At 30.5% G+C, this 70,815-nt stretch overlaps 11 protein-coding genes across 11 annotated transcripts in view; 4 read left to right on the top strand and 7 right to left on the bottom strand.

The window, feature by feature from the left end:
- The window catches only part of LOC108341939 (mitochondrial pyruvate carrier 4), a 2,889-nt gene extending 1,521 nt beyond the window's left edge, over window positions 1–1,368 (top strand). The window contains exons 4-5 of the mRNA XM_017579625.1: window positions 744–817; window positions 1,101–1,368. Coding sequence (XP_017435114.1) covers window positions 744–817; window positions 1,101–1,140 — 114 coding nt within the window. The 3' untranslated portion in view covers window positions 1,141–1,368. The remainder of the gene's footprint in view (window positions 1–743; window positions 818–1,100) is intronic.
- A 2,944-nt stretch (window positions 1,369–4,312) lies between these two features.
- Window positions 4,313–8,309, bottom strand: LOC108341185 (uncharacterized). Its single transcript, XM_017578846.2, has 3 exons — window positions 7,728–8,309; window positions 5,226–5,396; window positions 4,313–4,832 (listed from the first exon to the last, which is right to left on the bottom strand). The coding sequence occupies exons 1-3, from the start codon at window positions 8,052–8,054 to the stop codon at window positions 4,695–4,697; spliced, it is 636 nt and encodes a 211-aa protein (XP_017434335.1). The 5' UTR covers window positions 8,055–8,309; the 3' UTR covers window positions 4,313–4,694.
- Window positions 8,310–11,135: 2,826 nt separating this feature from the next.
- Window positions 11,136–12,776, bottom strand: LOC108342321 (uncharacterized). Its single transcript, XM_017580080.2, has 2 exons — window positions 12,122–12,776; window positions 11,136–11,980 (listed from the first exon to the last, which is right to left on the bottom strand). Exons 1-2 carry the CDS (start codon window positions 12,540–12,542, stop codon window positions 11,463–11,465), a joined length of 939 nt encoding a protein of 312 aa, XP_017435569.1. The 5' UTR covers window positions 12,543–12,776; the 3' UTR covers window positions 11,136–11,462.
- A 10,413-nt stretch (window positions 12,777–23,189) lies between these two features.
- On the top strand, window positions 23,190–25,149 carry LOC108342052 (uclacyanin 1). The gene is made up of 2 exons (XM_017579753.2): window positions 23,190–23,592; window positions 24,594–25,149. The coding sequence occupies exons 1-2, from the start codon at window positions 23,418–23,420 to the stop codon at window positions 24,950–24,952; spliced, it is 534 nt and encodes a 177-aa protein (XP_017435242.1). The 5' UTR covers window positions 23,190–23,417; the 3' UTR covers window positions 24,953–25,149.
- Window positions 25,150–25,418: 269 nt separating this feature from the next.
- LOC108343385 (transcription initiation factor IIF subunit alpha) lies at window positions 25,419–31,924 on the bottom strand. The gene is made up of 9 exons (XM_017581636.2): window positions 31,558–31,924; window positions 31,287–31,445; window positions 30,603–30,748; window positions 30,159–30,526; window positions 28,828–28,943; window positions 28,146–28,283; window positions 27,232–27,444; window positions 26,609–26,824; window positions 25,419–25,868 (listed from the first exon to the last, which is right to left on the bottom strand). The coding sequence occupies exons 1-9, from the start codon at window positions 31,726–31,728 to the stop codon at window positions 25,776–25,778; spliced, it is 1,620 nt and encodes a 539-aa protein (XP_017437125.2). The 5' UTR covers window positions 31,729–31,924; the 3' UTR covers window positions 25,419–25,775.
- Window positions 31,925–36,366: 4,442 nt separating this feature from the next.
- Window positions 36,367–43,640, top strand: LOC108343493 (fumarylacetoacetase). The gene is made up of 14 exons (XM_017581806.2): window positions 36,367–36,672; window positions 37,274–37,352; window positions 37,779–37,837; window positions 37,927–38,051; window positions 38,129–38,203; window positions 38,556–38,631; window positions 38,819–38,918; window positions 38,996–39,055; window positions 39,118–39,188; window positions 39,303–39,365; window positions 39,721–39,785; window positions 40,148–40,244; window positions 40,366–40,491; window positions 43,423–43,640. The coding sequence occupies exons 1-14, from the start codon at window positions 36,466–36,468 to the stop codon at window positions 43,483–43,485; spliced, it is 1,266 nt and encodes a 421-aa protein (XP_017437295.1). The 5' UTR covers window positions 36,367–36,465; the 3' UTR covers window positions 43,486–43,640.
- Window positions 43,641–44,650: 1,010 nt separating this feature from the next.
- Window positions 44,651–45,742, top strand: LOC108341843 (BAG family molecular chaperone regulator 5, mitochondrial). Its single transcript, XM_017579498.2, has 2 exons — window positions 44,651–44,811; window positions 44,936–45,742. Exons 1-2 carry the CDS (start codon window positions 44,724–44,726, stop codon window positions 45,505–45,507), a joined length of 660 nt encoding a protein of 219 aa, XP_017434987.1. The 5' UTR covers window positions 44,651–44,723; the 3' UTR covers window positions 45,508–45,742.
- Window positions 45,743–46,089: 347 nt separating this feature from the next.
- Window positions 46,090–46,896, bottom strand: LOC108341844 (uncharacterized). Its single transcript, XM_017579499.2, has one exon. The coding sequence runs from the start codon at window positions 46,648–46,650 to the stop codon at window positions 46,345–46,347; it is 306 nt and encodes a 101-aa protein (XP_017434988.1). The 5' UTR covers window positions 46,651–46,896; the 3' UTR covers window positions 46,090–46,344.
- A 3,828-nt stretch (window positions 46,897–50,724) lies between these two features.
- Window positions 50,725–52,187, bottom strand: LOC108342165 (acyl-CoA--sterol O-acyltransferase 1). The gene has a single exon (XM_017579885.2). It carries the CDS (start codon window positions 51,863–51,865, stop codon window positions 50,777–50,779), a length of 1,089 nt encoding a protein of 362 aa, XP_017435374.1. The 5' UTR covers window positions 51,866–52,187; the 3' UTR covers window positions 50,725–50,776.
- Window positions 52,188–54,935: 2,748 nt separating this feature from the next.
- On the bottom strand, window positions 54,936–57,728 carry LOC108342199 (rho GDP-dissociation inhibitor 1). The gene is made up of 5 exons (XM_017579922.2): window positions 57,033–57,728; window positions 56,852–56,918; window positions 56,188–56,406; window positions 55,989–56,113; window positions 54,936–55,400 (listed from the first exon to the last, which is right to left on the bottom strand). Exons 1-5 carry the CDS (start codon window positions 57,294–57,296, stop codon window positions 55,329–55,331), a joined length of 747 nt encoding a protein of 248 aa, XP_017435411.1. The 5' UTR covers window positions 57,297–57,728; the 3' UTR covers window positions 54,936–55,328.
- Window positions 57,729–59,069: 1,341 nt separating this feature from the next.
- Window positions 59,070–60,550, bottom strand: LOC108342713 (uncharacterized). Its single transcript, XM_017580509.2, has 5 exons — window positions 60,036–60,550; window positions 59,755–59,866; window positions 59,605–59,686; window positions 59,449–59,500; window positions 59,070–59,378 (listed from the first exon to the last, which is right to left on the bottom strand). The coding sequence occupies exons 1-5, from the start codon at window positions 60,534–60,536 to the stop codon at window positions 59,229–59,231; spliced, it is 897 nt and encodes a 298-aa protein (XP_017435998.2). The 5' UTR covers window positions 60,537–60,550; the 3' UTR covers window positions 59,070–59,228.
- Window positions 60,551–70,815: the final 10,265 nt, after the last annotated feature.

Here is a 70,815-nt window from a genome sequence, read left to right as displayed (position 1 = left end):
GTGGTGAAATTGAATCATTAGATGATTATGTAGTTTGTTTAGACATTTTTTTTCTTCATAAACTTTTGCGTCTCTTAGTCTTTTAACCTTACTTTTGTTCTGAAAATTTTCTGTATATAGAGCAGCTCTTCTCTCTCTCCCCCCACCCCCACCCCCTCATGCGCTTGTGGTGCACGCAAACCATTTCTAGCTTAAAAAAGATTTTATTTATCAGGCTTTGTGTAAAACCTGGAGCAGACAAGAATTCTATTGTAGATGATGGAGCGGAATGGAAAGATATCATTCGTCATTGTTTGAATTGTTTAAAGAGTACATTTGCATGGAGCCTGATGAAATATGTTTCATTCCGTTCCATACATCTATTTTCACCCCTCAATCTGATGAAATATGTTTCATTGCATTGCAATGCTATGGAATCAATATATTGTTCACTAGCTTTTAAAATATCTAGTAAAAGAATGATAATTTTGTTATATTTCGTTCCCTCAATTTCCATCTCATTCCACCTATCATAGATATCCATCCAGTCATTTATACTCAAGTTAATTCTGTGACATGTAGGCACTATTCTTATTGCATGGCTGTTACTTTATGAACTTTTGTTTACTGATACTAATCTGCTGAAGAGAACAGTGAAAAAATGGAAAATACTTAAATAGTGTTTGTTTTTGGTGCTGGGAAGGGGGTGTACAGTGCAGTTTTTGCATACTCCAGAAAACTTATCAGAATTATTTGTGTTGCAGAAAAATTGGAACCTGTTTAGTGTAAACATTGCAATGGCAGGGACAGGCTTATACCAACTCTCACGAAAATTGCGGTACGGGGTATTTTTTTTGTTTTAGTTTGGGATGATTTTTCCTCCCCAAGACCTAGAGTCAGAGGGAGGAAAAGTTGCATACACTAAACTTGCCCTGTTCAGTTGGAACCTCATACACCAAGCCATTAATTTGATCAACAATAATAAAGTGTAGTATTGGGTATGATTTATCGAAAAACAAAAGGCAATAGGGAGGGAAGAGACTCAATTACATTTTCAAATGAAACTCTGCTTTGTGATAATCTTTATGACACATCATATATTAACTTATGCTACTTTCCAGGCATGATTATCCCTCTGAGGCGGCTGTGACGAAAGAATGATGCTAAATATTTCATCTTTTTGTGTACTTGGAAGCTGATGCCCGGGCTGTAATTTCAGTTGTTCCACATATAATTGTATTTATACTTTTGGACGTGCAGTTCATTTTTAGTTTTACAAGTTTCAAACTGTTGAAAAGTATTCTCACTTGTGTGCTACTGTATTTGACTGTGGTAAAATAAGGGAATCAAGATTAGCGGGCAACTGAATACAATTTGTTGTTATAATTATCCGTAGGTCTTTTACCGATCACCCTTGCAGTCAATCTGTCACTTGAACACGCTACAACGAATTTGCTTTTGAGAATGGCTGCAAGGGTCAAAATTCTGCTCTGGTTAATTCTATAAATTCTGCTCTGGTTAACAAGGCTCTGATTTATAGATCACTATGTAATTTTCTTATATATTTTTTGCTGTGTCCTCGAGTTTTTAAATAAGATAAACACAGTTTCAAAACTTTCATGTTATTAGTACTGATATATATTTTGAAGGTAGTTTGTCATATATATATATATATATATATATATATATATATATATATATATATATATATATATATATATATATATATATATATATATATATATATATATATATATATATATATATATATATATATATATATATATATATATATATATATATATATATATATATATATATTGCTGTGTCATGAAGTGCTAACGTAATTAGCGTAAGATGATATACCGTGTAACGCCGTATAAAAATTATGTGTTCATCTTATTTTCAAGATTTCATGTTATTATTAGTACTGATGTTATATAATTTTTATTTTCCTAATTTCCTTTATATTAAATAAAAGTAAATATTACAGAGACTGAAAATTGAAATAATTTATAGAATTAAAACCGAAAAGAAAATTATTTGCATAAACAAACAACATAGTGATTTTTGTAGGGTTGAAAACGTATTTATGATTTGAATTCGATATTAGTAAGATATTCATGATTCACATCACTGGTGACGGGTCAAACATGATCAGTTGGAAAACTTTAATTTGAAATAGGTTTATCACGTTGAACAATTAAAAATATTAGCACGAGTTAAAAAATGAACAAATTTAGCATGTTCGGTTTACAATAAAGTAATGTTACAATACTAATTAATATATATATATATATATATATATATATATATATATATATATATATATATATATATATATATATAATGAATTGTCTATCACCTTTGCATAGTCTGACATACTTTGCGTTCTTATCACCTTCCAAATTTAAAGGATTTATTTAGCCTGCTGAACTTATATAAATAAAATGTGTGTTTGTTTTTCACCGTTGCAAGTCTTACATCGACTGAAGATAAGACCAATTTATAGTATATAAGTGGGTATAAACCTCACTTTATAAGCTGGTTGTGTGAGGTTGAGTTAGACTTAAAGTTCACTTCTTAACATTGGTATTATAGTCATGATTAGAGCCTATTCTAATTATATTTGTTGTTTGTTGGACATATTGTTCCATCTGCTATTGAATTACCCATTAATGTTTAGTATACCTTGGTGTGAGGGTGTGTTGTATGAAATTTTAGATAAACTCGATGTCTTGGTAGTTTAAATGAAAGAAAGTAAGTGGATAATTTTCAAAGGCAGAAGTTTGCATAAGGTAATGAATATTGGGTGTGTGAGAATATTAAGTATGCCAAGACTAACAGGTTATTATTTTATTACGTGATATAATCCATAAGCTGCCTGGACAATTAACGACAAGGACCTAAAATTTCGGACCACATAACATGTTCGATATAACATAAATGTTTTTATGAAATGAAAAGTGAGAACATAATGGCGATAAAATGATATTTAATGCTAGTAGTAATAGTATCCTGTGTTGGCATGAAGTGATTTGACTGGCAATGCCAATAAAATAGAATCAGTGAAATGAAAATGATGGAGAATTACCAAAAGAGACTAAAGAAGAGTACTTGAGCATATAATTATTCTCTATTTTACATATTCACTGTCAAACAAATAAATAAAGAGTATGTTTTAAACTCTTTAGACAAAAGTGCCAACTTTTTTCAAAAGCGTTTGTTATGGATGTTTAGTTATGAGTGGATGGAATTAAAAGTCTTTTTATTCTTAAAAGGACAACAAATTCTCTTTCCTTTTACAATAAATTGAAGAATGCCCATTACAGAGCATAATCTGTTATGGATCTAAATATGATTACTAATTTACTTTGCATAAAAAATACATAATTAATTATATGATCTAAAATTAGAAACCAATTTGTTTATTTTTTTTAGAATATAATACTCTAAATCAATACGCATTTAATTGGTAGCTATGATATGATAGGATGTGATAACTATCATATTATTTTCTAATCAATAGTTTGGTGTAGTGATAGGATACAATTTTCTTAACCTGTTGTCTATTATATCTTCTGAATAGTATTAATTATTTATCTTCATGCAAAGGAGTTAGGTTAGAAGATAATAATAGGATAGGATAATTGACTTTCTTCTTAATCTTTTATCACTCACCTCTAATATAATCATTATCATTACCATTAGTACCATTGTTAGGCTCATCTTCTATCACCGTAATTGCTATTTCTCCTATATTATTGTTATACACAGTCTCATTACCTTATATACATGGTCTTAACTATCATTATCATCATTATTATACTAACTACCATTGTAACAACTAACACTACCCCGTCATTTATATTTATTAATAACATTACCACTTATATTTTCTATTATTGTATTCATCATTATTATGCTTATCATCACTAATATATTTCTTTTATCACTTTTAGTGTTATTGTTATTTTGGTTAATGTTTTTCATATTCTTATTCACAATGCTCCCACTTTTATCTTATATGAAATGAAAAAGATTCATAAATTTAGGGATAAGAAAGATAAATTATTTATTTGATCTTTTTTAAACCAAATAACTTTAACTTATTTAAGCCGATTGATTTCTATTCTTCACATATTTTCAGTCTTACAAATGGCATATGCTTTTAAATTTGGTGGATCAAAATAATACTCTACTGTATTCGAGCACAAAAAATCAATTAATCTAGTAAGAAAAAAGATAAAATAAACTCAAACCTTATCTAGGAAGCCTAAGTAATATTATTTCAATTCAAAAGACAAAATTATTCAATTCCAGACAGCAGGACTACAGAAACAGATTGTTTTTTTATGAGGAATCTTAATTTCTAAAAAAATCCAATGTAGCTCCACACGATTGTAGGTTCAAAGTCCAGAATATCCTATTTGAATAAATATCTGAACAAAAATATGTCCAATGATTGAGAAAATGGGTACAATATCCGTTCCTCCAATACAAATTACGGTCAGCGCAGCAAGGAGAGAGTAAAAAAAATCCACATTAAAGCCATATGCCGTTACAATAATCCAACCTACAATAACCATTGGTTGAACATAAAGCCAGGGGTCAATTCCCTTCCATCAGACGAATGTATAGACTGAACCTTTTACGTTCTTACCAACCGGAGAATCATGAGACCCCTGTTCATGTTTCATTACCACTCACGTTAACTAGCGTTGCTGGCCATCTCTTGTTTGATTAGGTTTTGAATCAGAATCATGTTCATCTTCGTGTGATGTCAAGCCCAAACTTAAATCCAACGTGCTTTCGTTCAGATCTTGGCGCACCACCTGATTTTTGTACTGAGACTGAAAAAGACGAGACCAAAGTCACTAGTTTTACATATCATTATTAAACGAAATGGCATCAAGTCCATCAGTTGTGAACTTTAAATTTAGTAACAGAAAACATATTTGAGACATGCAGACCACTGAATTGCATGATAGTAATGCCCGATCCTTAATTTTTCAAATTGCCTAATGCTTGTTTGAAGCATAAAAAATGTCCAAAATTTAAAAAGACAGATGAGAACCATCAATCGTCATTGTCAAATTTTAACTGCATAAATAATTCCCATTCATCAATTTATGTGGGTGTAGAATGCTTGTGGGCTGCAATTATTACTTTGTAGCCAATACTTTATAGAAATGGACGAAATGTGGAGAAGCATTACATAAACAAAGAAACACGCAATGGTTTACCTGACTTTCTTCCATTGGAACATCATTTATGTCAGGTTTTTCATCCAAAGTTTCACTCTTGCGAGCTGACTCTGCTGCACCCGAATCAGTATCAGTTGGTTTAGACTCATCAAGCTTCTCAGCACCCTCATTTTCAGCAGCCTCATTTCTCTGCTCCTCTAGTAAAGCAACCTGTATCATCAGACCACCCAGGTTATCACCCCTTGTCAACTTCAGTGCCATTGGACAGAATAGTATCAATTCATTATCAACACTAAATGCATGAAAATTTGAACAATTCATCAATAGTGCCAAGTGTGACTACAAGTACACCATTGAAGAAAAGCTCTGGCTAGTACAGCATAGTTATTTTATAATGTCGAGCATGATTAGTTCTGTGATAATTATACACAACTCAAAAAGACAATATTGATTTCAAAGCAAAATCACTGGTGGGTCTTGTTCTGCTAATGCATTCATAGGAAACAAGAATCATGTTGCACACACCATTTCCAACATTAGAGTAAACTGTAAAACGCCCCATGCAACATTATAATAAACCTACGGCAACACACCACAGAATCATGTCCGAGAATACTTAATGAGAAGAAACAGCTAACTCTTTGGACAAAATGTAGCTAAACTGCATCAAGACCACCAATCTGAAATCATACCATTAATGGATCGCAAAACACATACTTTAGATTTAACAAACTACAAATGCATCTAGATAATTAAAAGAGTGAACCTCCATTTTAGCCCTCATGACTTTTGGAACATCAAGTTGGCTACCGAAAGATTATTAAATCAATTTGGTTTTGAAATCAAATCTATTCCGTAAGTGACTGTTTATGAGAACCAGAAAAATTTATGCCATTGCAAAATTGAGTTGATAATATTTTGAGGAAAATATTGGGGCTTTATGATTAATAATATTGTTATGTTATGCTGGTTGTCTGGCCATTGTAATGCAATACTAAAATAGAAAAAAAACAATTATAAATAAATGATCAACTAAAAATCCTACAAATGTTAATCAAGAAATGATATTATATTACAATTGTTCAGAAAATAAGGGCAAGTATCCACCTGTAGGTGTATGCATGTTTGCTTCAGTTAACTCTTCACAAATAATCACTTACTTTTTTCAATTTTCTGAGAAAATTCTTTAAAAGAAAAAGATTTCTCAGAAAAATGTTGTTTCCAGTCACATGCAAGTTCAGCTAAAAACCATTTTCCAACAAGGGAGGTTGATACCCCTGTCCCAAACAAGAATATAGAAACAAATTATTGAAAACCAATTTGGCCGTGTGCATAGTCCTCACAAAATGGATCCCCCCTTTTCCATTAAACTCTATCTAGGGCTACAGATAACTATGAAAATATATCCTTCCTTTCGTTCACCATAAAATCATTCCTGCTGTCCAACACTTTGGTTCTCACTCCCCTTTTTCTTATTCATAGAACTAAAGTTCAGATATTTGAGTGATTGAGAAACGTTATCTTATGCACTAGTGTTGTTATTTTCATCTATCATATAAATTGCACACTTGCAGTTATCATTTATTTCTAAATCCCTGCCTTGGACAAAACAAACCCTCTTTTCTGAGTTTTCTCATTGATTACCTTCATTGTATCATTTCTAATCACCTCCAGTTTAAAGGTAAATTCCCATCTTCAATTACCACACTTAACACTCCATCTTTGGCACATTAAAAAAATAGTGAAATTCACTTCTAAAACAAAGAACTTGGACACTTGGGATAGTAGTAGAAAGGTGGGGTGGGGGATAAAAAATCATTATTCTTATCCATGGTTCTAGTTTCTTCAGTTTTTACCAACTGATAGTTCATGCAGTATTGCATAGCGGTCAGTTTCATTTGACAACATTTTGGAATAGAATGATGGCCAGCTAATTTAACCTCCCTCCCCAAGAAATTATTTTTGTAAGAGTTAGAAAACTAACTTGTTATATCTAATATTTTTGTCATACAAAAAACCAACATAATAAAAGTGCATCTTCTTGATCGGCTGATTGGTAATCCCACTTAAAACTTTACCATGAAAATTCAAATCCTCAGATAAACGTACATTTATACGGAGCAACCACATTCGGCTCAATCTCAATTTAAATTAAATCCCACCAATTTGACTGAGTTTCTCAACATCCCAACAGGCTAAACTTAACCCGTAAAAAAAGAAGAAGAAAAAGCTACTTTTAGAATCAGTTGTTTGTTAATCTCATGGTTCCCGCATTTCCTATCATTCACAACCTTTATAAATAAAATTAATTAAAAAAATTAATATCAGGAAACAAGTTTCAACCCTGCTCCATGAAGAGGGGACAATAAGGAAACAAGATAATCCGAATAAGACACAAATTATCAGGACATTGTAGTCACTACTGCAAGCAATCCATTCTGTCCAATGTAAAAACACACTTTGCCAACATATCAGTGATGTATGCATTAAACCCTAAAGCAAAATAATTCAAAAGCTAGGGGAACAGTGTAATTTGAATACCGGAACATATTTGAACTTTCTCCGAGGCGGTTCTTCAAGTTGTTCCGGCTGTGCATCCTTGGTGTTACCATTGGCGGTGGCGGTGTTGGAGTTGTTGGTAGTGGTGTTGTGGCTTTGGGTGATAGGGGTCCACTTGTAGAGGAGAAGATGAGAGGCGTTGGAAGAATGAGTGTGGTTGTGATTGTGATTGGTGTTAGAATTAGAGGAAGCAGAAGAGGGTGATACATGGACCCATTTCTTCTTCCACTTCCGCACCGGTCCAGTGAACACCGTGGCCGGTCCATATCGGGTCGAGGACCGCCCTAATCGGGCCCCAACTCCCTCCATCTATACCAGATCTGTCTCCGATACGCCTCCACGCCTCCACCAAAACAAACACCCGCCTTTTTTCAATTTCTTTTTTCTTCAGATAAATATTTTGATTTTTGTTCTAATTTTTCTTCCCTACAAAACCCTCTTCTTCTTTCCCTTTCTCTCTCTACATAAATACAAAACACTGTCTTTTCCTTACCGTCTGGGTCAGAGATCACCTCTCCTGGTTTATGCTGTGGCCAATCAGGACCGTCCGTAGTGCCTATTGATGATACTGCAGCGGGTCGGGTTAGGTTTATCCACCCTTCCTAATTCTTCTGTTCTTATATAATTTTTAAAATCGAATTATATTTTAACATATTCAGCAGATTTAACATTATTATTATTATTATAAAACTTCAAACTCACATAAGAAATCAACAAGAATGATAATTTTAACTGTTTAATATAAATATTTTATTCTAAAACTAACAACTTTGAATCTTAAAGCAAAGATATATGAAGAGTAAGATGAAGTATATGTCTAATGAACTATCTAATTATAGTTATAAAATATCGTTGATAAAAAGAAGCATGCATACACAAAATCTGATACTCCTTTTCAGGTATGCCAGTACAAAGACATAAATCATAGTAAAGAAATAAGAAAGAAAAGACACATGATTGTTTGGTTGATTTGTCTTGCCCACTGAACAAATATACCATTTTAATAGAAAATATTAGCGAAAAAAAAATCATCTGCACATAATTCTTTATACTTGTCTCTCTAAACAAAATTTTCACATGTTTTTTATACAAATATTGTCAAGCTTTATCCATTTATTAATATTTTGCAAAATAATTAAAGATTTTCATTTTGTTTTATAAAAATATAGTAAATAAATAATTTTCAAAAATAAAATCTTTAATATTTGTGGTTAAAGTCCATTTTTTCTCAACCAACAACAATAATATATATTAATAAGATGACACAAGGCATGTGAAAAACAATTTACAAAACTTTTCGTTCTGTTATGTTTAGAATATAAATCCACCTGAAATAAAACAATGAAAGAGACTAAAAAAGTTGAAAATTTTTTCTTTGATCCAACTTTTACTTTTACATTTATTTTACACAACAATTTTAGAATAAAATATTATATTAATATAGTAAAAATAAATATAAATAAAATATTGTAATAAAATAACAATTTATAAAAAGTAAAAGTTAAAACTCTCTATAGTTTTTATTATGAATCTCAATTTGGTACTTTCATTTTTAAATTGTGAGTATTCAATTTTAAAAATATGATATGGTCATTTTCATTAATATAAGATTGAAGACATTAACTTAATATCAGGTTTATGATTTTTTTTAATTTTATTTAATTATTTTGTGTGAAAAATTTATTTACTTTGTCACATATCATTTTGTCACATATTATGTGAAAATTTTCAATTTAATTATTTTATTTGTATTTAATTTTATTTTAGTCAATTTTTTTAAAATTTAAATAATTTTATTTTTCTTTAAATTAAAATCAAATTTAACTTTTATATACATGTATAACGATATTTTTATTAAATTTAATATTTTTATTAAATATTTTAGTAAAATTATATGATAAACTCAAGTTGAATATCTTTTTAATAATAAAAACTAAAAACTATATCAGGTATTCAATTATACAATTGTTTTTATTTATTATATTTATATATACATTTGTGTTTTTTGTATTTATTATACATTTACTTTATTCAATATTTTTAAATGTGAAATTTTATGGACAAATAAATTATATAAATAAACACATGTATGTATTAAACTGTCCATTCATGAAATATTTCAAAACTAAATCACATATATTTTGTAGCATAAAATATGTAAAACTCCTGTGATTTTCCAAACTTAACTAGTTTACATTTTTTCTATCATGATTTATGTATTTTTTTTTATAGAGACTGCCCTTCAGATTATATATAACTCTGTTTAGTTTGTTAATTCCGTATTTGGCTTGCCTTCCAAATTAAGTTATGGTCTTTAAAATCGATATCAACAAATTTGTACATTTGAGAGAGAGTGATGTTCGTAAACTAAATATTTTTAGTTTACAGTATTCCATCTATATTTCTTAGACGGGTTTTTCTTTTGCTTCGACACGTTTTCTTTTTAACATTGTTTTTTAGCTCAGGTAGTTTTATAAATGATATATGTTACCCTTTTAACATTTATATTTGTACTTTAAATACGATATTTGGTATACGGTAAAATATTATAATCACAACTATATGTTTTTTTTTTTCAAAACTAAACGCTTTTATGGTTAGAAATCAGATGATAAAACTAATATAAAAACCATTGATGAATGGTTTTCGTTAAAAATACGTGAATGGATTATTTAGTAAATTTCACTCTTTCAACCCTATTCTGTCGTGGTTCTAAAATCTTTAGAGAATTTGATCCAATATCACTTAAACAAATATGCCATGTTAATAGACTTCTTTGTATAATAAATAATAGTAATTTGTGTGAAGATTTCATACACGAGCTTTTGTTCTTTTAAGAAAAAGCTTTAGAAATAAACTGATCACAATGTTGAGAAAAGAAAAACAAAAAGGTTATTTTTTTCAAAAAATAGTCTTTTTGCCTTTTGTTCTTGTGAAATTTGAGTCGATTTTGGTTAACTTGTTATGAGATTATTTGGCTTTTAACTGGTTCTGTTGTTCGAATTTTAAATTGTCTAGATTAACAACACTATATTTTCTAGTTGAAGACACGTATCAACTTCAATTTTTTTATAATAAAAACAATGTTCACCATAGTGTTTTTTAGTGATAAAAGATTTCATCAATAATTGGCGTCATTAGCTGGAGACTGTAATTGAAAAGTGGTACACACTGTATATGGTTCACTGAACAGTTGCTTCGACTGAGACTTTTTAGCTTGTTTACTGTAATTGGTAAAATGAATATGAAGAGAATTGAATAAATTGTAATATACCTTGTGAATATTTTATCCATATTGTCAGATGATGTGCTAATGAGTTATTGAATTCATTTTGGTGGACCACTAGACATAGGGAATTGGAGGCAAACCAATAAATGTCTCTGAAAATAATGTGCTAAATGAAAATTGATAATTTGTCATTTGCCAAGAAATTGATTCTTTACATTTACTGCACAATGTGTTTTTAACATTATCTTCTCGAATAAATAGAAGAAATGCTAGAACACAGCAATGATAAACTTTGGCAGAGCCGTGCTAGTTGCCACATCTATGATCTTCCTAAAAGACAAAAATATGGCAGAGCCGTGCACCAGAGAAATTGTTCTCAAGCACTTTTCTGGTTAAAGACACTTCACATAATCATTCATCAGCTCTCAAGTTCATCCACCAATAAAAGAACAACTTCTATACAACGAATACTATGAATGTGACTTCAATCACAAACCAAGGTTATCGGAATTAAAGACAGCTGTCAAATGGCTGATTCTGAAACCAGAATTAGTGGCATAATCACCATCCCTGCAATTCAGCGTTTTCAGAGGTAGCACTTCAAATCCAATAGACCTATTGAGAAACAAGGACTCAGAAGACAAAGGTGGCAATGCCCTTTTAGTCGCAACTGCATTAGTTGTTCGCTTGTAAGCACTGAACCACTTGGCTTGCATGTACACGTTTCTCCTCCATGGTGGTATGTGCAGCTTCATTCTTTTCATGGAGTCCTTAATAGCAGTGCACATCAGTCTCACAACCTGTTTAAGCTCATCCACTTTACCCACAAATATCAACGGGAAAACATCTAGCAAGGCAGAATATTGATCTGTGGGACGAGCTATTTCGAATTCCAAACCAAGGCAAATTTCAACCACATAGCGTTTTCCCTTCAAATTCACATCAATGTACTCATAATTTCCAGCTGTTAATGTTCCATTTTTCTCCCACTTCGTTTTGCAGAGCCCTGCAATTAATTCATCAAACCAAATTCCTTACCATAAAAACAAAATTCTTAATTCAAATTTGACGATAACATCACAAAAATTTTGGGTGGATGCTATAACCTAATAATTTAAGGACCAAAACTGCTTGCTATAATACTAACCAGCATCAAAACCTTTTTCCCTCAACCGAGACATCAAATGGCGTTTGGAATTGTTACCAACAACTCCACATGCAACTGCAACCTCTCTCCTGATCCTTTCTTTTGCGTCCCTTTCATCCTCGTCGTCCTCTTCGTTTCCAGAAAACAAACTCCGCAACATTTCCATCTTCTCCGAATGAGAGCACTCGGTTTCCTCAAGCTGTTCCTCGCCGCGATCTTCCTCAAAGTGAATAACGCCAGCCAGTTCTTCTTTCTCTCCCGTTGTCTCGTTCTTCTCCATGAAAGACTTGACGAGATCAGACAAATCGGTTAAACTCTCCGGCGAGTGCTCGCTCCCGCTGCTCTCGCAGAGCCTCACACGTGCCACGTCAGCATCAAACGCGGCTGCCACTCTCTGAAACCTCACGGGAATCCTTGCCATGTCTGAGAAAATATGATGCACCCCTTTCTCTGGTCTTCACAAGGAGCATATAAAGATAGGAAAAAGAAAGCAATGGTGGGGGTTACACTGTGTTGTTGTTACATGTGACGTTGAAATCTCGATATTGTGTCCACATGAAAGAAGAGGGAAATGGCATCATTATTTATACATAAATGCTCAGCTGAAACAATGGAGTTTTTTTTTTTTTTTTTAAAAAAAAAAACTAATGAATGTAGGCCAATTATTGAACTGGTTTGGTGAACATGATCTTAAAAAGCGTCCCGGTTCAGTGGTAACTGTTGTTCAAGGAATGAACATTGGCACACCGCTTCTTATCAAAGAAGATTAAGCAGAGTCAAAACTCATTTATTTGCATAATTACATGAAAAAAATACACAATCTAGAACTTGAATACCTTACTTATAACATTTTAATTCAAAAATTGATGTTGAAAAATCTATTTTTGAATTAAGTACAAGAAGCTGCTAAATTTTGATTGAATGTTTTTATTAATTAGTTTATGTAGAATTACTTCGGAACAATATTAAATCGAACATTAATAAAATATAGTTCGGTCAATATAAGCAAATAATTAAATGTTATATATCTTGCGTAAGATTTATCCGTTATTCATTTTCATTTTTTAATTGCGGGAACTTATTATTCTTTATCGTCAAAAAAATGTTTTAATTTCGGGGCAATAGCTATATTTTAGTAAGTTTTATTTTTTTATATCATAAATTTGTTTATAAAGTTAATTTTAATAAGACTGGTGCCAACAATGCAAAATAAATATTCATAAATCTGTACAAATACACTGTAAGGGTTTGATTCTACAAATAAAAAATAATGAATATCAAAAACCATTTTAACTCAATTCATTGTGATGGTTCAGGTTAGTTGAACGTAAAGTTTTGTTCAGTCTACTTTCACATCCTTACCCAAGTTAAAAAAAAGGATAACCATGATAAGAAAATGAACTAACCATTATATTTATGTTATAAAAAATATTTCATAGGAAAATAGATAATTTACTAAATTATAAACTATATGGTATAAAAATCTTCTAAAATAGTTATACACTGTAGTGTAGCACATTTATTAAGAGTTAAATATGTTTTTGGTCCCTTAACTTTCAGCCAAAAATTGGAATTAGTCCCTCATCAAAACTTTGGACTAATTTAGTCTCCATACTTTAGAAATATGTGAATTTAGTCCTTTTAACCAAATTTTGTTAACTTTATTTGATGTTTCAAACGCATTTCTTAGTGAACATTGAAGCAAAAATGTATCAAACGGTGTAAACAACTCATGAAACGCATTTGAAACATCAAATAAACCTAACAAAATTTAGTTAAAATGACTAAATTCACACATTTTGAAAGTTTGGAGACTAAATTAGGCCAAAGTTTTAAAGAATGACTAATTTCAATTTTCGCTGAAAAAGTTAAAGGACCAAAAAACATATTTAACTCTATTTATTAATTTACAATAATTACTTCAAAAACATCATATTTATGGGGATTTTTATTTAGTAAATGTGTAAAATTATGTTTTACTATCGTTGTATTACCATTAAAATATTGTTCATATGACTAATAATTTTTTATTACTTTTATAATCGATATTATTTATATTAGTAACATTTGATAGGCTATTCAGTATACTCTGTAAGACTTTTCGTGTACCCAAATAAATGTACTAATTCCAAGTTCTTTAAAATACTATTTCTATGATCCATCAAGACATTAAATACTTTTATCAGGATTTTGTCTTTTTTGAGGATCTGTATTAAATCCGATTGAGTAGAATTTTTATTACAAACCAGTCTCAACTTTTTATTTTTGAATATTCTAGGAAAATATTCTAAGAATATACCGACGAAGTAAATATTTTTAATTATGTTTTCTTATTTATTTATAAGATATTCAAATATAATCTTAACAATATTTTTCTAGTTAATGTTTTAATAGAGTATACATATTAAACTATTGAATACTAATTTACCATGTTCATTTCTTATTATATCATCTTATACTAAAATATTTAATACTTTTAAGATATTCAATTTTGACTATATCATTTTATATTAAAATATTTTAAAGTATTTTATAATTTTACATCATATTTAACTAATATAAGTATAAAATTATTTCAATAAAAAAATTAAAATATGACACTTTTACATTTTTTATATTTTCCTTAACTTGATTCAAATTAAAATATTGATTTTTTTCAAAACAAAGTATATATCTTTTCAACTCTAAAATTTTGTATGATGGATAATTTAGTTTTTCATTTAAGAAAATCACCATTCCATTTAGATCTCTTTCAATGCAAAAAAAAAAAGTATTTTAAAATAAGATACTCACAGATGCATCTCCACCAACAAAGCCTATTAAAATGAACAAAATAAGAAAAAAAAATGGCAGAAGAATTAAAAAATGCATTATGAAAATAGAAAAATAATAAAGTGGACAAAATAATTAATAAAAGAGAATATATGAGAAATGCAAACATAAATAACAGAGTATATAATAACAACAATGATAATAATAGCCCATATAAATTTGTCTTTAATCACATAATACTAATTATTTGATATTCTTTCATTACAATTGTTAGCTTTAAAAAGTAAGTATATAAGTGTATTTTTTTTAGTAAAAAATGTATCATTAATTAATAAATATAAACAAAAGAAACCACGTAGATGAATTCTGACCCTTAGCGGTTCGGATGGACGGACCTTCGAAGTGAGGAAAAAAAGGTGGGCCCATTATCTACACTCAGCAATAATATTTTGCAATCGTTCTATTCTTGTTTTCTGTTTTATACGTCTCTGGGTCTGAATTAAGCTGCGACGTGGAAATTTGGCGCCGTTATGCATGCAGCTGCCTCTTTGATTTTTTTTTTTTGATGTAAGTGAGAGTGTTGTTTTAGAGCATGAAAATGTTATGTGTTGTGTTGAAATGAGACCAGGTTCACTGAACCTCAACTAAACGTCCATATTCATTGAATGAGACTATTTTAATGTTATATTGTATTAGACATGATGAAGATAAATTAGGATATGTCCAACAGAGTCATATTACTGAAAAATTGATTATTTAAGTTTAGTTAATTTATTCAGTTAAATTTAATTAAAAGTTTGAATTTGGTTCATTAAAATTCATCAAGCTTTATCATTTAATTAAATCTATTTCTATGAAAAATGTTAAACTTTTTTTTCAATTTAAGCAATACAGTATTTAATAAAAGGTTTAATTGCTTGCATTGTCCACAGTTTGGCTGCAACGTGTCAAGTTAGTCCATCTTTTTAAAAAAGTTTCAATTACGTCCAAACTTGGTTTAAAAGTGTCAATTTTGTCCAAACGTATGTAAAATTTGCTTCAATCAAGTCCCTTCCGTTAAATCCACATAAATGGACGTTAATTTTTTTTTTCTCTCTCCTCTGCTTCTCTGCTCTGCTGCTCTGCTGCTATGCTCTGCTACTCCTTTAGTAAAATGTTTTTCACTTATATTTAATATTTACATAAATTAAATCATGATCATGATGTAACTAAATGATTTTATCTAAATTATTATTCCACTTTTTTTTTACCAATATGCTACATATGATTTATTAATAGAGAATTGTGCATGTTAATTGAAAGAAAAAATTAAAGTTATACAGTATCTATTAATTAAAATATGTGTGTATTTTAAAGTAAAATAATTTTATTAATCTCAAATATAAATATCTATCTTATATTTTATTATCTTAAAACTATTTTAGTAAATAAATAAATTAATAAATTATTTTAAATATATATGATTTATCCTATTATCTTATATATATTTTTAATATACTTTTAATGACGATAAATTATATATATATAATTAACACAAAACGTATAATTCTTTTTTAAAGAAAATGAAAATATGTAGAAACAGTTCAACCAATATTATACCAAAATAAATAATTTTGTAAATACCTTTTTAGTTAAAGAACAGAAAAATGAATTATTTGATTTTTAGATAATATTTTACTACGAATTATAATATTTTAATTATATTTATTGTTATTATTTTAATATAATATTTTACTACGAAAAGCAATTATCGAATGAAACAGAAAATGGGTGTGAAAAGAATACTTTTTGTTTAGATTTAGTTTTCATGTTTTTGTAAGATAAACTAAAACCAAGTATAAATATATGAGAAATGAGAGTTTCATCCACAATCATTACTCTGTGCAGAAGTTCTGTATAACTTAGTCCACGTATACTGTTTTTTTCATTTAATATATACATAATATTTTCAAATTTTCTAATAATTGTTTAATGTATTATTTTATATTTTATATTATCATTATATTATTTTATAATGTCCAGAGGAGCAGAGCAGAGAAGCAGAGGAGAGAGAACTAAAAAATTAACGTCCGTTTTGGTGAATTTAACGGAAGGGACTTGATTGAAGCAAATTTTACATACGTTTGGACGAAATTGACACTTTTAAACCAAGTTTGTACGTAATTGAAATTTTTTTAAAAAGATAGACTACTTTGACACGTTGCAGCCAAACTAGGGACAATGCAAGCAATTAAACCTTAATAAAATTATTAAGTTTTAATAGTTTTGAAAAAATTATAAATATATGTCATTGGGGCTTCCTTCCGGAACCCACTTTTTCTTTCTGCATCCCAAATTTTCATTTTGATGTCCATTATAATCCTATGGATTTCAAATTTCAGTTTCGCAAATTTTTGGATTTTTTTTTTCAGAAAATCCATTTTTGAGTTTTTTTCGGATTATGAAATTTGGTTCTAAATTTATAGATTTTGAAATCCGATTACAGATTTTTCGATTTCAAAATCTGATTCTGGATTTTTTAAAATTTTGAAATCTAGTTTTTGATTTTCTTAAACATTGAAATTCTGTTTTGAAATTTCTTAGATTTGAAATCTTTTATTGGATTTTGATAAACCAGATATCAAAATCCGGTCCTGGACTTTCACACTCTAAAATTTGGTTTTGAAATTTATCATATTTTAAAATTCGATTATGGATTTTATTTTGATTTTGAAATTAGGTTCAAAATTTCCCCCAATTTTGAATTTAGTTATGGATTTTCACAGATTTTGAAATTTAATTATGAATTTTTCTTAATTGAAATTTGGTTATAGATTTTCCCGAAGTTTTAAATCGAGTTATGAATTTTCTTTGATTTTGAAATCCAGTTTTAAATTTTTAAAATCAAGATTTTAAAATCCAATTTTGGATTTCGAAATCAAGTTTTATATTTTCATAAATCGTATTTTGAAATTTTTCATCGAATTTTGAAATATAACGATGTCTCAACTTTTTTGTTTACAAAATTTCGAAATTTAGTCATGTATTAGATTTTTTGGTTTATTGAATTTCAAAATTTAAATTTTATGAGTTCAAATGGGACACAGAGCATACGAAGAATGAGGTGCAATGGGATGTTGAAGTAGCACTCAAGGGTCTCAAATAGGGTTTTAAACCCTAGTCAAAGTCAGAGCCTAAAACTCTACGGTTAATTTAGAATATGGCAAAGTTTGGGGGTGTAGGAAGAAATTTGTAGGGTGCATAAAGAAGTCCCCATGTCATTGTCATTACTTTATTCTGGACTTAGCTGCATAGTAATTCTGGTATTTCCAACATGTTTTCTTTCTCTACAGTTGAAGTTCTTGGATGGAGATTTTAATGTGAAAACTTGCATATTCTGGTGTAGCAAATCCTGAAAAGTCAAATAGATGGTGGGTTGATATAAGAATAAAACTGAAGCTCTGCAACATTTATTGGTAATGTATTTCAAGGATTCAGGTTAGTAGATGCAGCATCTTACCGGTAAGTGTTTGTGTTCTTTTGTTACGTTAATTATAACTCAATGACATATTCAATACATTAGCATTATGGTTGATCTATGATTTGGTTAACTATTCATAATTAAGTAATCTTAATTCATTAACTTTAGTCATGGTTAGTTAATCATAATTAAGTAACTATAATTAATTAATCATAGTTAACTAATCACGATTAACTAATTACTTAACAAATATATCATTTAAAAATGTCAATAAAATGATAAATAAAATTATGAAAAACAAAATAAAATGTAAAAATTTATTAACCGCCAAAGACAAAATAATAAAACCTGAAATTAAAATTCAATTAAGAACTACAACAGGAAAAAAAAATATTAATGATTATATACAATACTAAAACGAGGACTAAAGTTAGTTCTTATGAGCCTGATTATATTATAAATGTAGGAAAAATAATTTTACATTAACGGAAGCACATCACAGATCACCAGTAGTTAACAAAACAAAAAAGTTATTTATAATTTTGATTACTAGTAAACAAAATACAAATTGTATATGTACCACTCTAACTATATTATTAAAATATAATTATTAGAGTTTAAAAATAATTCTAAAAATATTAACTAATAAAAATATTAATATAACATTTATATAAAAATTAATTTTAATCTTAACTTAAAAATGGATAAAAAATTTTAAAAAGAAAAATTGAGATTGAATTAAACAAAAATAATAAATATAAGAATTAAATTAAAAAAATTAAAACTTAAAAAAAATCGTAAACTAGTATATTACATACATCATTAAGGTGCTATTAACTATTTAAAAATAATGATAAAAAAGACTTAATTAAACAAAATTAATAAAATTACGAGTTAATTAAATAAAAAATAAATTCACATTAAAAGAATTTGGACGACAGGATCAAACCTTTATTATAAGAATACATTATTGTTTTCTCTTCCTTTATTTTTTCAGTTCTCATTCCCTTTTTTATTAATCTGACAAAACTTTAGAATGAAAACAATAAGCCTTCTTTCGTTTCTTTATAGATATTTCTACATTATTTCGTTTTATCTTTTTCTTTTGTATACTTTCTCTCCTTAATATCTTGCATGCAAGGAATGTTGAGGTTTCAGGAGAAAAGATTTCAGGATAAATTTAATCTTAGGATAAAGGAAGTTACTTGGATTGTGTAGTCCCATTTTTATAAATACAATAATGTAATTTGAAACACAATTTTTTTATATTTTTTTATTTTTGTGTTTATTTTATTTAAAAGTAATCAATGTAGTATTCTGTATAAAATTAATATTGATATTGTTTGAAATATGACTAAGTGTTAGGGTTTTTGGAGTACCATGGAAGTGCGATGAGTAAAAAGAAATTAAAGAAACCTAAATTAAAAGTGATTATTTTTCGAACGAGTTAAATTCGTTAATTTCTTTTAACTAAAAAAGAAGGTGAATTAAAAAATAAATGACAACTCGTATTAAATAAATCCTTTCAATATATAAACAAAAATTGAAGATTAAATAAGTCCATTCAATATATCAACTCTTAATATTTGTTGAACTGTAAACTTTGAAGATTAAATTTGAATTTTATGATAACTAGTTTGAACGAAAAAACCCACCAATACAATAATTAATTTGAATTTAACACCACGCTGGCCAACGTGCAGACATAATATTTTATTTAATAAGTTAATTGAAAAGTGACCTTCATGGCCACACACGTGCACATCAATTACCGGTTTGTTTTCTAAATAATGCATTTTATAAAGAATAAAATATTTCTAGTTTTCAGCGTAACTTTAATTATTTTTTTTGTCATTTATATCCTTTTTCTTTTCTGACTGATCATTCATCTCATTTTTATTTTTGTAATCTTAATCTTTAATTATTGTACTATCTGATATTATCTTTTAGATTATAGTCTAGTAAGGAATATTTGTATTTGATTGGATTCTAAAACAACCAAGTTCATTTATTTATCCATAATTTCAGTGTTTTTTATTCATATTTAATTCTTTATGTACATAGTTCACACTTTTGAGTAATTGGAAAATTTTCCTATATTTTCTTTTAAGGGTGTATTGTAACTAAACATAAATAAATATTACAAGCATTATATTATTTTCTTTTATTTTTTAATTAGCTTGTTAATATATTTGTTATTGTATATGCATTGTCTTTTCTTACGAGGAATGTATTTGATGCAACGAAAATCCATGTTGTTCTCATCCTATTATGAAAAGTTAAACATATACACTTTAGTTCAACAAAATATTTCTAAATTGTTCTTAAATTTGTGTAGTAGGATGAGACAAACATGAATCCTTATTGAGAGAAACCAAGTTCACTTTTTATCGAAAAATTATAAGGGTTTTATATTCATTTTTTATACACATTCTCATCGGTAATTAAACTTCTTTTTGTAATGTCTTATTAGTCATCATTGTTATATAAAAGATTGGATCATATAACAATTACATATCAATAATACATTATTAAATGGTGAGTTATTTAAGAAAATATACATGAATGTTCTTTAATTTTACAACAAAAGTAAAATTAAAAAAATATTATTTTACAATTTAAATAAACTTATATACGAAACAGTACAAATATCTATATAATGATTATGAGAGTTGTCCTAAACTAGATCTATTGTAAAGTGGTTTCACACAACTTACAAATGATTATTCTTTATTCGCTCATAATTTCGATCATTTTGTTGGTATATATGGATGGCTTTATCCTAACATACTTTGATTCTTCTTTTATTAAACTTATATAATTATATCTAATTTCTTATCCAAACTAAAGATTCTTGAATTTTCTTAAATACTTAAATATTCATAAAATACTAACTTATTAGGATATTCAATTATTCCATTAATAAGTTAATAATCATCAAAACTTATTTGTAAATTGAGGAGATATAGCAAAAGATATACTTATATATCATAGATGATTTGTTATCTTATTTTTTTTTATTGTTCAACCAATTATTATGTTTGAAGTTCACTGAGAATGAAAAAAATAATATTTGATCATTATTGTGAATATGATGTCAAAATAGTATCGATGTATTGTGTTATAAAACATTAAAATAATTTTTACATAATCCGCTCATTAAATCCTAAAATCGTCCAACAATTTTGAGGCAATATTTTAATTAATCAAGCTTTCACTAAATTTTAATAATGATTTCGTGTTCAAAATTCGTCATAAGCTCCAATATTCTCATCGTAATATTTTCTTAAATCAAACAACTGTACCGAAGCTCTTTATAAATAATTATCTTAAAAAAAAGGTATTCATCAAATTATAAAGTCATTTGGGATACATGTTATCTTTAGGATAATTATTTCTCAAGATTGAAAAAATGTTTTTATCCTAAATTACAAATTCTCGGAACCCCTCACTTTTTAGTACGCTAATGCACCCAATAGGCCATTAGTTATATTCCCCCTTCCTTGTTACCTTGTTGCTTGCATAATACTTCATTTTATCACCTTTTATTGTACACATAAAGGTTAAATTTCAATACCTTGGGGTCTGGGAAATACATTTTAAATTAATTTGATTTTGCATTAGTTGCACATTTTAGTTTTTAACATTTCAATTTCAAAATTTTTTAAACTAATTTGCATGGAATTGTAGTGTTCAGAAAGAAAGATTTCAATAAATTTATACTAGCAGTAGCATCAATATATGTTTTTTTTTTCTAATCTAATGATTTAAGAATTAAATTTTGGAAAGATTACTTTCGATATAAAATAAAGTACAGTGTATTTTCGGTAATGCAGTGACGATATTATATTTGTAAAAAAAAAATCCAAACACATTTATCCTATATATCTTTAAATAATAGAATTGTACGAAGTGAGATATTATGGGAATTGACAATTTAGAGTCTGAGATAAACTTTAATAATATTTTCTTTTACCTTGATATCCTAAGATATTACTATTTGTTTATCGATTGAATTATCTAATTTATCAGATTAAATAAAGCAATTAAATTAGTAAATAAGAATAAACGTAGCTTTTTTCTGAAAATTATTCTTAGTTATTGCTATTTAGACTAAAAGCAGTTAATATACAAACATTATAAATTGAATTTCATAAAAAAAACATTAGTTTCAATATAAGTATTATAAATAGAAATGAAAAAAATGGTATTTTAGGTTAAATATGTTTTTGGTCCCTTAACTTTGAGGAAAAATTGGAATTAGTCCCCCTTCAAAATTTTGACCTAATTTAGTCCCCAAACTTTAGAAATGTGTGAATTTAGTCCTTTTAACTAAATTTTGTTAAGTTTATTTGATGTTTCAAATGCGTTTCATGATAGCATTTGAGTTGTTTACACCGTTTGACACATTTTTGCTTCAATATTTACTGAGAAATGCGTTTGAAAGATCAAATAAAGTTAACAAAATTTGGTTAAAAGGACTCAATTCACACATTTTTAAAGTTTGGGGACTAAATTAGTCTAAAATTTTGAAGAGGGACTAATTCCAATTTTCGCTGAAAGATAAGGGACCAAAAACATATTTAACCTGGTATTTTTAAAAAACATATTCACATAAATGTATTATTAATTACTAAAAATTTTCTTACAAGAAAAGAAAAAGAAAAAAAAAGGCAAAAATGAATGTGAGAAAGAGGGTACAATGGTCCATCAAAGGTGAAAATTTATGGAAGTGTTTCACTTTATTTATTATTTTATTACCAAAGAGGCCTTTCACTTTATTGTGGTGAAGAGATAAAAAGAAGGATAAATGAGTATATAAAGAGGTAGATTATTACATATACAAAACACACACACACTGAGCAATTGACAATTGGTTGCAGAGAGTGCGGGAGGAGAGTCACAACTACCAGTCCTTGCTCTGCGTCCTGTGAATTTGGAAGAGTAAGGAAGCTACCTGGAAACTCATTCCTTACCCTGCAAAACACATTTCTTTATAACCACAAACCACTTTCTATTTTCGCCACCGTCGATCCATCACTCTCTTCCGACGAATTTTGGAAAATGAAAATGGGTAAAGGGATCATTTTTACCGTTGCAATGGTGGTCATTTGCCTTGGTGGAAAAGGGGTGGCAGGACACGAGCATCATGTGGTCGGAGCAGACCGTGGCTGGGATCCAACCTCAGACCTTGTTTCCTGGTCTTCTGGCAGGATCTTCAGGGTTGGAGACCAAATTTGTAAGTCTCGGATTCTCTCTCTTTTTCTTTACCAAATAGGTAAATCCATTATTTTGTCATGTTTTTTTTTCTTTATATTGTATGTTCCCTACCCATTTAGTTTCAGTGCTTTCTTGGTTGTCATGAACATGAAGAATGATGAAACGTGCCCTGTTTTTATTTTGTTTTTTACTTTTCATTACACGATCTGGATCTTGGAGTTGATTGTGATGACATTTATGTTATAGAAAAATAAGGAAAAATAAAAGAAGAGAATTGCACGTCAGCTTTCAAAGATTGCGTTTCCGTCTGTTCTGTGCGTTCGTTTAACAGGAGGAGCTGAGTGACGGCAGTTCATTCATTGCGTATCTTTTAGGTTTATTTTTAATACTGGTAGGGTCAGTAAGTGGGAGTATAGACTTAGCTCAGTGGTGTGTTTCAGCATTTTTTTTTTGTGAAATAAAACCTAATGGTTCTTGAAGAGATAATAAATTAAAGATAGAGATTAAGTTAAAATTGCATATATTATTATTCATGTGATTAGTTTAGTAGCATGTAAACCTTTAAGTTGAGTCTTGGGAATAGTTGGTATAGAATTTGTGGATCAATTTGTTGCTTTTATTATATATACTACATATAAAGTAGGTAGCACTTTTTCTTTTTTTAATTTAACGCGATACCTTGTTCTATTAAAAATTTATATATTAGTGATTAGTAGCATGCAAGGATGAAACGATTAATCACACGGTGACTTCAAAGGTTAAGTGTATTATGAAAAGAAATAATAATTTTCTTTTCATCTTATCATGTAATTTTCTCTTATCTTTTATTTGTCTATTTTAGAGGAAGAAAAATGCTAACAAGAAGTTTGTATGTATTGTATTGTAGCATGCCTTGTAAAAAGAAATGTTGTTAGGTATGACGAGACATTGAATTTGTTGTCATTATGCCGTGTTTGTCTATTTTAATATGAGTATGAAAAGGAATAACGATGTGGGGATGTGGACGTGTAAAACGAGCAGGGCTGGCATACTCAGTGGCACAGGGACTGGTGGCTGAGCTGAAAAGCAAAGAGGAATATGAGGCGTGTGATGTGAGAAATCCCATCAAAATGTACAGAGAGGGTCTGCATGCTATCCCACTGGAGAGTGAAGGAATGAGGTACTTTGTGAGCACCCAACCTCAGAACTGCAAAAATGGTCTGAAGCTCCACATTGAGGTTCTGCCACAGGGCCAAGGCATCACAGACAATAAGTATTCCACCCTATCTGATTTTCAGGCTGCTGCGCCCACTACTCCTTCTGCTTCAACCCGTTATGGTCAGAGCACTATGTTGTTGATCACTGTTTTATTTTTCCTCATCATATACCTTGCTTATTGACTGACATCTGTCACTAGCCTATATGTAAGAACCACTGGTTTTATGTATTATTTAGATACTGTTTTGGGACTTGGGACCCTCGGATGTTATATTTCTTTTAATGCCAGTATATGTCTAGCAATCTAGTTTAAGAAAGATATTTGTTTTCTAGTCTTGTTTCATGAATTTATGTTATATGGAATCTTCTTCAAATGCGATTTTTTAGTGTCCATATTGATGAAATTGTTCTGTGCATTTTGCAATTCACGAAATGTAAAGTAATCATCAAATTTACTCTCAAAGATTACTATTTCTAAATAGTTCTTAAAATAATGAATTATATGAATGATATTTTCATCATTTTAGTCCCTGCAACGCTGCGATGCACTTGACTAATTTGAGATTAATTTAAAAGTATTTTCAGTACATTCGACTGTACTCAATAATTACTAATGCTTGTGAAAGTATTTAAAAAGCTACAAAAAAGGATAAAATTGACAGTTTATATAAAATAATTTGCACGTACACGAAAAATACAGATAAACGTACATAAGATTTATAAGTTGTACAATTTGCTTCTTTCTATAATGTTAATAAGAGGTAGATCCTCTTTATTCAATGCGCCAGGGTAATCTCCATATACCCTGTACTCGCATTTGTAACCCGATGAGGCGATTTTCACGATTTCAAAAACAAAAAAAAAGTCTCTTATACTCGATGGGCATTAACTTAGCAATATAATCTTGACGACGGTGCCCAAAATGTGAAGAATATACATGGAATATCATCGTATTGTCATTTTTTATGCAGCATCTTTTCCGAACCAATCATTGGGGTCTACACGTCACTTATCTCTCAGGATAACATAACTGGATCCATTTGCAGTCTTCTGTATTTTAGAGATTCTCTTCAGGATCTCAGCAAATGCTTGCTTATCCTGCATGTACCAAAGAAGCACAAGATTCAGTTTCAACCAAAGATTTAAAAATTGAACCAATGATGCTGTCATGTCAAACTTAGACTAGTTTAGCCATCGATCCAAATGGATCACACGAAAATTGCAACTAAATAAAGTATACGAAAAGGTACAAATTAGTATCAGATAAGCATTCTTATCCTCACGCATTACATACTTCAGACCTCCGATCACCGCCTAGAACAAAGTTAAGAATAAATCATTTTTATCAAAATTTTTTTATTTTATTTTTTTAATTTTGAGACATTTTTTAAAGATGCTTAAAGCAATTAATACTAAAAAGAAAAATTTTAGGCCCTTTTTTTGGAGGCCCAAAACAATTAATATTAAAAAAAATTGAGACATTTTTTTCTTGAAAATCTAAAGCAATTAATACTAAAAAAAATTGATGCCTTTTTTTCTTGGAGACATAAAAAAGTGTTTTACCTGCTTGGATCCTAAATCACAATTCATTATGAAGATTATTAAAATGGCAGCTCCACAAAAATTAGATGCATTACATATTATCCAAAGTCCCGGAGCCAATTTGTAAGCATTTATTAAGAATTAGCCAGCGGCTTGGGCGAGCATGGAGAAGTGAAAAACACACTTTAATTATAAAACATGAAACGTACTGTGCACATGGCATACACAATTTGATTAAAGAACAATAAAGCAAACATGTCAAGTTCAATCGAGGATAGAGCAAATTTATCACTTACCTCTGAAGATCTCAATCTTGCCTTAAATTTAGCTACAAGATCCTGAGTGGTCACTGGAGTCTTTTGCCTTAAAACAGCCCTAATTTCTTCCTCACTCACAGGTCCAGTAGCTGTTCCGGAAGACCCAGGCTTTGATGATGACGGAGGTGTACCTTTGGGAGGTGCATTGCTTTTAGATGCAGACCCATTTACATCTTTGGTAGACGATTTTGGTTCCTAATTTAATAAAACAACAAATAATTTCAATGGTAGTTAAAGGGAAACTGTTGGATTAGCATTTAAAAATAAGTTATTTTGTAACAGAACAAAATTTACTTGATAAAAGATTCTTCTAAAATCTCATCCTATATACAAATCTACAAAAGCCATATGGTGTTTGAATCCGTCATTGAAAAATTGCTTCCAGGATAAATTAAGAGCACTTTTGTCCAAATCTTCGAAAGAAAAGTTTCCCAACAAAGCAGTATCAGCTTTTGCAAAAAAATTGGCCCTCTAAAGTAAGTCAAACACCACAGTAATTGATCGATGTTGAACTTGTAGAAGTTATCCAAGCACCTAACACTTCTATGAAAAGGTAAAGCAATAAGTGTAATCCAGTAATCTCACGAAAATCAGTGACTTACATTTTCCTGTTTCACCTTCTTTGGTGTTGCAGTATTTGCTGGTTTTACTTCTTCATTTGATTTTCTCTTTCCCTTTGAAGACTTAGAAGATGGTGTTCCACGAGCAGGTCCTGTTGCTGCTGGCTTTGAAGGGCTAATGTCAACAGGTTCTTCCTTAGGGGCATCCTTCTGCTTCGTAGCAATCACAGGAGGATTGCCAACCTCGTCATCCATCTAGGCGAAGAAATGTGACTCGTTAATCCATGAAAATGAAAGTTATCCAGGATTCCAGTGAAGTACATTGAACGAGAGAGAAATAGAAGTAAAAGATGCTGAAAACTGTGTATGGACTACACAACATTTTATGTAGGTTGATTGCAATAAATACAAATAATTCTACGAGATTTTAATCCTACTTACATGATATGATATGCCTATAGATAGTATTCAAATATATATGATTCCGAAAAGATATCCCCGTAACGATAACTATTGTAATTAAACAAGAAAACAAGTCAAAATATAAAAGAAGAATACATGTTTTAAGAGTTCATTTAATATGCTCTAAAATATTCAATGATAATATTATCAGATATTTCTAACATTATAAAATGGGTTTAAGTCTAACTTAAATTCATAAAAATCAACTTGTAAAATAAGGTTTGCAGCGAATTATATACCATGCTTTGACTATATTTCTAGTTAATGTGAGATTTCCTACAAAATATGAAGCAAATTACTCACTTGCCCTTGTAGAGAAGTAAAGGGTGTAAATGCTATATTTAGGCCACCACAAAAGAAATTGCAGTTTGTATCAAGTTATGTTAATCCTTTGCATCTTATTAGTGTGACAAACGGAACAATTGGCAATTAAAGAACTTCTATAAAAAGTTAAAGAAAATGGCAAACTGAAGAAAAAAGAACAAAAGTCTTACGTCGTCATCGTCATCATCTTCATCCTCTGCATCAGATTCATTCAGACCACTAGCTTTCCCAAGCAGCTTCTTCAGCTCTTTCCCAGATTTACTCAGACCTCCCCCTTCTTCATTATCTTCATCCTCCTCCTCCTCATCCTGCAATTGCAATTGTAGCTATGATTTAGGAATGCCACAGTAACATAGAAACCAAATATGAAATTGTCTTTATCAACTCCAATTTATTCCATGTGTAGAACATAATATAATACATCAAGCATCCCTGTAACCAAAATGACAATACCAGAAAATGTCTGAAAACATAGCATACTTCCATGTGAAAAGGAAACCAAGGCCACTCATGCAAATGAGCAATGAGCAAGGTAAATCCATTAATAAATGCATTTTAATAAAGTATTAAGGTCTTCATCCTGGAATCACAAAACAGGTGATTCTGTCAGGGTTACTTCAGAAAATTTTTTCTTAAAAACTTATCTTTACGTAACCACTAATTCCACTACCTGGTTTTGAGCTATTCTTCCTCTCATAACAAAGATTAATTAAATATATTGAAAATATAGCATCTAAAGTGACATGAGAAAAGGGGCAGTTAACAATATCTGTTTTCTCACGATAATTTTGACCTCCATAAATACATCCATACCAAATACATCAACTATCAAATATTTGAGTTCAAACTAACCTGTTTTATTTCAGGAGGAGCAGGAACTTCAGGAGCTAACTCCTCCCTTTCCTCAGGGTCATTTCCAACAGCTTCATCGTCATCAGTGAAAATTTCTTCATGCTCCCAGTCATCACCTGTAAAAAATGTACGAGTCAAAAGCAAGAACTAGCATCTATATTCGTTGAAGTGTCCGGTGAGTTTTCAACAAAAAACAAGCTGGTTAGTCTATGCATGCATAACAAGGAAACCATCTACCGATGCTTTCAAGTTTCAGTTCATGCCAGTTTAAGATTAAATAATCAGATTGTAATCACATGAAATGATTGAGACAACATTCAAGTAAATAGATCAATCGACTCAATAGTCAAACTAATTAATCATGCAGTAACATCAGTGCAGTGTTACTGACCTTAGAAAACAACCCATGGGTTACCCAAAGCAGTTCAGCCCGTCAATTCAATATTTGGTTTTTAAGATCAAAAATTGGGAAAAATTCGTGCACAAACATATAATTCATGAGTTCACATTTACAGTTTAGTGTGCATGCTTGACTGATCATCTTAGAAGTATAATATGGGAAAAGTTGCAGAGCTTCTGCAACATGGAAATTGACGTTTTCTCAACAGGAGACAGACAAGTCTTGCGTGTCTACTAGTCTATTACTGGTTTTGCGCTCTGTCAAGTCCATCAACATTCAAACAAGATGTTCTCATGAACTAATATTCATAATCTTTTTTTCTGACAGCATTTTCTAATAGACTGCTACAAAAATGATAACTATATAACATAAATAAACTCCACTAAACACACTGAATGCACCTGCCCTATAACATATTTTGGGATTCAAAACTCTCAATAAATCATGCACATACAGCAAATTTATGGTAACGAGTATTGAAAAGATATATGAATTCTATAAGCCTAGTTATATCCAAGGCCAAAATAAATACTTAAAAAACTTATTTATATGAAGCCTATATTTGATTCATGGAAGCATTCGGTTTCGTTTTTTACTATCTAAGCAATATGCTCCATCATGTAAGAAGATGAACGAAGTCACAACAATGAAGCAATCAAGGTAGATACTAGAAAAGATGGACATTATATAAGAACTCCAATAAAACTGAACCAGATTTAACAGAGACATAACAGTTTCCTCACATCTCCAACATTTAATGATGCACACCCTCTCAGCTGTTGCCTATGCAGTGTCTATTCTGATTAATTATGGCATGCAATTGCATACCAGATAGGTCATCACTTCATAAAACTAATCAGAAATAAAATGACAATATACGCCACCTTTTTCATCAAAAAACATAATGAACAAAGAATGCAGAGATACTGACCCTTCTCAACGTCGTCATCATCTAGATCATGGTCCCCTCCCCTTGGACCTTCTTCATCATCATCACCAGCTCTTTTATTAAGTCCAAGTCTACTCTTCCTGTCGGATTCCTCGTCTTCATCCTCCTCTCCCTTATCAGAAACATGACCTTCATCATCCTCACCAGTTTTTTTACGGCTTCTCCCTCCACCTGTGTTGCTTTCCTTGTCCTCAAATTTTCCATGTTCACCAAATGCAGCTGGGCCATTATTTGCTGCTTTCATCATCCATCTCTGATATCCATCTGCAGTTTTCTTTCTATTCTTCATCTTCTCTTCTGCTTCCTCCAATGTCAATTGCTTATATTGAGCAACCTTGTTAAAGTTGTACCTAAAAGAACATACAACAAATTGCATAAGAGCATTCTTCTTGCCGTCAAACAGAACCCTTAACACAACAAGCGTACCAAGAACCAGCAGGAATGGCAACAAATTCCTTCCTTTCTTTCATTAGCAGGTAATATGTAGCCGATTGTGAACCTTCTAGATGACCATGGTACTGGGACTGACCTGTTTCGTCCTCCAAGAGCCAAGGCTTGTTCTTGTACTTCTCCTATGTAATGCAACAAGAAAGATTTCATTTAAAAAAAAAACGTGATCTATTACAATTCCCAAGTAATTATTCACTTCCTTCCTTTTTTACTATTATAGATATAGGTATAGATTCGTAGAACCCTTCTCCCCGACAACCATCTATTTAGCAATTCAAGCCTTGGAACCCAAATCCATATTTTCTCCTGTACCGAATATAAACAAAAATAATTGATTCACACTACTTAAATAAAATTTTCAAGTAGCCTATAATCGTAATGATTTCATTTAAAAATAACACTTTTACAGAATACCCTCTTTTGAAACTTGATATCAGGAATGAAAGATAGTAAATGGAATAAAACCTCAATTGATTGAAGAAATTTTGGGGACAATCTCATACGGTCAACTTGTTGAGATTTGCTTGCATTCGAAACTGAAGAGCTTCTAATTTTTCAGCGACCATTTATTTTTGAGAAATGAGATGCTTTAAATCACTCCTTGAACTAAATACCATGAAAGGAAGAAAATAACTATGAAGTAATGGTAGATTTCAATACCCGCAAAGTATCAGTAATTTGGCGACCGTGCAGTCCTTCCTTCTGCAGAGCCCACTTGTTCTCAGCACTTTTCTTCTTCGAAAAATCTGGTAAACCGGTCATGAACCTTCCAATAAAGTAGTTCTTGTCATTGGTAGAACTTGCACGAACATTGTATTCCTATCACAAAGAACCAGGTGAAATATTTCACAACGTCATGATCAAATGCACCGAGTAAAGTAAGGTCAGAATACGCGAATTCTATAACAGCGAAAGGGAGAACAAAACGCACTCGAATCAGGCGAGTAAGGGTGACACCACAATCGACGCATTTGGAGCGATTCTCAGCCATGGTTTTGCCGCAACTCAAGCACAGAGTCATGTGCTTGCAATTGCTTCCGTAGAGATCCGTCGTTGATCCGCATCCGCTACAACTCGATTTCAATTGCAGGTCCGTCGACATTCTCCGCGCCTCAATAACAAACTCCAGTGGAAACGTTCACCGATTCCAAGAAACGCACAAATCCTAGGGTTCTTCTCCTAGGGTTCTATACTTAGGATTTCTGTTCAAAATTTCTGTGTCAGCTTCAAATGGCAGAATTCCATCGTAATTCACTCGCGCAGTATAAATCGAATGTTCGATTTTGTTTATGTTTTACTTTTTCTTTTCTTTTCCCTTTTAACCCACGTATATATATATATTCCTCAAAATTTTAATATAATTTAATCCTCAAAATTTAAAACGAATAAATATCCAAATATAAATATGTGACACAACCAATGAAATTCCAACATAATCATGACTATCATAATAGTAACTTCTAATCATTTTAACACATGCAATTAATTCAAACATGTAAAAAAACATAACAACGTTTATTCTTTGAGCAAAATTAATATACAAATTATCTTAATTGCTCTTTGGTTTATTTTTGTTTGGCGAATTCGAAATCATTAAGTGAATTATCACAATCCGTTATGTGATTATAAATTAGTTAGGTGAATTAAATCTACAGATCTTCAATTTGTTTTAGTTGAAAATTTTTGAATTCATTGAGTTGCTTTTCTTTTTTGAGTTTCACTTGGCAAATCGCATATGGGAGAAATTTTGACTCTCAAATTCATATATTCATCAAGTGAATAACAATCTACTGAACAAATTAATAATTTTACAATTTTTTTCATAATTAGTTACAAATACAACTTAATATACATCAACATAAGTTTAACAAGTATAAACTAACACATATAACACACGCAATTAATGCAATGACTAATATTATTATGATTGATATTTACAACCTAAATTCAATTAAATCCAATAATTTGGTATAAATTACAATTCAACCAAAGCAAAATCCATTTAAATAACAAATTCTAACTCCTGCAGTTATTTTTAAACTTCAACATTAACATGTTATTAAAAAAAATTGGGTATGAGTTTAATTCAAAAGTGACTATTCAACACTTAAATATCTTTTTTAAAACCTAATTTTCAAAGTTTCTAAAATAATATGGATATACTTAATTATATTAATATAACATGTTATAAGTTTTTATAATTATAACTCTAAAACCACTTAGTCATCTTAAAGTTTGTAAGACTACGAAAAACTAAGACTATGTTTGCATGAAGGGATTCACCTGTCAAGAAGAAAGGCGAACGCATATTTGAGGGATCAAATATGTTCGTTTTAATAGATAAGCGAAGAATGAATTGAGCTGATATGCGAAATCCATAATTTTTTCATCACACGTGAAACTACTCATATTTGGAATGATTGTGTTTAAAAAGTCACACTTGCCCTTGACTTATTCCATAATACCACGGTGCATTGGTTTATCTTTGAGAAATGTTATCATGACACACTTTTACATTCATTTGACACAATATATAAGGGTAGAATGGTCTAAAAAGTATAAAGTTTTGTATTTTTTCAAGAAAGAAGAGAGTAAAAAGTAAGTAGGGATAATGTCAAATGAATGTTAAAAATTTAGATGTGTCAAAAAATCATTTTCCTTTATCTTTTGGCCAAGTTTTTTTTGTTTTAGAGCTTGTAGGGATGTTCGTTGGAGATGAAGACCAAGAATGAGATTGGTCTATGGTTCATCGAGGTTGATGGTCGTATTAAAGATGAAGATGAACAACAGAGTGCTTGAAAATGAAGAGGAGTGATTGAAGATAAAAAAACACAACTCGAAGGAATTGAGTTTTTCATGTGTATTCGGTTTCACATGAACCATATTCAGTTTCAACACTATGAACAAATGTAAAAGAACCTCCATTCGATTCCTCTATGTTGTATTCGGTTTCTCATGAGTAAAACCATGTTATATCCAATTCCATTAGTGTGTATTAGGTTCTTTATAGAATATTCACTCACATTGAGTTGCAAGTTTGGAGTATTGACTCACATTTAGCTTTTACCTCCTTTGATTTTTGTTGTCACTTCATATGAAACATACAGACCCTTTCTCCCTTCTTTACTTATCAAAAACAGCTAATTTTAACTTCAATTTTTAAGATTTTTTACACTGAGCCATTACTGTCAAAGCAAGGGAAAAAATTATTGCTGTAATATGTCAACCAGACTTCTCTCCTTCTCTCTAATACCCTTTACCTACCTACGTAGTCTTTTTAGTTTGCTAGCTTTTTGGCTAATTTACTTTTCCTGAAATACATATACAAGCAGAAAATGATAATTTCTCCAAAGGTTTGAGTCGCCAAAAGTATAGATGTATAGTTATATTATTCATCATTTTACGTAAATCTATTTTATTTTTTTATTTGATTACATCATATATTTTATTAATTTATATCTTTTTATTATAAGTATTATAAATTTATAATTTCTTTTAATAATCTTGATTTGAACTCTTAAATGAGCATTGAGTTTCACGAATCAGAATATCACAAGTTCATGACCAGTGGGGGATTTCACGGTTAAACAAATTAAATAATATTTCGTATCATGAATAAGAGATTTTTTTTTCAAATATCAGCATTTTCTTTCTTGCTTGTCTCAGTTTCTACTATTTTTAAAAGAAATGTGGTTAATTCTTTTCATAGGTGATTAGGTAAAAGTGAACTTCATGACTCAGAATATTATATTCACTTTAATAATAAAAAAATCATACTACTTGCTAAGAAATTATATTAAAAATTATTATATTTTAAAAATAATTATTTCACTTAGTTACTATTTTGTTACATTTTAAAAATTACTTTTTATTTTTCTTTCTATAAACATTTTTACAATTATATATAACATTAATAATTATCATTTTACATTACTTTTATAATTAAAGATATTTTGATAATCTTAAATTTCTAATAATTAAATAAATTTTTTTATATATTACATCCGTCAAATTTTACACTAACTTTTATAAATTTTACTTTTAAATTCAATGTAACTCACTTCCAAATCCCATCAAAATAACAATAATTAACTAATTTTTAAATCTTTTCAAATCTATCCACTTACCCTCTACAAATCAATATTTTAAAGTCAATACAATCTAAAACACAATTAAAAAGATTACTTAATATTTGTATGGTGAGAGAACCAAAATTCTAAATTAAAAAAACAATGAAACAATTACATACATAGATTTCAAAATTGTTTTTACCTCCACTTCATGTTATCTTTTGCTTTATTTTATTTAGATATATATATATATATATATATATTTATTTATTTATTTACAAAGATAAAAAAGAAAGAGAGTGAGAATTTTTTTTAAAGACAAGAGTACAAATGATTTATTTTAGAACTCAATCTAATTGACGTGTTTCTTATCTTACTAATACCTAACTACCCTCATTTGATTGTGAAAGAGAAGAAAGTCGGTTAATTAAGAAAATACAGGGAATAGCTGTAAAAGAAAATAATTGCAAACTGTTGCATGTTTTACGAAAAAAAAAGAGAAAAAATATTAAAGTTCGGAGACCTAAATCTTACACTCGAGGCTTATTCAATTAAGTGGATACAGTCTCACTCTCTTGTCCAAACAGACTAAAAAAATATTCCCTTCTAATAAATAAAAAAACGAATGAGATTAAATTTCAGAAAAAAAAAATGCATGATCAAATGCCGGTAATAATACAATAATTTAATATTGTTATTAAATTTGTAAATAAACAAAAATTGGAACCAAAAAATTATAACAGTTTTCACCTCCATAAATGCGTTTCATTTCAATTTCTATTATTTCATTTTCATTTCTCTGAAGTTAAAAGCTATTACTTTTAATATTTATAAATTTTCTATTTTTTAATTTCATTTCGTTGAAGTTAAAATTTATTATTTTTAATATTTATAAAATTATGAATTTTTATTTTAGTTTCTACAAAATAAGCTTATTTATTTTCTATACATTCAAATCTAATAATCACTTAAAAAACATATATTTTTAATGTCTGAAATTTTTATAATAGCATGATTTGTTAATATTATATTACATAATATTAGAAATCACCATAAAAAAAGGTTATTTTTCGTTTATTATTATAAAAATATCACGTAATACTAAAATAAAATAAATAAATTTTAATTTTAAAAGAACTATAAGAAAAACAAACATATTAAAATACTATTGTTTTAGAGAAATTAGAAATATAATGTATGCAAGGTGCGGAAAATCGGAGTTGGAGGTAGTTGGAGGACTCTGCACGTATCTAACCCCTCCTTTTCCAACAACCACCCCAAATCATCGTCCAATAAACAAGTCCATTAGGTCAAAAAGTTAAGTGAACCAAATAATTAAATCTCTAAAACAAACTAGACAAAAAAAAATTAATTGTTTTAAATAGTTATTAGACTAAATCAAAATTTTAAAAGGAAAATTACTCAATAACCTACCATAAATATTAAATCTCTCGTATTTTTATATTTTTTTAACTACATAATTAATAGCTCATAATATATATATATAAACCAATTCAATCCTAAAACATCATAAAAATTCCTAAATGAATTTATAAAACATCAAGAAAAATAAATAAAAATATTTTTACGATTATAATGGAAGTAGGTGTTCTTGTAAATTAATAATTATTACTGTGACATCTCCATCTCTCCACCTATAAAAGAAAACACGCTCTTGTTCCCCGTGGAGCGTCTATTTGAAGGTGTTGTATATTGACATAAGCTGGAGCAGTGCAGTGGCATAGCATCATCATCACCACTTCCGTACAATGGCTGAGCTAAAATCTTTCGTTGAGGTTCATCCAGATTCTCACTTTCCAATACAGAACCTTCCTTACGGAGTCTTCAAGCCCCAACCCTCTTCGTCTCCTCGCCCCGGCGTCGCCATCGGCGACTACGTCCTCGACCTCTCTGAAATCGCTTCCGCCGGCCTCTTCGACGGTCCTCTCCTCCGAAACTCCGATTCCTTCCTCCAGGTAGCTTTCTCAACTTCAATCTGCCTTTCACTTGTTCCACCGACTAAGGCCATGTTTAGATTAAAGTTTAGGAAGTGTTTTTCTTTGAATTTAAATGCAGTTTAATGAATTATGGTATACCGGGTAAAAAAAAGAGGAAAAACAGTTGCTTCCATGAACTTTAATCCAAACATGAAATGATTGCTATGCAAGTTGGGAACCCCTTTCGGATGCATATTTCTGCATTTATATAGTGTAGTTTGGCCATGTGGTATCTCCAACAACACGAAAGAAAAAATTGCTGTTTTAGTAGTAAAGTTGCTTTGGAAGAGTGTACCTTAATTTCAGCCTATGATGTCGTAGTTTATAGACTTGTCACAATCTTTTTGTTTCCCTGTGAAACTGAAAGAACGGGAAAAATGTACCTTAATATTTGGATGAACGTTTTTACTCTCTCTCTCTCTCTCTCTCTCTCTCTCTCTCTCACATCTTTTTGTGAAACATGCAACATTGCATTTATTTATTTTAATATAAGATTTTACGATATCGTGTCGTGGGTATGATTTGTGAGAATTGGTTGGGAAATGAGAACCTTTGGTCTAACTGATTATTTGTGTGACAGCCTAATCTAAATAAGTTTGTATCCCTTGGAAGGCCGGCCTGGAAGGAAGCCCGTGCCACTCTTCAAAAGCTTTTATCAGGTACATGCAACCCCGCTTTTTTCTGTCTAATTGTTTAAGGGCTTTTTTGACACTTCTTGCTCTTTTGTTTTGAAAACTGTTTCCAAATCAAGGATTTTAAAAACTGAAAGGCTAAAAAACAGAAGAAACTGGAGATTTTTTTGTCATTCTCTAGCTCAAGTGGGTTCTATTCAAGTGCTCGACGGAGAAATTTTTGGAAAACATAAACGTGTTCATGAGACGAACACTTTCAAATGTCTTCAAGGGACAAACAATATTACAGAAAACATTGTTAAAAGCTGTAAACAAACAAGGCCTAGTTGTCCGCTGTTCTTTGCTTCTTTTTTTCTTTACACTGCACTGCTTATTAAGGTGTACATGCATGCTAAAGTTTGTATGAGCTGCAAAGGTTGGTTCTTATGCGAAGTGGGTTGTTTTTTAATGCAGCAACGGAGCCAACCTTGAGGGACAACAAGGAATTGAGGCAGAAGGCACTTGTGCCTTTGGTACTGTTCATTGGCGTTCGTGATTTATTTTAAAATGGTTGTGTTTGAGTTTGTCATTTCTTTAATACTTGTAGCGTCTGGATTTTCAGAGTAGCGCGGAGTTGCTTCTCCCTGTTGTTGTTGGGGACTATACTGATTTCTTTACATCTCTGCATCACACTAAAAACTGTGGGCTCATATTTCGTGGGCCGCAGACTCCTGTTCTAGATAATTGGTGTGTTGATTTAAAATGATTTACAAATGCACTTGAGTATTTAATCCTGTAAATAAAAAGTTAAACACGTTTCACAGGTACCGACTGCCTATTGCATACCATGGACGGGCATCTTCTGTTGTTATTTCCGGAACAGATATTGTTCGACCAAGGTGATAAGTTTTGACACTAATTGCACATTTTTTAGGAGTTTGCGTGCTTGCTTAAGTAGCTTTTTGAATCTTTTGGTTTTCGCAAGTCTTGTGGTTACGAACATAAGAAGAAATATGGCATCAATTTTTATTGCTTAACATGAAAGCCTTTGTAATGCATAGCTATGGCTTTAGCATATACAGTCAACTGTGGAAGGGATATGGTTTCTATTGTCAATCTTCATGTGCCGTGTATTCATGAAAACAGAAATATTTTATGACAGCACTGGGCTTTAGCTCCTTTTGTATATATTATGTATGTATTTAGCTCTGCATTCTATCTGACAATGTCATGCTGCTTTGTGCTTTCCAGAGGTCAAGCTCATCCATCTTGTGGTTCTACACCCTACTTTGGCCCTTCGTTAAAGCTAGACTTTGAGTTGGAAATGGTTAGCTTATTGCTTACACATATTTTTGTGGCTATTTGCCAACTAAAATGCATATTTAAAGTTCTATTTTCAAACTATACAACTCAAGATGAAAACATAGTTCCATTTTCTTCTTTGTATATAGTTTTTCTAAATGGGTTACCATGGTACTGCATTATTTTACGTTTTAGATTAATCTTTTTTTCAGGCTACTATTGTTGGACCTGGAAATGAATTGGGAAAACCAGTGGATATTAACAACGCTGAAGATCACATCTTTGGACTTGTTCTAATGAATGACTGGAGTGGTAGTTTTCCAATTCAATATTTTTGTGTTACCATGCCCTGCCCAATTATTGATGCTTTAATGAACTATATTTGGCAGCTCGAGATATTCAGGCATGGGAATATATTCCTCTTGGTCCTTTTCTTGGAAAGAGTTTTGGTAAGATGTTACAAATAATTACTTAATATCCTTCCTTTATGGTTCTAATTAAAATTATACAGGTACCACAATATCTCCTTGGATTGTGACCCTGGAGGCATTAGAACCTTTTGCTTCCCAAGCCCCAAAACAGGTAACTAGTTTCTTTCTTTTAAGATTGACACTGTAGGAACTTTATAATTTGGTTGTTCATGTCTGATGTTCAAATTGACCATGACATGCTATTTAATCTATCCATTAAATGCAGGATCCTCCTCCACTTCCATATTTGACAGAAAAAGTGTCCAAAAGCTATGATATTTCCCTAGAGGTATTTCAAAGCTCCGATATTATATGCATGCGTGTACTTAGTATTACACCCTCTTGTTTTCTGATTAATTGAATTTCTTCATGGTCCTTGTGTTTTACTGTAGTTGAAGTAGGAACTATTTGTCTTTATGATTCTTTTTCCAAGACCATACCCGAAAAGAACTTTAGGACAAACCATTCCCAAACTAGCAAAAAAGCTAGCAGCTGTAGTTGGAGAGTCCAAAACCTTATCAAACCCATACTAGAATCCATACTTGCAATGTGGGATTCAAATTTCACCGTGCAGTTGAATCTAACAACATTCAGTTATTTTTTTGGATTATTACGCTAATCATACAATTGTTTTTTGCTTCAAGGCTCACATAAAACCTGCTGGACATGAAGATTCAGGAGTGGTGACACGAACTAATCTAAATCACTTGTGAGGAATTTCTCTTCAACTAATATTTGATAATTCAGTTATTTAATTATTTCTCTCTCTCTCTCTCTCTCTCTCTCTCTCTCTCTCTATCTCTCTCTCTCTCTCTCTCTATTTACACACGCACACACCATAGCTAGGAAGGGAATTGCAATAGAACTGTTGATTTAAAAGGTGGTGAATTACATGGAATATGCAGAACTTTACGTATGTTTAGTGATATTTCTCCTTGGTACACTGCACAAATAATCTCGCACATCTTCTCATTTCGTCTGATAGTTGCTTGCCTCTTGCCTATTAGAAAAAGTTATACTTTTTGAAACTGTTATACACAATACATATTCACATATTGTATCGCTTTTTAGATATTGGACATTGACCCAGCAACTTGCTCATCATACAATCAATGGTTGCAACCTTAGGCCAGGCGATCTCCTTGGAACTGGGACAGTTAGTGGTCCTGTAAGATTCTATACTTCACACAGTCTAACTTTTTTGTTCCAGTTTTTTCTTTCTCTTTGAGAGAATTGTTCCTTTTCAACTGATCAACTAATTCAGTTAAAATATATGCTTTTCACTGTAGGAGCCGGAGTCCCGTGGATGCTTGCTAGAGTTAACCTGGAATGGACAAAATGCAGTGTCTGTAAATGGGTTAAACCGGAAATTTCTTGAAGATGGAGATGAAGTCATCATAACCGGATATTGCAAGGTTACAATCAATCATGATTTTGAGTACCTGTTTTGCGGAATGCTATTATCTTTTCAATTTTTAATGACAAAATTTCTTAGTCTTCAATTCCTTAACTGTTCAAATTAGATACAAACAAGGTTTAATACAGTTGGTTGATAGTTTGAATTCTTTAAGCTTGGTAACAGTGGCTCAATTTTGTGGAGAAGACTTTGTGAGGTAAAAGGCACTTTAGTGATCTCTGCACTTGGGGGACAAGTCTCATGACTTCTGGCTGTGGAAATACCTTAGGCAAAAAACAAAAATAATTTCCAACCTAAGACTATGCTGGTTTTGTTAGTTTCTGTCAGTATTTGTTAGTTGTTAATATTAGTGAGGGTATTATTTAGTTGGTTGTTGATATCTGTTAGTGTTTTGGGTGGGGATAGAGAAAAGAATCAGGGCAGATTGCATATAAATTTGAGGGTAGGTTCAGATATAGTCATCTTGTCATTTATAGGAAGAATTGAGACCTTTAGGCATTGGGAGGTGCAGTCCCTTGAAGAAGTTCTACAGTGCTGTAGTTAGGCAAGACTTTCCTTTCACCAGATTTTTATGAACTGGTATGTTAGAGTTGTGGGTATCCAATCTTGATGGTTCCAGAATTAGGTGGAGAGCTAGCGTATTGTACTTGATGGTCAATCCAGGTTGAGCAATATTTTGAAGCCATCCAACCTGTTCCCGAATAAGCTAGTAAGATTTTGTCCCAGGAGAAGTTATTCGCCTTGAAATCTGAGAACTGACGCTTTAATTGGTTGCTAACTAGGAAATGACGCCCACCCAAATGCTGCATGGTGAACCTTTCTGAAGGCTCTGCTCAAACGATTAGAAGGAGTATGATTTTGATAAACTATTTTTGGTACGGAAAGAGGAACTAGAACTATGGGAGCCAGAAATAGACATGAAGATGAAGATACTGTGGGAAAAAAAGATGAATCACGGGGTAGAAGAAGTAAACCTTCGTACCAGAACCAGAAAAAACTTCAGAGATGAACTAGAATCAAGTTGACGGAGAAAGAAGAAATAGTGATGAAGCAAAAGAACAGAGAACATCCAACTCTTTTATAATGGCAGGACTGGATTTTGATTTGTGGAAGACAGAATATGGGTTGTGACAACAGTTGTTTGGTTGCAAGATGGAGAAGCAAATGGAGATTTATCCTGGTAAGAAAATGGATGTGAGAATTGAGAAAAAAACCATCCCTGTGGGTGGAACAATGGTGGAGCAGATAGGGGAAAGAACACAAAACTGAGAAGGTTTAGGTAAGTAAGATCGTCAAGCCACCACCAGTACTGCTGAAACCACCCAACGCTATTTCTCCCAAAGAGTCTGATGGGCCATCAGTTGTGATTTAGTTTTGTATCCCAAGCATGCAGACCATTAAGCTGTAACGGATTAGTAGAATTACAGAGATTTCAAGGTAAAGAAATGCCCTACGAAACAGGGCATTAGAGAAAAATGTAGGCATTCCCCTGTTTTATTGCAAGAAGCTGGAACCTTGGTGAGACTCTTCTAGGAATAGGCGAGACTAATAGTAATATCTGTTGGTTGGTATATTATCTAGTGAGAGTTAGTTGTTTATGCCAGATTGTATCATAAAACCAATTGTTATAAGCAAAGTTGTACTCCAAGACTTGAGAAAGACTATGTGGGACTTCCTAATACTCTCCCAATTAGCTGTACTTCAAGACCTGAGACATTGAGACAGACAACGTGAGACTTTCTAACACTTCCCTCCACATCTGTCTGCCAAATCAGCCATGCTCTGATATCATGTCAATATCTGTTACTTTATTGATCTGAGATAGAAAATACTTAAGGCAGATTACCTGTATATAAACTTGATGAGGAGGGAGGGAAGAGAGAGAGAGGGATGGAGGGAGAGGTGGAGATACAGAGAGAGAGAGAGAGAGAGAGAGAGAGAGAGAGAGAGAGAGAGAGTTTCAGTGCTACAGTTGGGGAAGAATTGCCCTGATTTATTGATAAGATGTCTGGTGGAACAATAAGGAAAAGTTACAAGAAAATCCCTGCAAATTTACATGAGCAAATACTTGATAACTTGCGTTGCTAGACCTGAATTACCGCAGCATTCCTGTGAATTTAATTAGTTGTATGGCATATATTTTGAAATTTTTAGTATACGAAAGCAAAAGAGAGTCCTATATTGCCTAGATCATACACTCTTAAGAACTTTACACGGTAAGACACTCCTTACACATAAGTGGGTAGCAAAGAGGTGCGCTTAAGTGGATAAATTTTTTGGTCTCATTTGGAAATGCATATTCTGGTTTGCACAATCTTGAATAGTTGTAATTTCTTTTACAAACTTGGAATGAAAATGACAGGCGTGGAAACTTTTAAAAAATGCTCTATCCAATTCAAAGCTACATAATTGCTTCTACTGGAATCAAATTTGGCTCTTTTTCTCATTTGCAGTATTTCCCGAACATTTTTGTAAATATGTTGAAAATTGCTTCAATTCTTGTTTGAGCTTTGCAAATGGGTGGTTGGGTGTTGCAAATGCAGCCCCCAGAAAAATACACATATTAGGATTGCAAGTCAGAAATATGGATACATGAAAAAGTGAATCGGGCTCTACAGGGATGAACGATTGTTTTTGAGGTCAAAATCCTGTGGAGTGTAGGGGATTTCTTATTTTTTTTTTTAATTGCTGACGGTGGGAGTGCAGCATACCTCTAAATTAGACTGCTGAGATTGTTTAAAACAGTGTGCCTTACTTATTTTGTTTATGACTGAGTAATGTTAGTCACTTTTATGATTATCAAAATGAAAGTTTTATATTCATGAAGCAGTTCTTGATCATTTTTATTTTAAGCATTTATAGTAAGATAGCATATTTATTAGCAGTAAAACTTGAATATTTATGTGAAGATCTAAAATTCTTTGTGCAGGGAAGTGATTACACTATTGGGTTTGGTAACTGCTCAGGCAAGATTGTTCCCGCAGCTCCCTGAGGGAATTATCATTCCACAACAGTCTAATCTTTTCCAGTTGTGGAAGTTGTTGTATAATCAATCTGCAACAGGGTTGCTTTCTACCGATGTTATTTTTCCTATGTTTGTAATGTACTCGGCACATTATGAGAGTATGTTTGCCTGAATCTTTTTTATATGCGGACCAACTTAACACCTCATATTTGCACACATTCACTAAAAATGAACAATGAGAATAAATAGTAGAAAATGAGAATGGGCAATAATGTCAGTTTTGTTAGAGAAATTAGGAAATGTAATAATTTTGTTTTAATTAAATTAAAAGCATTTACAACTTTTTTTTTCGTTTTTCATTTTTTAAATTAGAGATTAAGTGAAGAGGAAGGGTGCAAAAGATAAATAATAATTAATAATGTTTTGCTATTGAAAATTACAGTTAAATAGGGAAAAAATTAACATTGATTTGAAATCTGAAAACTATATAGTCAATTAGAAATTTAAAAAAATGATAAAAATGCGACAATTATAATAATGAAATAACTGATTATTATGATTTGTTGCCTATTCCACCAGTATTTATTGTTTTAAAAATTATAATGAATTGCTTTTGAAGTTTTCAGTATTTCTTTTAAGAATAAGATGATGGCATGTGATCAATACTATGTAAAGATCTTCATCAATTGCTATATTTTGATATTTTAATCTTCAATTTTTCACAAGTCAATAACTACTCATATATCCTCTTGTCCTAATTGTGAGTTGTATTTATAAAAGATACATTAAGTTAATCAAGTGCATTAAATTATGGTAAATGTTATAATAATAAATGTAATTAATAATGAATATAATTAATGTATATTATAAAATATATTATTAATATTACTATTTATATATTTTTATGTAGATGGATCTGAATCATAGGACTTAATTACTTGTTAATCTTATTTTAACTATTTACTCCTAATTTAATCATAATTTAAAATATTAATTGTTTAACTAGTGTAATTCCTTCCTAAGTAGGACCGAATATATATTGATCTAAATGACTGAGATGCTATCAAACAGATATAGTACAAATTCTCAAATCATGGGATGACCGAGCTATTGGTTAGATGTGTATGGTAAAAAATGCAAATAATCAATATTTTCTATTTAATGATAAAATTTAAGTATAGCCTTCAGTGAATCTTATTTACTCAGAAAATAATGATACGAAGGAATGCAGGAAGACTAATGAGAGGGTTTGAATTTAAACCAGAATGAAAAAGAAAGAGGAGAAGTTGGGAGAAAAGGAAGTGGGGTCATGCATTAACAAAAGGTTATCATCCATTTCATTTAACACAAAAGGTAAGCGCCAACACCAGTGAACTTCATTTAATTTTTCCTTATTTTCCATTCTTTTTCTTGCTCACTGTGCCCAATGCACTACTCTGAAATCCCTCTTTTCCCATGAAACCCTCTTCCAAATCAGGTTCCTTCTCCTCCTACTCAACTTCCACCACGCTCACCTACACCTACCACTATGACCACACTCCACCCCCACGCGCCAATTCCACTCCTCAACCATCCCCCTCCCCCTCCGCCGCCGCAGCCACCATCCAATCTGCCTACCGCGCCCACCGCATTCGGGCCCTCTACCGGAAAATAGCTGCGGTCGACTCCGAAGCCGACCGGCTGCAGCGCCTGATCCAGCGACAGGACACGGTGGACGCCGTGCGCACCGACCATCTGGAGAAGCTCAGAATGAACGAGGCGCTCATGGCCCTGCTGCTGAAGCTGGACTCTGTGCCCGGCATTGATCCGACGGTCAGGGATGCGCGAAGGAAAGTCACCCATCGGATCGTGGGCCTCCAGGAGATACTGGACTCTGTATCGGAGAGCCAGATTGATGAGTCCGGCTGGTGGTCCATGAAGAATTGGGACGAAGTATTGGCCGACATGGAAGAAAGTATTTGTCGCGAAAGAGGCGGTGATGAAATGGAACGGTTTTGCGCTCAAAATCTTGGCTTTCGCTGCCTACAGAGGTTTCTTCGTGAACCTTGATTCACACCTTTCGTAATCTATGCATGCTCACATACGCATTCTCTTATGTATTGTGATTGTATAATATAATTGTAATTTTTTTTATAGCATAATGTAACATAATTTCCATGTTTACCCAATACCTACCTCAAAAACTTTGTACTTTTGGTGGCTATAGAATATAGGAAATACAGGGGCTGAAATTAATATGGTCTGAAGGAATTAATATAATGCCAAGTTGCTTTGGTGTAAATGGTAACAATCTGTTTCATATCTCATGAGAAATCAAATTCTATTGCTGATGTGAGACCTCTTGTAAATATCTTTACATGCACTCACCGGGTTGTAATTATTTGTTGATTCCAGTGAGTTTAGACTCAATTTACATGAACTCTTTCTGAATTAAGAAAACAAAACGAACTATGATAATTAAACGTGTGTCTGCGAATTCTTGTGACGGAGTTACCAAAGAATATTGGTAGATGGAATCCAAATGTAGCTTTTGAGGTAAAATTATTTTTGGATGTTAGGAACTTATCTCCAAACATACACTAAATTAGTTGAATTCCACAATCGTGAGGATCATATAAATAGATAATAATATTTGTAGAAGAACAGTATAGTTTGTTATTATAATGAACTCTCATGAGAACCAAGACCCTATTTTCTCCAGACTTTTTAAGGAAATTAAAGAAGTTGGGTTTCAACTTACTAGAATGAACTGATGATGACAAATTCAGAACAAGTGCAGGATACATGGATTATTAGACTAACTTACACAATAAAAAACACAGTTAAGGAGCCAAAACCAGTAACTGAGATGACTGATAATGTGATAATTTGAGTGGGGAAGGTGTGCTAGTTGGCACAGCTGCACTTGCACTTGGACATGCATCTCTTGCAATCTGAGAGTGTTGGGTAAGCGGTGTTGATGTTGCATTTGGTGATGCAATTGGGCCTTGAAGTGCCATCCCACAAGCAGCGAGCCATGCAGTGTAGGATTGGCGTGCAGGATGGACAGGCGTTTTTCATCTGGTTTACAAGGCAGTCTTTGCAACTCTTTCCATCTGTGGGTGGGCAACTCATGATAGGTGAAGCCACCATCGCCATGATCAGCAACAGCACTTGGACCTGGACTGTTACTCTGAGCTTCTTCGTCTCCATGTGAACCTAAACCAGATGTTTTTACAGTCACAAGATGCGTTATATGGAAGCTAGCTATGCCAATTCCACCTTATATAAAAAACTGGACAGACGTAGGTGGGAAATGCAGAATTCTAAGATCCGCGGAAGGCCTCGGTAGTGTGGAAGCATTAAATTGCATGGCTGACTTTGCAATTAAACACCGCATTTACTCATAGGAATCTGGCAGCTCATGGTTCTCTCGGTTTGCACAATCATCCTTCTCATCACTATACTCTATTTAAGTGAACACGGGGAATAAATATTTGAGTAAGCTATTCATTTTTTTATGCATGTTTAAGAACTGTTTATGTATGGAAATATTTCCTGTAAAAAAACAATACAGCAAATGAGTTAGAAATAATAATCATGTCAATACAAGAAAAATAGGAAAAGAGCAAAATTCCACTTATATTTTTTTAATTGAGATCTTACATTGACGAGAAAGATAATAATATGATAAATTTATAGTATATAAATAAATTAATGGTTAAATATACTTTTGGTTTATTAACTTTAAGTAAAAATTAAAATTAATCAATCTTCAAAATTTTGGTCTAATTAAATTTATTTGACATTTTAAAAATATTTTTCAATTAATACTGAAACATAAGTGTGTAGTCAACTCAAATGTTCTTAATTCAACTAACATTGAAGTATAAATGTGTTAAATTGTGTAGATAATTCAAATATAATCATAAAATATATTTGAAACATTAAATAAACTCAACAAAATTTAGTTAAATAGACTAAATTCATATAATTTTAAATATAAAAAACTAAATTGGTTTAAAATTTTCAAAAAACATTAATTCCAACTTTCATTAAAAGGGATAAAAAACAGAATTAATCCTAAACTAATTAATATAGTTAAGTTAAACTTAAATTATTCATTTTTATATTTCTTACAATGACATTTGCACTTCTAAATATTTTTTTTTTATTAAAGTGCAAGTTCCTTTTAGTTTATATAGACATTTAAGAATTTTAATAAATGGAATTAATTTAGTTTTTATAAAATAATACTATTTTTTCTTTTTTAAGTAACATTACAAAAAATAAAAAATAAAACGTTTTTTAAAAAAAAAACTTCTAACTAAAAGTTGAATGATGTAATAATTGAATTCAATATTTCTTAATGTTTCCTCGAATAATATTCATATATTACGATGACTATTACGAGGAATAGGTGTTCAATATTAATTTAACATCGATATTAAAAGAATTGCATATGATTTTAATCTTTAAATTGTGAAATTGAAATTAGTTTATAAAATAAATAAATATAATCATTTTAATTTAATTATATTAAATTTTGTTGTGTCTAATGTATTTTAATATATTTAAAAATGATATTTGAATTGATTAGACTATTACCGCTTAAATAATTTTTTTAATATGTTAAACGTATTGTAGTTTATGTATATAATTTAACCAACCTTAAAAAATTAACGTCATTATGTTAAAATATTATATCTATTTTGTTTTAAATATTAAAGACTAAAATATATTAAAATTTAAAATAAAAACAAGTTATAGTCTCGTGCTCAAATTTAAAAAATAAAAATATATTTAAGATATGTTTTTTTAAATGTTAACTTTTGAAGGTGATGTTGTTCTTCACCAGTATTAAAATATATTCTTTTAGTCACACTACTTTCATGATTGAATTTCAACAACACAGTCTAAACCATTTTTTATCAACTAGTTGCAAATGTAGATATTAAGAATTTTGTAAAAAAACAACATACAAAAGAAAAATAATAATAATGGAGGAATGTTTGTCATTTTATCTATTTTTTATTTTAAAAGTTAAAAAATCATAAAAATAAAAAAACTCATTAAATTATTTTTCTAAAGTTACTAACAACGGGGTGAAAGGATTGAAATGCTATAATATTAATATGGATGTCGAAAATTTTTGTTAGATATTTGTGTTATAATAATACCTTAATATTTCTTATCAATCCACAAATGGCTTTTTGTTTTCATTTTTTATGGTTAAAGAAACGAGTGAAATTTTTTGAATCTAATAGATATTTTGAGGAAATTCATTAAAATGTCATTCATTGTGGAGATAATAAGATATTAAAATATTTTTAATCCCAAATCTTAACTTTCATATATTGAAATAAATATACAAATGTCTTCTTTATATATTATTAAACTTATTCATTTTCACGGTTTATGTTTACAATTTAATTTTTAATATACTACTCATCCATCTTACACGAAAAAAAAAAAAGCACAATAAAAAATGAATTATATTTTTTTAATTACTTGTGGATTTTTTTTTTCAAACTTTTTCACAAAAAGGGAGATCTCTACCACAAATACTACGTTAACTTCTTAGAAACCTCCAAGTTTTACTAATATTAACCTTATAACAAATAATATTCACAATCACTTCTAACAAAATACTCAAATATTCCTTTTACTAATTTTCCAAAGTATAGCACTTAGCCTTCTCACACTTTTACACCCTCCTAGTTTAAATGAAAAGGACAATACAAACAAAGATGATTGACTAAGCTATTTTTTCTCAAGAAATCAGTTAAAAGAGAGAATAATATAATACTATATGTTACTATGGGCTCATTGTCGACTGAACGGGAAATGTGCAGAAAAATCGGCCGACCGATGGTATCTCTCACGTCAGTGAACCGATCGGTAAAAAGAGCCGTTAAGGTAATCAATAATAATAACTGCCGGAGAGTTAATGAAAATAATTGTCATTTATTGACAATTAATAATCTCATTTATGGGTGATTAATGAGTCAGACCTAACGGTAAGCTTATTATAATTTATAAATATTTGTCTGACAGAGAAGACTAGTAACTTTTGACTGAACTTTGAATTCTGATAACTAAATCTCGATTACAAGATTATTACGCAAAGTCACTGACTTGACTTGAGCGTCGGAATGTGTTTTATAGGCACCCTCCCCCGCGGCTTGGACAAGGAGAAGAGAAAAGACAACACAACTGGACATAGACAACTTTGAATGTTTTGGATTAGGGTTCTAAATCCTGCCGAAACACTATATTTAATCAATACATTATTTTTGGCTTCGCATAACCAACTGAAGTGTATCTAGAATATAAGGTTTTACTCAATATTTTTATACTTAGAACACACTTTTCTATGTTCTTTAATAACATATAGCAATTAACTTTTTTATCATAAATATGAAAAACACATCAAAATAGTATTAAATATACTAGAAAAAAAATATTAAACTATTGATAAAGTAGTAACGATCTTTTAATTTCACAAACTATTGAAAAAAAAAATGATAGTTAGTTTTTCACAAACTATTGATAAAGTGTTTACAGGTCATCATTTTGAATGAAAATAAGTGATCAAACTCGTTAAATATGTGTTTCTTTTTTGCATATGACTGTGATTTTCTTATTTATTTTTGTCATTTTTCTACTAATTTTTGAAATTAATTTTCTCATATATAGTAAATACTCATAAAAAGATTTATGCAAGTATATAGAATTTTCAATGACTCATCTTTTTAGAGACTAAGATACTTATTCAAACAAAAAATTATAATTTTGACAGTTATTGTATCGCATTGTTTTCCACATACAAAAATAAATAAATAGTGTAAACAATTTTAATTTTGGAAAATCGCCAAGCATTTGATGTATTAGGTGGTCTAATTGCACGTGGTCGTGTACGCTGGGCATATGTGTAGACAGACACCTACCTATGAGTTGAATGAAGAGGGAATTTTAGTCAACCTATTTCGGCATTCCATTCAACAGTAATGTCTCTTTTAACTTATAAAAGAGAGGAAGAGCGTAGGAATTGAAATTGTAAAATTTCCAAACATGTGAAAACAAGCAACTGTATAAAACCAACAGAACAACACAGCCGTTTTTTTCTAAAATTAAAATTAATAGCAGGGGCTTACGTAACCATGCGAGAATCTAGAAACAATGGGAGAGATTTTTGTCTTTTGATACAGGTAAACTTGGACTATAAACACGGGGATGATGCAAAATATTCCAATTTGGACATTGATATGCACCGCACGAATGAGCTTTGTTTATTTAATTTATTTATATGTGAAGTTTCCAAACAGTATAATTGGTTTCATGTGTTGGTGGTGACGTTAGCGAAACGGTAGAGTCTAGAAACACTGTACACATCCTTCACAAACTTGGTCAACTCTCTGGTTGCTTTCTCGTAAACATGACACCGCACCAGCGCGGGTAGAAACAGCAGAATGGCTGTGTAAAGCACAAACAGCAACGACAGCAGCCACGACAGCAACGACACCACCCTCGGGAACTGCCACTTCTTCCCTTTGAGGCCCTTTTTCAGTGCAACCTCCGCAGCCACGCACAGTCCATGAACGAGAAAGAAGCACGTGGCGTCCCACGAGGGCTCCCAGGCCTCCCACGTGCGCGTCTCGCGCTTGATGTAGTAAAAGACCAGCTCGTGCATGAGACCGGACACGGCGAAAGTAGCGACAATGGCCGGGAGTGGGGCCCACCTTCTGCCAGTGAGAGGGCTGGCGAGAGTGACGAGGGGATCGTATACGGTAGGTTGCAGGACACGGTTGACCATGATGTTCCAGCGGTTTCCCCAGAAGTCTTGCAGCGAAGTGCAGAGGTAGGGCTTGTCGAACTGCGGTTCCAGGTGAACGCCGAGGAGTTTCCGAGTGGTGGTGGAGATGGTGCCGAAAATGAACTCCAAGCCGATGTACATGTGGAGGCCGTACAAGAAGAGAATGAACTTGGGATGAAGATACTCTTTGTTGGCGTAGAGCGGAATCAGGAGGGCGAATAGGAGGAGCATGGATGATGAAGCGTAGCTGAAGGGCAATTTGGGGATTTGGGTTTTTGAAGGGGTGGTGGTCTGTTGGAATTTGATGGGGAGGCATGCGATGGAGACGAAGTTACGGAGAGAGAGGGGAGGGTTGGAGGACAAGGGGCCCTTGCCAAAGGCAAAAAGAAGGAGCTTGAAGGTCGAAAGCCAACCTAAGAAGAAAGCAGATGGTCCTCCAAAGTGAATGGAGATGAGTCTGAGAGGGAGCAGAAGAAGAAGCAGTATGGCAGGGATAATGGCTATAAGTCTTGATGCACCTTCGGGGATAAGCCTTCCAATTCTGTGGCAGTAACACATTGTTGCTGCGGCTATGCTCCATACCATCATCAAATTGTTAAGCTCTCCCTCCATCTCTGTTCCTCAATCCCTCCTCCACACACACACACACACACACACACAAACACCAGACAGCTCACCCTTTCACTGACAGCATTTTAACCAAGAACAACGTTGTATGAGTTTCGGCTTTTATAACCTGGTGTGGTTAGTCCAGCCATCGATTTTGAAATCTTTCGTTTTTTGTTTTGGAATGAATATTTTAAAATTCATATTATTGTATTTTGAAATATGTAGTGTGGAGAATTTTGAAATGTTACGTTGAATCTAACCCATGTGTGGCTGGCTAAAGACTATTGGGAAAGAAGCAAAAGAGCGTGAATGGTGACAAAGAGCGTGAATGGGTTGGGAAGGGACGATGCGTAGTAAATGCGAAAGTAAGTAACTGTTAAATAAATATAAATATGTATGGTCTTATCATTATTAATTTGGAAACAATATATCTACCTCTAAAATAAATATATATTTCGCAATAAAATAAAATATAGCAAAAATGAGGAATTAAATAAGTGGAAAAGTTAGATCTCGCGTATCACGTGGAGGATGAATATTCTATTAGCATGCTTCCCTTCATCACCCGTCGTCTTATTCTCTTATCTTCCCTTTGGTGGATGGCAAATACGATAGAGTATATATATAAATATGTGAAAATAAAAATAAAAATGAGTGTGTTTAATAAAAAGGCAATCACAAAAGGAAAAGATAGACAGAAAAGCTATTCAATTAACTATTCTTATTTATTTATTTAATCTATTTATCTCTCTTCTTATTCTTTCTTTACATTTTATTAAAATAACACTTTACTTTTACTTTAATTCATACTTATTTTAATTCTTTTTATTTTCGACTTGTTTCTTTCTTTCCCACCGACTTAGTCCTATGAAAAAGTTACATTATTTATTCTCGTTTATTACACGAGTAGATCGCTTGTCTAACCTCGACCACACGTTTTAACCAACTTTTTCATAATCTTCTTGAATTAAAAACTTATTGGTGAAATAAATTACTTTATTCATAAATTAAAAATAAAAACTTAAAAAAATTAATTATTATTTTAAAAAAATATCTCAACTCTAGGTAATGAATTTTATTTCTATAATAAAATTAAAACTCAAATTGAATAAAAGAAAGAAATGGAGTTTCTTAAGTGTGTGAAATGTTCATTGTTTTTTAATTTGGCTCCAATCCAAGCCAATTTCATCAAATTAATTGAGTTTTCCTAAAGACTCCATATTTTGTGTTAGTAATTTGTACCCTATTACTATCAAACTGATGTATTTTTATCAATTAAAATGTTATTCTGAGATTATTTGATTGTTTTTTAATGATATTCAATATGATAATCTATTTTCTATCCATAAATTCTTAATGAGCTGCTGAGTAACGATGGCATTATCTTTAATTGTCTCAAAGAGTTAATTGTTAAGCTAGTGGTAGTGAAATTGAAGAAACAAAATATAATATTCAACTCTCAAATGACCAATTATAAAAAATGGTATTAATAAAATTAAAACAATGAAATAAAAGTAAAAGAGTTAATCTCATCATAAAAAAAATTATTTAACATAAAGTCATCCAGAAATATCAACTAGTGGAAACTAAAATGAATGTTAATGTTATAAAATCATTACAAATAAATAAAAACCATAAAAGAAAATAACTAAATCGTAAAAATCTAAAATAATCAAATTCAAGGAATAATTATGAGATCAATCTTTTCTCATCTATACTTTTCAAAATACTTAATTAATTTTTATAATTTCTTTCTATCTCATTTGATGTTAAATGGGTTTTAAATTGTTTAAATTTTAATTTTTTAACTCAGGTAGACTTGAATGTCTTTCCTACGAACTTTCAACTAAAAAATTAAGAAACAAATGTCAGATTTATATTTAATTTTTGAATACATGAACAAAGAGATATAAATATTTCAAAAAAAAAGTAATAAACACATATAACTGAAAATTTAAAACGAATAGAGATAATACGAATTTAAAACATTACAGATTTCATTTTACAATTTAATTTTATAAAATTAAATTAAGTTTAAAATTTACCTATTAAAATAATATAAAAAATTTATAATAATGATATTGTTATTTATTGAGTTTATCATTCTTATACAAAAATAGTGTTTATAAATACCACATTTATCTCCAAAGTATGATTTTCTTCTCTAAAATTTAAATTCTTTAATGAAGTTTCTTTTACAAATAACCATCACGAATGCTTAAGCTCAATCTTAGGTGTTAAGCAAATTTACATCGTACAAATTTAACTTAAATATTTTAATTTGTCCCTTTTTAAACAATTTTTCTTTTAAAATATCTTTAACCTATATATATATATATATATATATATATCTAAACAACTTTTTGTTTAAATTTTTATTTAAATAATTACTAAAATTGTAAATAATACTATTCTACTAATTATACAATAAACTTTCAAGAATATTTGAAAATACTTATTCATTAAAAAAAATCAACCTTTTTGACAATATTAACTTAGTTTACGTTTATGTTGATTTAGACAAAGTTTTTTTCTCAAGACATTTTTTCTTTAAAATATTGTTTTCAGCCTACAGATAAATAAATTTATGTGGAGAAACTATTTCTTCTTTTTCTAATAAAAGTATTTATGAAATTATCTAAAAATAATTACAAGTAATGTTTAAGTATCTTCAAAAGTCTCACATTACATGCGATATATTTAGATTTATGTCAAAATCAATTTATTATAAGACTTAATTTTCACCAACAAAAGGATAGTGTGGTTGTGTGCACATAATGTACACAGAGACTATAAAGTCAAAATGTTACCCTAACAAAGAAAAATAAATTCCATATTAAAAATGAGATTCGCTAATCACTATCTTTTAAATGAGCTTTAGACTAATCCCAACTTACAATGCTTCTAAAAACCATTAAAAGATAAACAGAAACATTACATAAAAAATGTCAACAGCTTATGGAAAGAGATAAATGCAAGCATCTGAAACAAGACAACAGCAAAGTATTTTTCACAAGGTTAAAAAATGATAAAAAAAATGATTTATTTGAAAAATGCATAATAAACTCCCATATCACATAGAATAGTCTGTGATTTATTATTCTTAAAGAAGCATATGATAAGAATATTTACTTTTGAAATAGTTGATCCCTTGACAGTTCCCACAAGTTGAGAGTGGATATCAAATTAGAATTCAAAACCATATGTATGTATTTATTACTTACATTGCAACCCTGGGAAGAAACAAGGAGCATAGTTACTTACTAATTTTATTGACAAAACTATCTATCAAATGAATACCAATTTCATCTCCCAAATCCTCTCATCATTGTTCAAATTACCAGCCTCAGACAGGATTAGAAATAATTAACTGTTAATAAGAAGCAGGTAACACCGAAAGAGATTTCAGCACAAATAACAATGATTTAGGATTCAACATGTCACTCAAGGACAACTCCTTTGACTCCTACTGCCAATCCTTTCGGATATCAAAAGTGTAGTTAATCTCTAAGTAGCACTTGTTGTCATCATCAACAAACTGAAAAAACCATAAACAAAGTATGAAATCAATTAGTTCACATTATTAGACTTCATCACAACACAAGTTTCTGCAAGAATTAAATGAGCGGCTCTCAAATTTGAAATTAAGTGAGTGGTTGAAAGTAAGCACATGAAGTCTGGCATCAAATTTATTAGAACATTAATTGGTAGGCTGATATATCAAAACTAAGCATTAATTCAGCTACCCTTTATGTCCAAAACAATGTCATAATAGCAATAAAGAAGAAGTAAGACTGTATCTCACTTACTCTTCTTTTTAACCCATATACAGTAAAGCAGTAACTTCTAGCGAAAACTGTGAAAGTAGCTTGACCATTCGGGGTTAAGTAGCTTGAAAAATGCATGGGAATAGTAAATGCACAAAAGCTACCGGTGATTTTAATTTTGCCTTGGGTCATTGTAAAATGAGGATTGTTAATCATAGTCATTAGCAGACACTTAAAATCGATTAACCACTATAAAAACAAGCCAAGGACTTGCTAAATAAGAGATAACAGTAGTAGAAAATATATGAAAAGGGTGTCAGAAAATGTCAAGGAAGCACATAATGATACATTAACATTACCTTACTTCTTGCTGTGTATGCTCCTCTAGCAAACATCCCAGATGGTGTTGTCTCTTCGGGCATCTCATGTGTGTAAGGCTCTGCTTGAGGGCTGAAGGTTCCAATCATTTCTTTTGTGCTGTCAACTGCACAAGGCTTTAACAATGAGATGAGCTTAAGGACAAAATTTGACTGGGAGTTAGTCTTGCATAATACTTACCTTTCATACCAGTTTTCCACACAGTGTTGGTGTATTTGAGACCTGAAACGATGTTATTCTCGACCAGGAAAGTGAACATCAGGCTGTAACGACTACCCTCTTTCAAAGTAAACCACATACCCTTGGGATTTCCTCCTTCTGGTATTGCAAGAACAATGTCAGGTCTATCAGCAGCCTTGATTGCAAGGCTAAGGATCTTCACACTTGGCTCCAGAGTTTCTGAATTATTCACAGTACATATGACAAGTTAAGCGTTGAAAAGCTCCACCCACCGGGAAATGAGTTCACGAGGACACATAACAAGGGAGGGAAGAATTGAACCATATACCGATTCAATTGTTTGTTGGATTTCATAAAATGAAATAATGTTTCAAATTTTATCACTTATATGTATGCATAAAACCCATTAAAATAACACATTTGCATTACCAAATAATTACAGAGCAATGATACACATTCTCCTTCTTTTTAAAATCATCAACTATCAAAGTTAACAACTGAAACGAAGAAATCAGATCCAAAGAGGACACGGATTTTTTTTATTGCTTTTTCTTCTCTAAAATTGAGAAGAATGACACATTTCTTGGGTTTTACTACTACCATTCAATATGTGGACGAACAGAGAAAAAATTGAAAAAATGAAAGCCAATTCTACACCAATTACCTCCAACAGAATTTATGTCCACACTTCCAAGAAGCTGTTCCTTCCACCTCCTCAAACTCTCGTCATCCTATACCATCTCAAACGGAAACCAACACACACACAAATGAGACAGTGGTTGAGAAATTCATAGATTTTACAGAAGAGCAAATAAATAAAAGAAGAGAAAGAAAACAAAGACAACCTTATCCTTCTCGAGTTGTTCCTTCAAAGTGCACTGAGGACCCAATTCAATCTTTCTCTCTTCATCATCATCTTCGTCTTCGGTAGCAGCAACGGAACTCTCACTCCTGTATCTGCCGAGGGTCCCTCCCCCTTCATCCGCACTTTCTTCATGATCAGTACCGGCTTTTCCCTCGTGCACCCGAGAGGCATCATCATTGCCTGCACCCTCATTGTCTTTCACTTTGTCATCAAAACCCATGTCTTTCGCAATGGCCAGAGACATCAACAACCCATCAACGCAGAGAAAAATACAAACACGCACGCACACTCAAATAGAATGGCCTGAAAACACCCACTTGGTGGAATCTTCCACACAACGAGAATGGCAAAAGAAAAAGGCCACCTTGGGCTCAGAAAACGAAAGAGAAAAAGAGTCTGGGAGGAAAGAAAGAAGTGGGTCAAAGAATGCCAACAAAGGTAAAAACGCTCTGGTAGCAAGAAAAGACGCCAAGAAGGTAAATGAGATAGAAAGAGAGCGTTTTTTTAAATTTTTTTATTTGGGAAAATAACAGAGAAGGAAACGGTCATGTGGTGATCCGAAAGAGAGGAACTTTCAACGAGAAAATATGGTATGAAAGAGAGTGAAAAGGTTCGGAGTAGCACTTGCCTCCAGGACGACCATTATTCAAGGAAACCTTCTCTTTGTCTTTAACGTGTTACAACAATGTAACGTAGACTACAATTTGCAGGGCTAGGAAATTAAAAAAAAAATGAATAAAACGCTAATTACGATGCGTATATGGTATATGTCAAAATAGTGAGCAATTTAGAATTCTCAAAATGGGTGAGTGAATTGTGGGATGAGCTAACTTCCTTATATAGATTGAAAGGTTGGCACTAAACTCGTTTGATAAAAATTTTAGGGTTTGGAATTTAAATTTTAAACCCATAGTAAACTTGGTTTCTCTGACCCTTTTTAGTTTGACTCCATGAAGATTCTATGTAGACTAACAATTTGGCTTTTATGGCGTTTGATCTTTAGATACACAAATTTAAATTTAAAAATAAAAGCATAAAACATTTATTTCTTTGCAATTCTAAATGCGTATGTTAACTCATTTATAATTTTTTTATAAATTTTTAATTAAATTCGACTTAATTATAATTTAATTCACTTTAAATCTGATTATTACCTATTTGTGTTAATTAGGATTTTTTTCATGTCGGAACAGTCTATCATGTTATTACCATCGATATAATATGTTAAGACTTTTTTTTGGTATTTTGAATGTGAAGCGCTTATTAAATAATTCGTTTTTTATTTTTAGTATTATATTTTTCATATTATTTTATAATGTTTAATTAGTATTTGATTGGGTTGGGATATTTAATATGGGGTTGGTGGATCGCATGTCCAATCTATAATCCACACAACGTACATATAAATAGATAAGCCACTTAGGATGTAGAATTTTTAGTGTAGTTCGTTTAATCTTTAGTTACAACGTGGGTTAGAAGTAAGTTAAATTAGTTTGTATCCTGTCACACAAGTTAAGCTAAAAATAAATTGATTCATTTTATGACATGCAATAAAATCCATTTATTTTACGAGTCCAAATGAAGAGGCTAAATAGATTACGAGTGTATTTTTTATTTTTAAAATTAACCATACTTTTTTTATACATACATCTAATCAAAACCGATTATGCTGTAACGTCATATTAATAAGTAAGATGTAAAAAAAGTAATATAAGAAAATATTAACAAGTAATTAAGATTATGTGGTAAGGGGAGTTTGTCTTAAATTACTGTCAAAATTTTTAAACAACTAATTTCATGTTTATATACATTAAATTAAAAAAAAAACTTAATTTCACATTGATATACGTTAAAGTTTTTTTAAAAATTCATACACTATTTTATGATTTTTTTCGTTATAATAACTTAATATGTTGATTGGTAGGTCGGCTTCAGTTCTTCTTTTGTATTCTCCTTGTTATAAAATAACTGTAATCTTAATCTTTTTTTGACAGAACTATAATTTTAATCTTAAAAATTAAGTATCAATTTTCTTTTTAAAAAAAAGTATCAATGGTTAAAAATAATTATGTAAGATGGAAAAAGGAATGTAAGAGATCCTAATCTTGCCCAGAAGGTTTCCTTGCTAAAGGCAAACTGTTATTTTTTGTACTAAAATTGAGCATGACACGGTTTTCTATGAAGCTAGTTTCATGAAGAATAAGAAAGCAGCTAGGGACAACACAGCCAGCAGCAGGAACAAAATTCGTTTAGCCTTATTCCTTGATCCTGACACCATAAATGACCCCATCTTCTCCATCAATTCTCCAACACCTACTTTCGTTTTCTGCATAGGGAAACCAAAAGGGTAAGACTATTTGAACCAATATGCAGTAAAAAAACTTTATCTTCCTTACCAATCCGAAAGGTTTCAAGTGGCGTAGTGGTTCCATAAATATCTCAATATTCCTGAATTAAACATAAACGATGTCATCGACTTGAAAAATTTTAGTTAGTAAAATGAAATATCTTGTTCTTCCCAATCCGAGTACATGGTCTAAGATTAAACAAACCTTATTACTGCCTTGCCGTGGTAAGAATGGTTTATGTGTAAGCTGAAACCCTTCCAAAGGGGAAGGTGTATCTTGTCCCAGTCTGCAATTTAGAAATTTTAACAACAGTTTCTTACACAAGTGATTCATGGAGAGATCAAGCATGCTTACCGAATCTCCATTGGAGACCAACATTGATGCCGTCATTCGGAGTCGGTTTCAATATAATTTGAATGTTGTTTCCAAACACATTCGTCAGATAAGAAAAAAATTCCAACATTTGCTGCAACACAAAAAGGGTCAATTACGAATTACATATTTAACACGGTTAAGCATTATTTTACAATGAACATTTTAATGCATGAGCCTCATGATGCGTATTCACTACTTGAAAGTTTTACATTGGTTGGATCAAAAGTTAACGTGTATAGTAATCAGTTTGTTAAAGATACCGTTCTTCCTTGGAAGGCTTCGAAGAATGAGAGGAAATTGGTGACACGTTGGCGTTCATCTGCAGATAATTCGTGTGTTGTTTTGTTCTTGAAGGCAGAGTACAACTTCATTACTTTTTCCAGGGTGTGGTTATCTTCTTCCCCTTCTGATTCTGAGTTTTCAGCATGAAAGGCAATGAGGGATAGGCCTCTCTGCTTTTGAGAAAACAAAGTTCCATGGCATGAGGATTGGTATGGAAATGAAGAATGAAAATTGGCATGTGCAAGAAGTTTTGTTGTTAGCTTTGTAGAAATGGAAACATTACAAGTAGCATAGGTAGTAGAAAAGGACAGTTGGGAAAACGAGGTAATTGTTTTGCATTTTATGGGGCCAGTGATGGAGAAGGATGCCATAGAAGATGGAACAATCTTCAATTCCGCATCTTTCTGAGCAAAAGAGAGAGAAAATATATTGTATGAATGAAAAAAATGCTTGAAACCAAAGGCAAGGTTTAAGAACATTTGATGATACCAAGAGGGGTCACGTAACTCATCCATGCTTCCACCTCAAGGCTAGGTATCTCCACACAGTCCTGTATTCTATTTCTATTTTATGTTTTTACTTTTAAATTTTTCTCATAGTCTAAACATTTTATAGTGACTAAACTCACTCTAGGAAATTAAAGAATCAAAATGGAAATTTAGTCCATTTTTTTTTGAAAGAAATTAAATAATCATTTTTAAATATTTTTTGAAATTAGAAATATATTTTGACATTATTAAGATTTGATTCCACTCAACCTTAGTTAAGGCCTCCTCAACCCAACTAACAGGTTTTTCTTTGGCGAACCAAATATATGAGGAAGGATAAGCTGAATTGCCCAAATTCAGTTGTATGATATGTTTTGAGCAACTTCTTCCTGCACCGCCTTATATTTTATTTGCAGTTCCATAACCTTATGTGTTTTTAACCGTGTAAATCAAAATGTAAATTTTGTATTTTAGAATTATAATTCAATATGAATTTTTTATTTTATATTTTAAAACATATAATTTCAAATACAAATTTTATATTCTAAAAAATATAATTTGAAAGGTACAGATTTGTATTTTAGAATTATAATCCTATATGAATTTTTTATTTTACATTTTAAAATGTATAATTCGAAATACAATTTATAATACATAAAATTATACTCTGTATTTAAAATAATTTTTTATTTTATATATTAAAATGTAAAATCCAAAATATACAAATTTGTATTCAAAATTATGCATTCTAAAATATAAAAGTTTATGGAGTGCAAGTTGAAATTGTGGAGGTGTTAGAACTAATTCATGTTTCATCACTTTAAAAAATCTAAGGCTTCACACATTTTGGTGAACCATTTTATTATCTACATGCTAACATATAATTATGTGTTGGAAGTTCTACACAGAGATAAGGTCAATTAATAGTATATAAGTGAATGTATAAGTGAGTGCAAACTTTATTTTACAAGTCGATTTTTTGTAGGATTTTATAATACACCGGTTTAACAAAAAAAAAGTGTGGATAGTATTTAGTTTTTTAATGGTTATTTGTGGTTAAAATAAGGAAATGATAAACTGTAATTATTAAGTTTATGGTACATCAATGTTTTCTTTTCTCTCTTTTAAACATTACAAAAATGTCCAAAAATTGTTAACTTACTCGAAAGTCCTCAGTTATTTCTACTTCCAAATTAGGATTTCATTAAATCGATGTTGAAAGTTAAAGCATATGGCAGCAAACACTAACAAGTTGATGTTGACATCAACACAACGGTGGAACCAACTACCAAATGAGGTAACTTGGGTGGATTGAGCAGATTGTGAAATACGGAGTTAAATGAAATTTCTAAACTTTTCTCGTAATACGTAGTTGTTGTGCGTATGGAAAAGTAGAAATAAAATTATTCAAAATGTCGAAAATCGACGTCGACTTCAGAATTAGCATACATGTGTTCTTCAAAATTAATTGAAAGATAAGTTTTAAAAAGCCTTAATGCATAATATTTTATAATGTCATTCAAGAAATTTCATATGACGGATTTATAACTCATTAAAAGTTGAATATTTACCCCGGTTAAAACATTGATCGACAAAGAATAATTAAAATAAAGAGTCGAAGCACATCAATAAAAACAAAACAATAATGAAGATTTAATGGATATTAACCATTCAAGATGAGGACACTCCAACATGGTAAGAATTGTCTTTAAGACAATTATAAAAAGATTTGACAAGTAATTTATTTAAAACTTTAAATTCAAAATTCTAGAAAAGTTAGAAAATATAATAAATTTGTTTATATATTTTAGAAGAGTGACAAATACAATTTATACTAAAAAAAAGAACTATTATTCTATTTTTAGTTAAAGAAGTCTTAAAAAAAAAGATAATGTGCAACTTAGAAAAAATTATGTATTGTGTAGCTATTTATAAAGCTTTTCTAAAATTGATTTAGAGCTCGTTGATTAGTGATTAAATTTAAGAAATATGTTAAAACAATGTTTTTTAGATTTTTTTTTTCAAACTAGAATACTCCCGGTAAGAAAATAAAAATATCTCTAAATTAAATAGAAAAATTACATTTTGAAAAGTATAAATAATTAGACCGTTAATATTAGATAATTAAACTCTTGTAAGAAAAAATATATAACAATCACGAGCATAGAGTTATATACAGTGTTCCTAATGTCAATATTTGCATACTTGTGTTAAAATTGTGACTATTGCAAAAGTACAAAAGTCCCTCATTATCCATTTTATTCTCTTTCAAAGGTTTAATAATATAACATACCTGATTTCAAATTCGGTAAGACTATTTGATTCTTTATTGAACTTTTCCTTTTTCGTGTTCTTGGTCAGTTTTTTTGGTAAAGTATGTAACTTATTTGATTATTCATATATAGTGAGTACTTTAACTTTATCTTCATCAACTACTGAGTTGAGATCACAGAGATTCTCAATATAAAACTATACGTATTTCCAGCGTGTTTGTTTCCATCTTCTTGTATTTTGTAGAGCGATGATTATAAATAAGTTGCATACTTGTACAAATTTGGAGTTATTTTATCGGTTTGTTATGGGTCAATTTATTTTGTAAATTATGTATATGAGTTTCGTTTAAAAAAATTATGAAAGAGGTTGTCTCGATAATATGACTTTAGTGCAATTAAAACGATTCTTCTTATTTATAATTAAAATCAAATAATTAATTATTTTTTAAACTATTTATGATCTCTTATGCTATTTTTTATATGTTAATTTATTTTAAATAAAAATAATAATTAATTTCTATTATATATATTATTAGAAAAATATCTATAACTTGCAAATTATCTATTACTTGCATATTTTTTTTCCAAATTTTCTTAAAAAATAATTTACAAAAAATACTTATAATTTTTATTGTAAAATATTTTCATAGAAGTATCTATAAAAGAATTTTAGAATTTTTTTTTCAAAAGATATTTACAAATATTTTTTTAAAAAGATATAAGTAAAAAATCAATATTAATAGTTACATATTTTACAATATTAATAATAATATTATATATTCTATAACCGAATTTAATAAAAATTAAATTATATTAAAGTGTTAGAAAAAATAACAACTCCAACTCAAAATCTATTGTACTAAACTTGTTACAGGAATATAAATTCAATTAAAAAATAATTAATACTGAAATTATAATGTACGACGACTTCAGTTTAAAATAATTTATATTGAAATTGTTAGATGTGGGTACGACTTGAGATAAAATATGATGTTGTTAATGACTTGAATGAATTTTCTTATGCAAAAGTTTTAAGTGAAATCGTTATTGTTTAGTAAGATATTTTTTTTCATTAATTAATGTTTAATTTAATTATGTTTTTAATTAAATTATATAGAAGGAGACTTACTTGATCTTGTTGAGAAGTTGTTATTATTTTTTCAAAACAATGTTGTCATTAAAGACTTCTCATTTGTTTTTTTTTTAAAACAAGAAGTAATTTTCAAAATAAATTAACCCCTTTAAAAAAATCGATTTTATTAGCATATGTCCGAATTGGACATGGGTCAAAACACGCTCACTTTAGGATCATTAATCCACGAGTCCATGTTGACTGTTTTTAAGAATATTTTTTGCTGAAAAAACACACTTATAAAATAAACACTAAAAGCTCACACAAACATATAGGTATTTGCTATTAAATGTGAAAACCACATTGGTTGAGAAAATACATTCTAAAAAACGATTAATCCAAATTTACGAATTTTTAAGAAATTAACAAATTTTCACTGGTAATCATTGAGCATGTTTAGTGTTACCCAATGTTGAGCATCGTGCTGAAGCAGGATTGGGGTAAGTTGGTTGTTGAGTACTTCATGCAATGCACAGTACAAAGGACAACAACATTATATACTGAAGTTGTTGCTGTTGGAACTTTAGCATCCAGACCGTTACTCAGATAATATTGATCATGTTGCCATCAATATTTTGAACCTTAATCGTGGTGTTTCATATATTCATCATATTAATACATAATAGGATGTCCCTAAAAACAACGATGTATAGTGGTGTTTCAGTCTCTTATTCCTGATAAACTAACTCATATTTGTTGTCTGTTTTTTTCTTATTGTTTGTATAGATTGGAATAATATGGGGTAGGAGCTGGCAGTGCAATGGTGCTAAAAGAAAAAAACGTAATAGTACGTGGTTGGGAAGGAACGTGTGATCTAGATTGTTGAGGATTCAACCAACTTTAAGTGGTTAAGGGTTGGGGTGTTAAGAGTCACAGAATCATTGCATTGAAGTCCAATCTATTAGAAATCTAGATAGAAAAACCATTACAATCATTCACGACAGTTAAAAGTTATTAGAACATCACACTATCCCTGTCCCAACTTTCACTAAGGGACCTGGTATGTTGCTAATTTGGGACACAAAACGATGAAGCCAAAATACATTATCGATAAATAATAAAAGAAAGTTCCAAAAAGAAAGATCAGAGTGAAGACGATGGTGGCCAACTGGTCGTTTTCCAAAATGAATCGTGTCTCCCAAAAGCAACTTCTACAATGAATCCTCGATTTGCCTTTCACACTTCATTTTCACGGTATTGTACAATCATAATTTTTAAAATCTTAACACTATATCACCACAGTCTTCTATTTTTAGGAATCCAACTTCGATTAGGACTAAACTATAACGTAGTATAAATTAACTACAAATCTAAACTCAGTTTGCAAGATGATGTTGGCCATTCTAACATTTAACCAATTTTTTTCATTTTCCATTTTTCTATGAAAATAATGGAGTTCATGCAATCCTGACAAACATCAGCAACCATACATGATCAAGAAATTTTCTTTAAACTTTGTTTGTTTAATGACATAAAGATAAAGTTTAATATTTAAGAGTAACAATAATGGATTTGAAACATGCCAATAGTACATAATAGTATACTTATGATTCAAACACTATATAGTAACTCTAAACTTATAAGACATGTAGAAGTTCTATGCTGGTAGGAATAATACTAAGCAAAGTCAAGTATAGTGTGTTATTTTGTCATTCGAAAGGAACATTTCTTGTAGAATGTAAAGAAGACACCAGCATACAATAATTGTTCTTTTACTGCATATTATTTACATTATTTTCACATTTTACAAATACTATTAATTTAAATACTGAATTAAAAATAGTGTATTTAGATTTAGATTTTTCAGTCTTTTTTTACATTATAAAATTTGCATTAAAATGTTATCTAAACTACGATTATTTTATATATAGATATAGATAATATAATTTTTATGTGTCTATAATATAATATAACCTCGGCTTATTGATATTAAGAATGGTGTTATAGAATTTTTATAAAATATGGAGACGGAAGACAAAATTTAATTTTTTTAAATAATTTTAAAAGAATATTTAAACTTATTTTTTTATAACATCTTACTATATTTATAATGAGAAGGAACTTTAATATATTTTTCTCGCATTGGAAATGTCTTAAGTTCCAAATAAATACAACAAAGTACTTTTAAAAGGCTTTGGTTGCACTAAAATACATTTAAGCCCCAACCAAATATGGGAAATTGTTGTTTAATAGAACAACCCATAATTAGGTTTTGAATAGTCTCCGTAGGCATAAGAAATTCAATCTAATTAGTTGCTATTTAAAAAAAAGAGTGGAGATTCCCATGAACATATGTTATCTGTATCGTATGTACAAACTATTAATAATTTAAAATTAAATTCATTCATTTAAGTTATTAGTGCATAATATTTTCATTAAGATATAAATTACATTTTAAATTTGAAGCAAAGATTTATTATATATATTATTTATAAATTTACATAAAATATATTAAATTGAAATTAATAATAAAAGAAAAAGAGTGGGGTCGATTGTAATATTCATTTTACAAACCTTTTAGAGTTGTTGAAGTAAAAAAATTAATTGAACTACTTAAAGACATGATATATAATTATAAAAAAGTAAAAGTTATAAAATACTAATTGTAGTAATTCAATTATGCATATTTGTATTTCAAGAAATTAATATCACACACTTATAAATTATGAATTGGTCTTATCTCTAATTGACGTGGGACTTTCAACATTATAAAAGCATGTTTTTGTAAAAAAAATTGTTAAAAATCATTGTTTTCTAAGAATTTTATATTTTAAAATAAAATTAATGTGAAAAACATAATTTCTTATATTAGACTATCAAGAAAACAAAATTGTATAATTTAGTAGATCTCATAGTAAAATTACAAGTAGTTTATACAACTCAAATGAATTTTTTGTTGTTGCTTTGCTTATAAGTGAAGTAGCGATAATAAATAATCAATTAGTAAAGGAATAACGAGTTTAAATAGATTTATTGGAAAAGTTAGTGTATATATATATATATATATATATATATATATATATATATATATATATATATATATATATATATATGACAATGTTATCAATTTTTTATTTATATATGTATATCTAAATGATAATTTAATATTTTGGATGAAAAATGATTGAAAAGATGTTATTCGTTAGACTTGGAATCAAAATTACGGTGAACCAGTTATAAGATGAAACATTGGTTACAAGTCCATTGAAAATGAATTGTGATTTTCCTTAGATTTCCATTAGAACTTATGTTCATACAACACTCAATAGTTTCACATATAGTTTAGATTTAAATATATATATTTTTTATTTCACAAACCATGATGGAACTCTACTATTCAATGTGAACAATATCTCAACAAATTTTAGATTGAAACAATAAATAATAATATTTCATAAATAATTGTTTTTTTATGATAATAAAACAAAGAATTAAAATTGTAATATTAATATATATATATATATATATTATTCTCCAATAATTTTCACTCTTTTTTTCTTTAAATAAATTTATTTTCTATTCTTTTTCTTTTTCATTTCTTCCTTCATTTTCTATCATCAATTCCAAATATACCATAAATGATTCCAATGTAATTATCAGAAATAAGAAAAACAAGCATGAATATAAAAAAAACCTGAAATAAATTTGGGTATTCATTGGATTGGATTGAATTGAAAACAGATAATATTTAATAAATAAAATTTAGTAAAATTGATATGTGCGGTCAGATTCAATTGAAACTTTATAAAACCCAACTTAATCCCAAAATATATTTACAATCTGAATAATCTGAATTTGATATTAACTTAATAAACTAGTATAATTAAAAATAAATGTTAAAATATTAAATTTGAATTATACTGAATTTACCATCCGAGTTCACTCTAATCCAATGATCCGGCCAAGTAATTACTATAACAGGAAAAGTATTTTTGTTTGAATTTAACGGGGATTAAAGTTGCACCTTCGTATTCGTATGATAAGTGAAACAAATATACGCTCCACAAAAAAAAAAATAAACTACTAGATTATTGTGAAATTATTTTTATTGTAATTTTTTATATCAATTGGAACTTTCATATAAATATTATGTATTTCCTGGTAATAATACAGGTCAACCTTACACAAAAAGATGATTTTGCATGATGTTATAAACAATCTTCAATTTTAACCTGCAGATAAGAGCTGAATATAAACTTTTTAGTATGTAAAACTAGACAGAGAAAATTAATAATTTCGTCAGTAAAAGAGTAAAATGTGGACAAAACTAATGAAAAACTCATTTTCATGTAGGCTCACAACTTGTTTAAGTTCTTGAAGTCTACTTGTTCTTTTAATTAGGTGATTTCTTCAATCCTATTATTGTATATAATATACATACTCTTTTATTGTTTATTGCACTTGAAAATTTATAAATCGTTAGAAAGAAAAAACAAAAGCAACTCAGAATTGACTACTGTTTTATATATTAATAAATTGGAATATCTGTTTGAATTAAAAGAGTATATATGGGAGAAGTTGATGATATGGATGAGTGTGTTGTTTTATCGTAATAATGGTGATGAGAATTATTTATTGATAGATAGGAAAAAGAAAAGTGAGTGATTATGTATGAACGTGCATTTGGCCAACTTTCTTGTTCCTCGTTACAAAGGGGCAAAGCATTTTGAACTGGAAATTCACAAGTCGCTGTCTCAAGCCAAACTACGATTCACGACCTCTGCAGCGTCAGCAGCAGCAATTTCTGATTCCACTTCCCATCCTAATCATCATTATGCATTCCTAATCAAATTATAATTATTATATATTATCGAACAAATACACCTATAATATGATTCTTTGTTGATACAGGCGTGAAGTGCCACAGTTTTCAGATCGAAAATATACATAAAATATACTATGAATTTTTAAAAGATAAAGTAAAACATAAATGTGTGATAATAGAGGTGTTTAATAATATTAATAAAGAATAAATAAATTAAGAGGAAGAGTTGAGCTACAATAGTAGAATATACGAGGATGATGATGCGGGAAGGGAATCTGAGATGGAGTGGGCCATGAGAGAAGATAGGCCCACACGAGATGTGGGATTATTGGTCCACGTCATCAACGTTGGAATGATTCAGTCACCTGGTTGGAAAACCGAGCATTGCACGTTACTATGTGAGAGAGGGAGAATGAGGACCATAATAGCCGAGACAGCCAAACGTGAACACATTCAAAGGTGTAATCCTAGTTAGCATCCACGTGGCGGGGTTTTATTGGTTGAAGGGTATCAAATGGAAGAACTTGCGTGTGTGGCGTCTATTTTGGAGTGGGGACTCTCCACCGCCCCTAAACTTTTTCAGCTAAAATCTGTCGCTTTACAGCCAATTCCTTGTAACCTTTTTCTTGTGGTAAATATCACAAACAAAAACACTCCTCCATAATCAACTTGCCTTGTGCTACTTTCAAAGCCTAATTCGGATTGCCATCACTTCCTAACATTAGTGTCTCTCTTTAATACTATAAAAATTGGTAGAATGTCGGAATGATATGATTCATGTTTGATTCATCATAAGACAGGGGAATTTAAGAAACCAAAAACAACAGATGCGGGTGGTCACAGATAAAACAGTGAGGACCAATTGAGAAGGATGATAAATAGAACAAGTATTTTCGAGTATTACCTTTAGAATTTTGTCATCTTTCCATAGATTAACAGTGAAAAATGGGATAATAGTTTTAAGAAACGAGAATTCCACCATATTCTCTGCGTTTATAATCGTTAAGATATATTTTAATCATAACTTTAACTATCATGTTAAAATATAAACTTTAAATTTAATTTAATTTCACCTAACCAATTTATAAAATAATTAATATATCCACTTATATTTTAAATATTAGTCTCATCTCTGTTTATAAGAAGAGAGGTGAGAATAGAGAGAAGTAATTTATGCTGTGACATGGAGATGAAAGCATAGGCATGTGGGTCCACGTGGAGTTTTAATCTTTTTGAAAATGGGGATTCCCAAGGCTGTGAGGAATGGAAATGGGCCGATTCAGGGAACCAAAAGTTGTCCACGCAATTAACTTCTTCTTTCTGTTGTTGTTTTTTCTTTCTATTTTTTCCCACCTGGCTCCACCATTTTCCTTTGAAGTTTGGAGGTTAATGATGCCCATTCATCACGGGTCCCACATCGACCACCGCCCTATTTTCCTTTGTTGCCTTTTCATTGGCCATTTTTCCAAACGTCCTTTTCAAAGTTTCCTTCATCCTTACCGAAACTCTCTAACCTTAAATTTTTTTGTTAAACAGCTTCACTTGACCAGAACAGGGAAACCAGAAATACACCCTTCTTTTCTTTAACGTCATAACACTACATGCCAGAGTTTCCAAACACCCACTAATTTAATTACATTTAATTAGCTCTACAATTAGGAAACATCATTACTTCAATCAGTACAACATCCATTAACCAATACCCGATTTTGTTGGTGTATAGCCATGCTGATTATCTAGAGAAGAGAAGTAATTCGGTACGGTTTCAATTAAAGGGCTTTCATGTGTTGTTGTTGTCTTTCGATATTATTATATCTTTTCTTTATTTGTTTTCCATTATTTATGATTGCTCCATTTTGGGTGCCTAGCTGGCTACCTTTCTCATCGAGGGAAAAGCTGGGTCCATTCTTAAGAGTAGAGGCGTAGAGCACATATTTTAAACTGCTACTATATTATTCCACCAAGACAGAAAATATTAAATCAAATAAGTGGTACGATAATAATAATAATAATAATAACCAAAACAACCTAGTAAAAAATAATAGGTTTGAAGTAATAGAACTCCACCCCACCTGGGAAACAGGCTCTTTTATTTTGTAA

Source organism: Vigna angularis, chromosome 6 (genome assembly GCF_016808095.1).
Source record: "Vigna angularis cultivar LongXiaoDou No.4 chromosome 6, ASM1680809v1, whole genome shotgun sequence".
Classification (NCBI taxonomy): domain Eukaryota; kingdom Viridiplantae; phylum Streptophyta; class Magnoliopsida; order Fabales; family Fabaceae; genus Vigna; species Vigna angularis.
This window is presented reverse-complemented; position numbering and strand designations above follow the sequence as displayed.

Coding starts and splice junctions, on each gene's coding strand:
- LOC108341185 (XM_017578846.2), bottom strand. CDS start 8,054: ATGGAGGGAGTTGGGGCCCGATTAGGGCGGTCCTCGACCCGATATGGA. Junction 5,397..7,727: donor GAAAGTTCAAATATGTTCCG/GTATTCAAATTA, acceptor CTGATGATACAG/GTTGCTTTACTAGAGGAGCA. Junction 4,833..5,225: donor TTCCAATGGAAGAAAGTCAG/GTAAACCATTGC, acceptor CGTCTTTTTCAG/TCTCAGTACAAAAATCAGGT.
- LOC108342321 (XM_017580080.2), bottom strand. CDS start 12,542: ATGGCAAGGATTCCCGTGAGGTTTCAGAGAGTGGCAGCCGCGTTTGAT. Junction 11,981..12,121: donor GGAAAAAGGTTTTGATGCTG/GTTAGTATTATA, acceptor AATTAATTGCAG/GGCTCTGCAAAACGAAGTGG.
- LOC108342052 (XM_017579753.2), top strand. CDS start 23,418: ATGAAAATGGGTAAAGGGATCATTTTTACCGTTGCAATGGTGGTCATT. Junction 23,593..24,593: donor CAGGGTTGGAGACCAAATTT/GTAAGTCTCGGA, acceptor TAAAACGAGCAG/GGCTGGCATACTCAGTGGCA.
- LOC108343385 (XM_017581636.2), bottom strand. CDS start 31,728: ATGTCGACGGACCTGCAATTGAAATCGAGTTGTAGCGGATGCGGATCA. Junction 30,749..31,286: donor AAATTACTGATACTTTGCGG/GTATTGAAATCT, acceptor TGCATTACATAG/GAGAAGTACAAGAACAAGCC. Junction 25,869..26,608: donor CAAGATTGAGATCTTCAGAG/GTAAGTGATAAA, acceptor TGGTACATGCAG/GATAAGCAAGCATTTGCTGA.
- LOC108343493 (XM_017581806.2), top strand. CDS start 36,466: ATGGCTGAGCTAAAATCTTTCGTTGAGGTTCATCCAGATTCTCACTTT. Junction 37,838..37,926: donor AGAAGGCACTTGTGCCTTTG/GTACTGTTCATT, acceptor CTGGATTTTCAG/AGTAGCGCGGAGTTGCTTCT. Junction 39,056..39,117: donor TTTTCTTGGAAAGAGTTTTG/GTAAGATGTTAC, acceptor AAAATTATACAG/GTACCACAATATCTCCTTGG.
- LOC108341843 (XM_017579498.2), top strand. CDS start 44,724: ATGAAAAAGAAAGAGGAGAAGTTGGGAGAAAAGGAAGTGGGGTCATGC. Junction 44,812..44,935: donor CATTTCATTTAACACAAAAG/GTAAGCGCCAAC, acceptor CTTCCAAATCAG/GTTCCTTCTCCTCCTACTCA.
- LOC108341844 (XM_017579499.2), bottom strand. CDS start 46,650: ATGGAGACGAAGAAGCTCAGAGTAACAGTCCAGGTCCAAGTGCTGTTG.
- LOC108342165 (XM_017579885.2), bottom strand. CDS start 51,865: ATGGAGGGAGAGCTTAACAATTTGATGATGGTATGGAGCATAGCCGCA.
- LOC108342199 (XM_017579922.2), bottom strand. CDS start 57,296: ATGTCTCTGGCCATTGCGAAAGACATGGGTTTTGATGACAAAGTGAAA. Junction 56,919..57,032: donor AACAACTCGAGAAGGATAAG/GTTGTCTTTGTT, acceptor GAGATGGTATAG/GATGACGAGAGTTTGAGGAG. Junction 55,401..55,988: donor CATACACAGCAAGAAGTAAG/GTAATGTTAATG, acceptor TGGTTTTTTCAG/TTTGTTGATGATGACAACAA.
- LOC108342713 (XM_017580509.2), bottom strand. CDS start 60,536: ATGTTCTTAAACCTTGCCTTTGGTTTCAAGCATTTTTTTCATTCATAC. Junction 59,687..59,754: donor TGGTCTCCAATGGAGATTCG/GTAAGCATGCTT, acceptor TCTAAATTGCAG/ACTGGGACAAGATACACCTT. Junction 59,501..59,604: donor CACGGCAAGGCAGTAATAAG/GTTTGTTTAATC, acceptor TGTTTAATTCAG/GAATATTGAGATATTTATGG.